The sequence below is a fragment of the Euleptes europaea genome, chromosome 6, assembly GCF_029931775.1.
Source record: "Euleptes europaea isolate rEulEur1 chromosome 6, rEulEur1.hap1, whole genome shotgun sequence".
Classification (NCBI taxonomy): Eukaryota; Metazoa; Chordata; class Lepidosauria; order Squamata; family Sphaerodactylidae; genus Euleptes; species Euleptes europaea.
This window is the reverse complement of record NC_079317.1, coordinates 62442411-62514499: the sequence shown is the minus strand read 5'-3', so window position 1 is coordinate 62514499 and position 72089 is coordinate 62442411. Positions and strand designations below refer to the sequence as shown.

Here is a 72089-nt window from a genome sequence, read left to right as displayed (position 1 = left end):
TCTACATTGGGCTGCCCTTGAAGACTGTCCAGAAGCTACAGTTGGTATAGAATCCTGCAGCCAGAATGTTGACTGGAGTGGATAATAGGGACCCTATCACTCCACTTGTTCCATCTGCATTTGGTTCAGGTTGGGGACAGCATATCTTAAGAACTGCCTTCTCTCCTATGAATCTACCTGTATATTCCAGTCACCTCTGGAGGCCATGCTTTGGGGGTCCTTGCCATCTGAGGCTAGATGGGTGGCAACCTGAGAAAAAAGGCCTTTTCAATCGTGACACCAAAACGTTGGAACTCTTTCACCGGAAATATTCGTCTGTTTCTTTCTGTTGTTGTCTTCACCCAATGGGGGGGGGGAAGACACTTTTTGTTTGATTGGTGTACCCCTGGTGGCTATTATTGGCCCTCCTCTCTTATTGTGCTGCTATGTATGTTTGTGTGTTTATGTATTTCTATTGAATTGTTTAGTTTTGTTTTAAATTCTGTTTTAGTGTTTTGATGTTTGCCACTTCCGGGACCCCCATTTGTGTGGAAAGGCAGCATAGAAATGTTTTAATTAAAAGATGCCATAATTTTCCTGTTTAGGACACTTGGTTGCTGCCTTGCTAAAATGCATTCTTTGACCTGTTGGCATCTCTAACAAGGCATCCTCATGACATCCTGTCCTCTTGTGCTACGGTCTGGATTAATGTTTAATATCCTGGAATTTCTGGATATGGATGATTCTCTGGTCCTTTCTAAGCCTGAAGTTCTGCATGTTCTCGTTCACTAAACCTCTTCTTACTACTTTTGTAGTAAGTACACCCTCTCAATACTTGTGTGTTGCCATTACCTGCCCGACCCTTGTACATGTCAGGCTGTTAAATGTCTTGTTCAGTTAATCTTTCAACCCTGTGTTTCACATGTGAGTATATTAAACCTCCTGCTCGTCATATGCCTAACATTTTGTACTAAGGGAGCCTGTAATTGAGCGGTTTCTTACAGGTGTGGTGTTCCTGCAGCTGGATGCAGAATCTCTCCTTTGTTACTGTTGTAGTATCTGATGCCTGTTGGCTAAGTCCTCTGAAACACACAAAGCTGAAGTGAAATGGAAACTTTGGGAGCTAGTGGCTGCCAGTACAGTTTTGTAGACTTATCCTGGGTGTTGGCCAAGGCTGGAGGAAAGTAACTGGAGGAATTGGATCCTATGTTGCCTGTCTGCCAGTGCAACAACAGATATGCTGGCAGAATGACACTTGCATTGTGGAAGCAGGGGATTGATTTTTCCCTTCCCGCTGCATTTGGCTGCCATTTTGTTTCTGAGGGTTCTTTGACTGCCAAGATAGAGTTTTGAAGTGCTCAGTAGGCCTCAGTAATAGTAGGCAGATGAAGAAGCTCTACTTAACAGGCTTCATACCACTGGCTGTAGTTAGGATCCAACCCAAAGTACTTCCTGATGCTTTGCCTGTTGCATGTCAACCCTACAAAATAAAAATTTATTAGGAAAGATCTCAGGTTTCCAAATGAAGAGCAAAGTTTCAAGGGCGTTTTCTAGAGATCTTGATACTAGTGAAGGCTTACCATCCTGATCTGATGGCCTTGAGGACTCTGCCAGAAATTATGTGTCAAGTGTGAGATAGCTTGATTGCTGATGGATTCCAAAGACTCTGATATCATGGCATGGTGGGTGTGTGTGTGTTTGTAAAGTGCCTTCAAGTCACAGCAGACTTATGGCGACCCCTTATGGGGTTTTCATGGCAAGAGACTAACAGAGGTGGTTTGCCAGTGCCTTCCTCTGCACAGCAACCCTGGTATTCCTTGGTGGTCTCCCATCCAAATACTAACCAGGGCTGACCCTGCTTAGCTTCTGAGATCTGACGAGATCAGGCTAGCCTGGGCCATCCAGATCAGGGCATGTGGTGTATCATTTCCCAGATCCCCAGGAAAGCAGTTGGGGCAGCCATTGGCCCAAACTCGAAGTCATTCATATTCTTAGCACCCAAGTATCACATCACTGCATTCATTAGAGGCAGTCAGGAACTAGCAGGAGAACCAAACAGAGCTCCTGGATGCTGGGAGGGGAAAGGAGCAGACAGGTTCCTGTCCCTGATCAAAGTGAACTGACCACAGGCAGCAGGAGCATGGGGGGTTTAGCAATGGTGGGAGACCCAGAGGTCCTGGTGCCTGGGTTGAGGGAGGCTTGGAAGGCACAGAGGTGTGATGCAATAGCATCTATCCTTGTGTTACTTAAGGAGAGAAAGGGCATGAACAGCCAAAGATGAGATGAGCATGTATTCCATGTCAGAGGTGGGGCCCAGTATCTTGGAACCCAGGGCTGATATTGTACCTTTTGAGGCCATCTAACAACAAAAGAAATGGCTGGCTGTTGTATGTCATGCTCCCTGTGCCACTGTAAATATTTCCACTGAAATGAGTCTTAATACACATTCATAATAAAATTCATCTGTAGGCGCCTGCATTAAAGACATATTACTTAATAGCTTTTTTCCCCTTTGCCGTCAAGTCACCGCTGACTTATGGCGACCCCTGAGGGGTTTTCAAGGCAAGAGACGGTCCGCGTCACTACCCTGGTATTCCTTGGAGGTCTCCTGTCCAAATACTTGACAGGCTCGACCCTGCTTAGCTTCTGAGATCTGATGAGATCAGGCTAGCCTGGGCTATTCAAGTCAGGACACTAAAACAAGTAACAAATTGCAAGTGTCCATCTAAATGCACTTATAAAATTTACAAAAGTTGACCTGGTAAACTCTGTTTCAGAAGAATATAGGAAGTCTAATAGGGCACTTGGGCTTGAACGCTGCAGTATTAAAAAAAAAAACCCAACTACAGCTGCATTTTAATTTTTTTTTTTAAAAATGGAAGTGGCAAAAGAGTGAGAAATATCACTGCAGTGCTTGTATTAATATTAAACACAGCCTCCAGCTGAACCAGTATTCAAAAGCCAGAGCTGTCTTAAGATATACTTCATTGGTGTTTTCTTTTGATAATCCCTCTCCCTGTGTCTAAGAAGGGGGGACACCCACATTATTTCTAGGGTGCTGTACAGTATTGGATGAAAAACTAGTTTCTTTGGCTACTTCTGTTTCTTCAGTGAATAACAGCCGTACACATGTTATCAGGTTTCTCTGGTATGTACTTGTGTGGGGGAGGGAAAGAACAAGCTCTTTAATCTCAATAGTTCCCTAAAGTGCCCCGGGGGGGGGGGGATCATGCAAATCAAAATACAGGTTATATATTTACATTTAAATCTGCATTACATTTTCTAGCAAATGTATCTACTAGAAATGTGTTACATATCTCAAGTTCATTTCCCACAATATGAAGCTACATATATGAAATGTGTGCCACCTGAATTACCTTTTGTGCTTGGGAAATAATCCCAGTTATTTGGAGCCTGTGTAAGGCTATGTTCCTGTAAACAGTTATCTGAAAATGAGTTCCAGTGAATGCAGAAGAACTCCGAGCCCAGTCCTCCAGAGGCTTAATTAGAAGTAAGTCTAAGTACCTGGTGTTCTGTTTTCTCTGATCCTGGGTTTGAGCCCTACAGCCAGGGTTCTGCTTGGAGTGTGGAAAGTGCTGCTGCTTGTGGCCTTTGTCTTTCCTGTGCATAGTCCAGTGACTTGCTACCTTCACTACAGTCTTGATCATTGTTTCTTGCACCCTTCCTTCCATCCATCTAGGTCTCCTTTTTGACTGTCTTCCTGGATTTTTTTAAAATGTGTGTTTTGCTTTTTGTTCCATCAAATACAAAGCAGGTCAATTTGCCACTCAGTTAATATTGAAATATTACATTAATACAGGGATATTCCTCAGTAGGCACAGCTGGGCTGTGTGGACCAATAGTCTGACTAAAGATAAGGCACTTTCATATACATGTTAAAACTTAATGCGGATGCAGTGACATGGCTAGGCTTTGAAAGACTGTGTGCCATGAAAGCGTTGTTGGCTAGGGTCACTCACAGCTCCAAGCATGCTTCAGAATTAAGCTCCACATTGGCTTCATGTGGCCTTTACCTAAAGCTATAGGCTCACCTGTACTCCCTTGTACCCAATTTGGGATAAAACTGCAAGGTGAAGGGTAGACAGTTGGGGAAGGCAATGGCAAACGTCCCTGTAAACGTAGTCTGCCTAGTAAACGTTGGGATGTGACATGGGTCAGTAATGACCCAGTGCTTGCACAGGGGTATACCTTTCCCTTTAAAGGTTATTCCTAGTCAATTCACAACATTACTGTGTGTGTGTGTGTGTGTGTAAAGTGCCTTCAAGTCGCAGCTGACTTATGGTGACCTATTTTTGGGGTTTTCATGGCAAGAGACTAACAGGTGGTTTGCCAGTGCCTTCCTCTGCAAAGCAACTCTAGTATTCCTTGGTGGTCTCCCATCCAAATACTAACCAGGGCTGACCCTGCTTAGCTTCTGAGATCTGACGAGATCAGGCTAGCCTGGGCCACTACTGAAGAATATATGAAGAACACTGTAGATATAAAACCAAATAATTTCATTTATACCCCACCTTTCTCCCCACTGGGGACCCAAAGTGGCTTATGTCGTTCTCCTGTCCTCAATTGCAGCCCTGTGTGTCAGATTAGGCTGAGAATACGTGACTGACTCAAGGTTACCCAGCAAGCTTCCTTGGCAGAGCAGGGATTCAAACCTGGGTCTCCCACATTGTAACCACTGCATCACACTGGCTCACACAATTAGGTGACTGATTTGTTGTATTCCTTTTTATGTACATATGTATATCGATCTAATCTATTCAGCAAGTTAGTGATACTTCCTCCTCTAAAGTTTCCCTTCTCTTAGCAGACTCCTCTCCGGAGATAACCATTCAGGTAGCCAAATTTTGCCTCCAGTCTAGTGGGATTCGTAAACAGCTAATTGAAAACCTTTCCCCATAGAAGATCTTTCCTCCTCTTCTTCAAATCATCCCTCCCAGAATCATCAACTTTTATTATTTTATTTTATTATTTTAACCTAACTTTGATTTTTATCCAGAGCTGATGTTGTATCAAAATAAAACTTGATTGATTGATACTTGTTCCTTCCTAAAACAGGCCAACTGCTTGAGCTTTTACTTGAGCAAAGAACAGTAGGGCAATCCTTACAATGGACTGAAAACTGGTGGTGGGAGGGCTGTGGTTTTGTTCATTATCTTCTTGGTGCCATTTCCTTAATTGGGTGAGAGTGAAGTCTCTCTTCCTCCTATGTGCTAGGATTTTTGTTCCTGTGAAAAAAGAAATTGGTATCATGAGACTGGTATCATGCGATGTGGTGAGTGCACAAACATATAGCGGTTATCTCTGAGGACATGTGAGCTGAAGCTTAATAGGATGTTACTGTAATTATGATCAACTTTGTTTTGCAATTCTGCACTGTAGGCAATATTCAATAGTTGTAGTAGAGGTTTTCTTGCCTCTCCCATTCCTGTATGTCAAGAATAGAATAGTCCAACTTCCACTGCATAGAATTTTTTTTCCTGGGAATGAAACAAGTTCTTTCTCGGTCCTTTTAGGGTCAGGACTCAAGCTGACTTTGGCTGCTCCTCTGACTATTGTGTGTTGATCTCTCTGAAGATTAGCCAAAACCATACCTAATAACATCCATAAACATTTCCTGTGTTTGCAGTTCTCTTGAGTTGCTGATTTAAATGGTAGAATGTTGGTTGAAGGGGATACCTCCATTCTCCTAGTTCAGTTGTGCTTTGTGCAGATACTAAAGAAGCTTGCTCAGTGCCGGAGAGATTCTTGAAAAGATGCTTCTTTCAGATTCTCCTTAAAACATACATCTTCAACGAAATTGGCTAGCTTTAGCTATTAAATCTTGTGAGAAGAAGAGTTGTTTTTATGTGCTGACTTTCTCTACGTTTTAAGGAGAATCAAACTGGCTTACAATCTGTTTCCCTTCCTCTCCCCAAAACAGGCACCTTGGAGGTAGGTGGAGCTGAGAGAGTTCTGAGGGAACTGTGACTAGCCCAAAGTCCCTCAGCTGGCTTCAAGTGTAGGCGTGGGGAAACCTACCAGATTAGTGTCCACTGCTCATGTGGAGGAGTAGGGGAATCAAACCCAGTTCTCCAGATTGGCATCCACTGCTCCTAACCACTACACCACACTGGCTCTCTATACCAAAGCTTCTTAAATTGTGGGTCGCGACCCCTTATGGGGTTGCATAACTGAATGTGGGGGTTGCGAAAAATTTGGCAACAGTGAATGGTAAAATTATATGTATACCAAAGAATTGTTTTAAAATTTCTTTGTGATTTATTATCAGTAAATGTTTGATTTGTATACCCATTTTATATACCCGGGATCGCTTAAAAATATCTTGGTTAAAAAGGGGTCGTGAGTAGAAAAGGTTTTATGAAGCCCTGGTCTATACTAAAACCAAGTATATAATTGTATTGAGTACTGTGCCTGTACATATCGTTCCCTGAAATTTCTTTCACTTTTAATTTCCTGTAAACCTTATGGTGATGAGTTCTCGTGTGTATGCTATACCAGTGTTTCATGGGATGCATATTTCCAGTACCTTTGTAGGTACATATTGGGGTGGTTGTGTTCATTGGATTAAATCTTAAGTGGTTTGGACTGTTACTCTGCAGTAGAATGTCTTATAAAATATACCCCTTCAACCAGAGTGGTATGGCACTTGAGACACAAATGCTCAATGGGTATATATCTGTCTACCTTTTTTGTAAAACAGGTTGGCACTTTTGAGACTGCTTTATCACCCTACTTGAAGACACAACTCCCCCTACTTCTGTTGATTTACCAAAGTCCAACAATTCCATTATGAAAAAGAACTTGGAAAGTTGCAAAATATAAATAGTTCAGATATGTGTCCATTCTGGGGGTTTTCTACCTTTTAACAAAATATAAAAAGGTTTTTGTGGCTTCAACACTTCTATGAGATGCACATGTTCAAAGCTTCTATTATGAACAATTTGTTTTAAGCAACTGCTTTTATTTGGCGGCCAGCCTTGTAATAACTAATTCCTAGGCATGCTGTGATCAGATTTAAAATGATTAAGAGATTACAAATGGGTGTGATCATGTCAGCAGGCAAAAGGCTCACACATAGGTGACAAGAAAAGCCTGTCTGCTAGAAGAATATATGACTCTCAAAGTTGATTTCTGCCCATAGTTGCCACTAGGGTGGCTGGCTGCAAGCAGAAACTAGCATTTAAAGCTTTAATGATATGCTTCAGGATCAGAGCATGCAGAAAGAAGGGATTCATATGGCAATAATTAAAAGAAGCATGTGTGAAAGACGGTCGGCTGTGCAAAACCTTCCTCTTTCCCTGCATGGAACTGTGCTTAAAGTAATTATTTAATAACTCCCAGATCTTTGGCTGGCTTGTAAATATTTTCCAAATGAGGGTTGAAGAAGCAAGGAGTAAGAGTGTAGCTGCTTTGCCTTTAGAGTCTGCACTAATGCTGGAGGTTGTAACCTTCTATATTGTTAAGGCTTGTTAGCTTGGAGAGGCCTGGCTCAACAGAACTGAGAGACCACTCACTGTCAAAGAGAGGTTGCTGGACAAGGTTGCCACCTGTCGGATTTAGGCTTTCCCAATCATCTGCTCTAAACTCTAGCATGACTTTGATTCTGTGACTTCTCACTGTATGGAAAATGGGAAGCCAGCAGGTGGGGCTGGAGGTGAAAGGTGAAGGCTGCAGGGGAAGAAGATTGTCCATTGCAGGAATTGCCACCTTCCTGCTTGTTGGCAGTCAGGTGTAGCAAACGGGAGCTGTGCTAAGTTGACGTCTTAGCTGAGTGATGATAGGAAAAAGCAAAGGTAGAAGAGAAGAACTTTCCTAAGCTGGAAGTGCAGTTTTTTCCTCTTGCTGCCTCCTCTCAGTTCCAGCCCATTTTTCCCTGCCTATCATCTACAAAAATGGGCTCCCCAGGTAGCAAGGTAGTGACTGAGCCTTCAATTTTTAGTATCTTTTGCTTGAATTGTGCCCAGAAACAATCTTGAAGCTACTGTTGATAGGCCAAGACTGGAGTGAAAGGGTCCCTATGACCCACTCCAGTCAACATCCTGGCTGCAGCATTCTGGACCAGTTGAAGTTTCCCTGACACTTTTCAAGGGCAGCCTACACAGAACACATGGCAGTAATCTAATCTAGGTGTATCCGAAGCATATGCCACAGTGGCAAGATCTTTTCTGCCCAGGAAAGGCTGCAGCTAGCTAACCAGTAAACGCTGGTAAAGGGCCCTCCTGGCCACAGCTGCCACCTGCTTATCCAGAAGTAGGAGTGAGTCCAAGAGTGCCCCCAGGTTATAGACCTGTTCCTTCCAATGGGAGTGCAACCCCATGCAGAATGAGTTACACCTTAAATCCTGGATCAGGCCTTCCATCTACCAGTAGCGCTTCCATCTTGTTGGGATTAAGCTTCAGTTTATTAACCTGCATCCAATCCAAACTGCCTCCAGGCAACAGTTCAAGGTTTCTGTAGCCCCCCTGAAGTGCAAGATAGATCTGTCATCTGCCTATTGGTGACAACCCAGCCCAACTCTCTGTATGACCTCACCCAGCATTTTCATGTAGATCTTAAAGAACATAGGAGAAATCATGGAACCTTGTGGGACCCCAAAGGCCAAGGGGGCTAAGCAGCAATCCCACAGTACCACCTTCTGAAGCCTACCCTCCAGGTAAGACCAGAACCACCACAGAATGGTGCCTCCCAATCCCAGCCCAGATAGGTGGTCCTGAAGGATATGATACCTGGTAGGACTTCTGAGAGAACGTGCTTAGAACTGCACTGTGTATATATGTAGCAAAAACAAAGGATTGGTACGAACCATAATTCAGTGTTCATGTAAAGATAACCTTCCTGCTGTGCAGTGTAGCTATGAGGTGGGTAGATTCTGAGTTGTTTTCTCTCTCTTTCTAGGACAAATGTAGGGTTGGAGAGGCCCAATGATCTGTTGCCAGGACCCCATAAAGGCATACATTATTCTTTTTTCTTTTTTTAATGACAAATTTACTCTGTATTGGCCTGTCCATGGCTGTTGGCCATGTTAGATAAACAAAGCTGCTGTCCCTGAAGGCAATATGCCTCTGAAAACAATGTTTGGGGCATAAATAATGAGATAGGGCTGGCTTCAGAGCTTCCCAGAAACAACTGGATTGCCTCCCATGAAGATAGACTCCTGGACAAATTAAACACTTGGTTTGATCTAGCACTGTCAGTCTTGAATCCAGGCCAAATTAAATGCTTGGTTTGATCTAGCACAGTTGATCTTGTGCTCTTAATCTGCCATTGGTGCTGGAAGCATGGGTGTGAGTAGTTTTGGGAATCTTTCACCCTCTTGACAGTAGAGAAAGGCAGGGCGTTTAACTTGCCCAATGTTTGAACTATCATGGTTTCTCTTTCTCTGTCCACATACCTTAAAGCTTCCAAAGATGTGCACAAATACTTGTTGAGTGACAGCAAAATGAGGAACCGAGATGAGAGACTACCCTAATCGCCTTTCTTCCCAGCCATTGCTGCTCATTGCAGGTGAGCCTCGGATGAATGGGCCCTGCTGGGGGTGAATTATGACCGAGATGGGCATTGAGATGAAGTCACTAGCCTAATCAATCTGTTCTCTTCACCAGCCACTCCCATCTGCGCACTGTACTAACCAGCAGAATAAATGGGAGTTTGACAGCCCTGTTGATGAGATGAATTGCTAGTTAAAAAATGGAAGCCGTAAGTGAAACAACCGAAAGGCTATTAGGTAGGAATTATATGAGAGGCCTGAAGACAGTTTTGGAATTCATTGCAATTCTCCTAAGAGAAAGATGAAGTGTTTGTGGACAGGCAGGCTACAGAAGATGCTCTGCAAGCTGCTGTGGATAAATGAATAAAACATGTTGTGCAGCCAGGATTTAGAATCGTAATGAGGTGGCTTCACCTTTCAAGTCGGCCTGAATTGGCGGCGGCTGCTGAAAGAGGGTCTTCTGTGTGCGTCGAGATGGGAGGTAGTTTCTTGAGTTGCAAATTATTGCCTTTAGAGTTTATTCATGAATGATGGTGCATAAAATAACTTGATGGCATTTGCCTCCCCTCAAGTGGTGTGCAGAAGCTTAGTTCACAAGGCACCATTTTGTTATGCTTATTCATGCTGTGCGCATTGGCTTTTTCTGGGGCATTCTAAGGAGAGTCTGTTGGTTACCAAAATCAGTGCTGAGCAAGCTGGCTGTTACAGCTCCTCAACGAACAGCATTTGACCTAACCAGGGCTGTTAATTGGGTAGTCTCTGCTCTTGCATTTCGGACTTTGGGTGCGGGTTTTTTTTAGTTCTTTTGCCTATATCTTGTGATTTGCCAGTGCGTATTGAGGATAAATGGCTGGGGGCAGGGAGTAAGTGGTAGACATGTTTTAAAGACAAAGAGCTGTAGGCAGCCTATAGTTTGCTGTGCTGCCTTGGTGGGGTAGTTATTTGCACTCCTCCTTACCTCAGGAAAGCAAGGGGCTTCTAGTCTCTAGTCCTCAGTCACTTCCTGGATGCAGGCACCTTACCTTACTCGTTCGCCAAACTTTCCAAGAATCATTCCCCCCTCCACACACCTGTCAAAATATAGTGTGGTACTGGCTCCCCTCTTAATTGTGTTCTACCCCATAACTGATTGTGTTTTGGGGAGGGGGGGAGATGAGCACCAGTTTGGGGCAAGTGCATGTAAATGCAGTCGTGCACAAATGTAAAAGTGTTGTAATAGGGCTCACTCCCTGAACTGTGGTATGCCTGACCCTGACTGTGTGTCAGTGAGGGCACCCAGTCGGACCCGGGATGAGTAAGCTCCGTGCTCATTTCCCCCCCCCTTCCGATCCTATGGGAAAAGGGACTGAGACTGGGAACTGTAACACCTCCACTTCAAAGCCTTCCCGTTGTTAATCTGAGATCGACCTTCCTAGTGTCATTCCTAACACCTTGTGGGAGCTTCAAAGAAACTTGATGTTTTTGCATTTCAAAGTCTACTTGTAATTAATTCTTTGTATGTTCTATATATGCTGTATCTGTCTTTTCCTTGCCATTCTGTCGTTGGATCTTTCAAGGATACTGATCTCGTATACTTCTCTGAAATAAACTTTAAACTCTCTGTAACGTCTGGAATGAAGTTTATGCTACTGGAATGCTACGAGGTACTGAAACCCTGACACTGTGGAGGGCGAAAGAAGCACAATTGCTTACTGCATTGATTTTTTGCAAGGGAAATGTACCCATGCAGGTCATCCTGTGATGGGCCTTGCCTCTGTGCCAGTCATGTTGTAGCAGTACTCACTACCCTTTCTCAATGTCAAAAGTGCTTGCAGGCTCAAAAAGGCTGGAGACCCTGCTATTGTGCCTCTGTACTGACCTTCAATCTTCCTGGGGAAAAGCAAATGTTCCACCTTGTTTATATAATGGAATTCTTTCCAAGCAGGGAGTTTTCAAAATCTCAAAACCCAGTCCCACATACTCTTACCCATTAAAATCAGTGATAGTTTTTGAGTACTTAGTTCAAAAGCTTCAGCAGCTGTCCTGTTCATCCCTACTGCATATGTGTGGATATACAGGGGTTTGGTTGCAGTGATGTTTCTCAGGACCGTAGATGTAGCCTCTTCCTTCATACATAAACAACTTGCTCTCTGCTTAGACCACTGAGATGCTCTATGCTCATTACTAAATATATGGATAACTTAGCAGTACATGCACATAAGCAGCTGAAAGGAAATGCACTCTGGACTGCTAGACTCCATACCTTTCATCCAATCACCCGTGGAAATGGACTCCTGCACTTCAAAAACCACCTCCCTGCTTGTTATGAGGCATAACTCTATACCCTGCTAATTTAGTAATAGACTTGGGTGTGAATGAATGAACTCATGGACCCAGCCTGTAAAACCTGTGGCTGTTCTTGTACAGTAAAAATCCTCCGAAGATGCCTTGTTAATGCTGTTATACTGTGCCTTGCCTGTACTCATACTAGGTAGAACTGCTCTTATCTCAAGTGTTAGGTCTCTTTTATATGTGCATGGCTGCCTCTCCCCATTCTTTGCGGTTAACATCCCCAAAGAACAATGGGTGCTGTTAACATTAGTGGTTTATCATACAAAAGTCTGCTTCTCATTTCTGGTTGAAAAGATGACTTGGCTGTGCTTGACACCTAAATTGGAAAACTTGGGCACCGGTCACACTAGCAAATGGGCTAGATCAATAGTTTCCCATACCAACATGTTGTCTGTGGTAGCTCCTAAAGGTAAAGGTAGTCTCCTGTGCATGCACCGGGTCATTCCTGACCCATGGGTTGACGTCACATACCGACGTTTTCTAGGCAGACTTTGTTTACGGAGTGGTTTGCAAGTGCCTTCCCCAGTTATCTTCCCTTTACCCCCAGCAAGCTGGGTACTCATTTCACCAACCTTGGAAGGATGGAAGGCTGAGTCAACCTTGAGCCGGCTTCCTGAAACCGACTTCCGTCGGGATCGAACTCAGGTCGTGAGCAAAGCTTTTGACTGCAGTACTGCAGCTTAACACTCTACCGTGGTAGCTCCTACCTGGTAAAATAACCTGATGAGGTGAGGAAGGCTTCCATGTATTATCATGCAGCAGGATGTGTAAAATGGAAGCATTTTTAAAGAGAAAATAATAAACTGAAAGTATTCACTGAAATGGGATTGTTAAGGAAGGCTCTTTTTATAAAAATGAATAGGACTGTGGTCTTAATGTCCAGGAAAAAATAGGCAGTTTTCCCCTTTTACTATTCTTATTTCATTCATCTCTAATTTTGTAGTGCAGTTTTATTACTATTAATATATTATGCTGGATTTTATTGTATTGTTTTCTAATTCTGCAATCACCCTTGTTCTCTAACAAGAAAGGCAGACTATAAATGAAGTAAACAATAAATACCCGCATCTAGAATTGAAAAAATATTCCCCTACCTGCTTAACCAATTGTTGGCCAGGAAAAGGGACTGGTGAAGTCTTTCTTGGTGTTGATGAAGCTGTAAGAATGTAGGAAGGAGGAGAAGCTTTGTCAAACTGAAGAAAGATGTGGGCAACTACAAATGGAAACACAAACACAGGAAAGACTACATCCATTTTTAGATAGTAAGTTCGTAAGTGAGACAAATGCAGGTTTTAAATCCACCTTACTGCATATTGAGTGATTCTAAAAACTTTCCAAAGTGTGTTTAAAACTGCATTTCTGTATCTCAGATGTACACCCTAATAATAGGATGTGTAAAATCTGACTTTTAAAGCTTTTCAGATGGGGTTTGTGAGAACTGGCTACTTTTTCTGCTTTGTTCGCTCAAATTGTTTAAGTGGGGTTTTTCCTTTCCCTGCTGTGCAGAAGTAGTCTGGTTCAGTGCAGCAAATGAGAGAGCAAAGAGCCCTCAATTATACATCTGGAAGTACAATTTAATCCTTGGCAAATAGCCTCTGTTCCTTTGCAGACGACAAAGATTACGGCTTTCATTAAAAAAGGAAGGGATTATATTTGTCCATAGTAAAGTTGCAGCTCCCTGACCTGGATGGCCCAGGCTAGCCCAATGTCATCAGATCTCAGAAGCTAAGCAGGGTCAGCCCTAGTTAGTATTTGGCTGGGATATGCCTAAGGAATACCAGGGTCGCTATGCAAAGGAAGGCAATGGCAAACCACCTCTGAACGTCTCTTGCTTTGAAAACCCTACAGGGTCTCTGTAAGTTGGCTGTGACTTGGCAGCACTTGATCCACACACAAAGTTGCAGCAACTCTATCTGCAGTGTACCAGCTGTCTTCAACCTACCTGTGTGCTGTGTAAAATGGCAATGGCACGCAAGATCTTCTTTGTAAGAATTTTTCCTTGGTTCTTACAAATTGTTGCATAAAATCCTTCTAGAATGGCTTTCTTCTTCCTAAAGTTAAAAAATAAATAAATGGATAGCCCTGGAAAGCAAGCTCTTATCACAGTAACATTTAACTTTGCCAGTACCGTCAACTTTACTTTTGGGGGATGTATTGTGGCATCAGATCTACGCAAGTAGTGAGTCTAGAAATTTTAAGCTGGAAAGGAACAATGTGCTTAACTTTGGAGAAACTAGTTTAAAAATAAACAGTTGTGTTCTGTAGGGTTATTCACTACCCCAGGCAGTATTCCAGTATATCTTTGGATAGGAAAATATCACACAAACTAATCTGTGTGTTTAGGGGCAGAAGTCAGCATGTTTCAAACATCTTATCAATCACTACTGTGTTTTGTATTTGTGGGTTTATTCTTCTACCCCAAGCACTGGCCTATTTGTGTTGAGGTAAATGTTTTTCAGTGAAGCTGATGGTTTGTGCTTGCTTACACACAGCTGTAACACTTCACTGCTTTTGTGGGTCAGTGGGGACATGTATCTTTCCAAAGTAATCTTTATGTATTAGGTGCTCTTCTGTTTACAGAAAGAAAATTGTTAAGCAGTAAGTAGCTGTATTGTGGGGTTATTGTTTACAGATGTGCATGTGATAATGTCCTAAAAGAACAAAGTTGCTGAGACACTCCTCTGAGGCATTATACCAAAGTTGCAACTGGAATGTCCTCTACCCAAAGAGATTTTGCTTTTAATATGCAGTGTGTGGTGCGCTACAGTTTCTTCCAGTCCCTGCTTCCTGGTTTTGTTCCTGTCATTAGACACTTAGCATAAGCCTTGAATGGACAATTTGTATGGGAATCTGAGAAGCAAGGCATAATTGGAGTTCATGAGAACAGCTAATTGTGTAAGGCCATGGCATTCACAGAGTAAAGACAAAGGTACAACAGCAAGGAAATGGCAAGACCTGTATGAGTACACACAGCCTTTTGAAAGCAAGCTTCTGATGGTTTCATAAAAGCAAAATAGCATTGAAATTTTTGGTTAATATAGCAGAGTTTGCCCAGTCATAGAAGCGTGATATGGAGAGCAGTAAATACATCTTCCCCAAGAAGCATAGTGCAAAAAGTAAAACTTACATTACACTCAGGTTACAGTTGAAAGAGAGAAGCCTAACCTAAAGAGTACTTCCCCTGTCACAAGTGGCCAGCTGATCTGGCATCATGTGTATGGAAGTATGGGGCATTGTTTCCACAGGAGAGACCTGTAGTGACGGGTGATTCCATGAAAAACCATGTGGAGAAAAACCAAGGACATGGAGAGAGAGGAGGGATTAGATGTCAATTCCCAGGTTAGGACACACAGAGCAAAATCTCATTCAAGGAGATACTTCTTATACACAATTAAAGTGATATCCCCCCCCCCCCAATGTCCAGGCATTCTGAGTTGCTGACTACAACAGGTAGTGCAAGATGCAGCATGAACACATGAAGCTGCCTTATACTGAATCAGACCATCAAGGTCCATCAAAGTCAGTACTGTCTACTGAGACCGGCAGCGGCTTTCTTGGGTCTCAGGCAGAGGTCTCTCACATCATCTACTTGCCTGGTCCCTTTAACTGGAGATGCCGGAGATTGAACCTGGGGCCTTCTGCATGCCAAGCAGAGGCTCTAACACTGAGCCACAGCCCCTCCCCAGCTGGCAGATGAGTTGGCTGCTTGCTCCTCTATGAAGCAAGACATCAAATGGCTTTAGCTTTTTTAAATCTCTCAAACCACTACTACTTCACTAGGAAAGGAGAGCTATCATAAACTGAGGACTATCCTGCATGAATAATGTTGGGATGTGGAAGAAACTGGCAAAACTGAAGCCTGGATATGAAACAGATTTTTCTAACGTCAAATGGGTGCTATATAACACTTGAGTGGAGGGTTAGAGTTTGCATATTGGTATGACTCTTTACAGTTGCATTTTACTGGACACTTTGTACATTCAACAGCTGTGAATATATGGACAGTCATTCATATTGTGATCATACCCAAGACCAAGCATCAAAATGCCAGCATGATGCTCAAATACATTAATACTAGTGGACTTGGCTGTTTACAAGAGACGTACACTTAACCTCTGTGCCTGCCACTTTCCTTGCCTCCTTCTAAGTTTTTTCCTTTTTCTACCTTGCTGTCTTGTATAGTCTTAATGCTCAGTTCTAATATGCATTAAACAGATTCTGTAAAAGTCTTCTTTTATGGTGAGTTAAATGGTAGGAACCATTTACCTTTGGGTGAAACACTGAAGTCTGTTTACTGGAGAAAACATTGTCAAGGGCTAAGCTAAAAAGACCCCACAAACATTGAACTTGACCTGTTGTCATTTTGAACATACTGGAGCAACACTTTGATTGGCATCAGGGACTGTTGGGTTTGGGTGAAATCCAAATGGAGGGGAGAGAGTATGGACTATGGATATATTTTATTTTGGTTCTAGGCATGTTCAGATTTAGATTTGGTTAATTGTCACTCTCGTGCGCTTCTTTCCATCTTGCTAGGAATTCTAGGTCATTTCCTGGCCAGGCATCTGAACCAAGTGACATAACTACATATTGCTCAAGAGTTCCACAACTGGATCTCCTGATTTGTGTGTTCTCTTTTTAAATGAAATTTTCTTGGGAGGGGGTGGCTAATTGGACCAGAGTGGTGAGGATGGGTGAGGAGAGGTTCATTAACCAGAATCTCTTAAACAGAAGCTGCTGAAAGTCTGAACATTATAAATAAGATATTTTGTTGAAAACCTGAATGCAAGCAGTTGAAGCAGAAGCGTTTTACAAAACAATTCTGTAGGCTCTTACAAAACACTGTTCTTTCTGGAAAAAAAATGCTAAATAAAATCTCTGTGCATTAATGTCTTTTTTTCTTTCTCTTTGGTGTGCCAAAGCAGTTTATACTACATATTGGCTAGTCGTTTCCAAAATTCACCAGCTACCAGTGCGGAGTTCAGAAAGTGACAAATAAGAAACAAATACCTTGATTAGTGCAGTGACTAAGAAAAGGCTCTCTACATGGTTCCCCCTCCCCCTTATTGTTAGGGGCAGCCCCCTCACAACCCTAATGGAGAATATACTTCTAGGTATGGAAGGTTTTTTAAAAAAACCTAGCAACAGCACATATGAAATAAAAGCTGTGAAACTTGGAAATGGGCTTCCCATTAGTTTATTAAAAATTGCTAGAGTGTACATATGTGAGCGGCTCCTCCTCATGCCTTTATCTTGCTGATTCAAGAGCTACTGTTACTTACCCTACCTGGAGCACCAATCTGATTGATATATTTTCAAGTATTTTCCTGCAATGTCAATAAGAGAGGCAGTGGCTCAATGGCAGAGCATCTATTTTGTATGCAAAGTATCTTAGGCTCAGTCTCTGGCAGCTCCAGTTAAAAGGATCAAGGTGATGTGAAACACCTCTGCCTGAGGCTGATAGCTTGCCAGTCAAAACAGACAATTTTGATAGACAAGTAGGTGACCCAGAAGAAGGCAGATTCATGTGTCAAGTTCTGGATACTAATTTCTGACAGATGATTGTTTTATCCTATTGAGAAGAACAACAAAATGAGAGCTCTGTTTCCCGGAATTCTCTTCCTTTGTTCACACATATAGGGTTGAGTCTGTGTAGTTCAAGAACATGTTACTTAAAAAGGCTGACCTCTACCTGAGATCAGCTCATTCAAGACAGGGTTTGTTTGTAGCTATCATGTCCTTCATTTTGGGGACTTGGAACATGGAAAATAGGACAATTTAGCAACTGGAAAAGGCCACCCAGCCTGCCTTCATTTCTGGTTCTTCTAGACTATCAGCTGTTGAAATAAAATACTTAATATGAAAATCTGGAAATCCCTTCCTTCTGAAACCAGTCCAGTCTTCTCTGCCTCTTCAGCTGCTGAATTCCAGTGGAACTTATCCCATATGTTTCCCCCCCCCCATTTGCCTTGCTAGAGTTCCTTCTGCAGACACTCTTATGGTCAACATGATGAAATAACTTTCTCATGGCTGTTTGATCACAGTGCAGAGAATGGCAGGGAGTGTGGAATAATGCTGATTGTAAGTGGCAGGGCTCAATATGAGGCTTGGCAGGTCTGTAAATGACTAATGCTATCATGTTGCTTCAGTTAACTCTATTGGGATCACTCACCTACCTGTAACGTGAACAGTTCTATATCTAATCCAAGGTACAGTGAACATGACATTCTTTCTTGTGAAAATGGATTCTCTGATAAGATGGGACAAGTACTATTTTATACCAAGACACCAGGGTGGATTTTATTTAAATCACTAGTCAGTAAGTCTAGATTTTCATGATTTAAATCACTCATCAGTAAGACTATATTTAAATTATGGTTTTCTACATAAATTCTGCTCAAAAGGTTTCCCCTTCATTTTTACTGCTTGCCTCCCCCCCTCACACTTAACCTCTGGACTATAATGTATCTTAAATAGAAAACTATCTTTAGATTTTTCCTCAAAAAGCATTTTATCAAAAAAATCCAATTTAAATCAGAAAATTCTGGTTTAAATCTAAAAAAAATCTTTTTTTTAAATCGTTGATTTTTATTCACCCTGCAAGTTACTGTACGATTGCTTGAGCCATTGGTATGTTAACCTACTCATCCATATAGCCTGGTGGTGGCTAATCTGATTTAGATGCCAGAGACTGGGAGGAGCATGTGCTGTACCACAGTGCTACAGCATAGGTGTAGCATGAACCAAATTTACACCATGCACTACCTGTCATGGCTGGTGCCACACACCCTATTGTGCTACTTTTTTCTGGGTGTGAGGCCAGAGCTACGAAGCAGATTAATCAAGTAGAGATTGATGGGTTTTCCCAAATCATACTGGAAACCAAGGTGCCTGTGGGTATTATTTTAGTATTTCTATCTCTATGCTCAGTCCTACTTACTGCATCCAAACCCTGCCCAAACCTCAGCTCTACTGGTGGTAGCCAAGTGAGTAGGCATGAACAGTGGTCCTAAGGAACTAAGCATCTTGCTTCTGTGTTTGAGCCATTGTGGTGGTCTGTCACTTTAAGCAGTTGGCATATGCATGTGTGCTATAGGTCTTGCCTCAAGCACTTTTGAGGGGGGAAATGCACCACCCATGCATAACTTATACAAAACTGGCCCCAGTATTTGAGTTTCTATAGAAAATGGCTTATTTTAACAAGAGGTCAGTAAACTTGGAAAATGGGGCTGCAAAAGAGGATAGGTGAACATGGGCTAGGACAAATTACTCTGAGATCCAAAATCTGTAGCTATGGAAAAATTCGGCCGATGTCACTTGATTCTTTTTCAAAAAGCCTTTTCTTTAGTAAGTCCTGTGCAGATCACATTTCCCTCTCATACCTAATTATATAGATTAGGTGAACTCTGGTTTTGGGTCAGCCCAGTTCCCACATGTGTAAATGTTTAGGCACAGTCTGCCTATGACTTTGTCATTCAGTGGACTTAACACATCTGTCTCCTGCAGCAGTAATGCTTGTCTAGAGGTTTGGCCTGCTAGTGTCATGGCTTGGCTGTTTCAGTTGCAGGACACCAGAGTTTTATATAGAACTTAACCACATCTGGTAACTAACAAGGATGGCATTTAATAGCAGTTCTAAACTTTACAATGGGATTTATGTCTTTCTGAGACACTCCGGAGCCTTCAGAATGCTGAACTGACTGATGGAATTCAGTTGAGGACGTTGAATGTAACTTTTAAAAAAAGTAATTGATTGTCAAGGGATCAAATTAGCAGGAAAATCCTTCCTTAATGCACCGAACAGGAATCTATATGAATAGAATAAAATGTTTCCCCATCTATATGGGCTGTTGCCTGCTGTGGTGGTGGATATTCCAAAGGATTAGCATGTATATAAGGAGGAAAAACTGCATTTCTCTGGGTCTTTATGGCCTGCATAGCTCTTCCTTCACTGTCTGATTGGCTAGTGTGGCTGCCTCTAGGAACGGTAGGCTACAGTGTCTACAGTCAGCTTCGCTTTCTCCTGTGTTCAGTTTTGACTAGAGGAATAGACATTTTAACAAAAGGTATTCTTAAGGACTCTTCTAAACCATTGTATTCTAAACTATTGTATCAGTGGGTGGCTGCTAATTTCCTGGACTCTGTTCTGGGGCTAACATGATTTGAACCCTCAGCTAAATATAATAGAGCTTTTGTTTTCCTAGGTGTAAACTTCAGAAGCATGGAGCACATGTAGCAAAGTTATGAAGTGCGTAAGCTGAAGGGGAAAGAATAGGCTTCCTCTTAAGAGCTCGGTTGACGGTGATCGTTTACTTTTCCAGAATTGTACTGCATTGCTATTTCATGCTCACAGACAGGCCTGTTTCTCTTCCCTGTGAAACTTCCAGACATTGAACAAAACTTAACCACGCCTTGATTAAAGAATGGTGGAGACACTGGGGGTCAGACAGAACTGTGTTTGGATTGGCCATGACTTTGCCCATCCCTGTGTTAGGTATTGTATGCTAGGACAGTCTATTTCAGAAATGGTCCCAGAAGGGAGTGTGTTTAAACTTTCGCTGTGCATCAAGTAACCAGGGGTGTTTGTGAACATATGTGGGGCAAGGGCCATAACAATTTCTGTGGGTGTATCCACATTCCAATCCTAGGTGGGTGCATTTCTTCCACAGTGTTTGAACATTTAACTTTTTCTTCACAATGAGCAGGGTCCACTAAGTAAGAAGGAATCTCTGTCTCTGCACATCTGAGATTTCTTCTCCATTGGTGACTGATTTGAGGTGTGCTTAATGGCAGATGTCACAATTATCAGCAGTGTTCTCCTAGCAGGAAATTTAGAGGCTGGGTACTGCACAATTTAAGATGCTGAATTCTATGTCTGTAATATTTTAACTAGAATGTTGGGTCTGGGTATCTAAGGAGAATTGTGGAGAAATGAATATTTACTTAAAACACATTTAAAAAAAAATCTTCATTCTGCTTTGGAATTCAGTAAGTGACATTGGAAAAGCTGCCATATTTCAGCCTATCCTTCCTCATTGGAATGGAAAGTGGCACCAGAAGCACATTGGAGGACAAGTATAGTGAAAAAAACAGTATGATGGTACTGTACTTCCTTTGAAAACCTATACCTGCAATTTGGGGGTGTTCTGGGATGGCCATGTGGCAGCTGTGACCACGAACATCTGTCTTGATGCTAGTTGTGTGCTTTCCTTGGCAGAATGGCTGTGGCCATAATCTAGAATACTGTAATACAGTCTACTCAGGGTTGTATTTGAATAGTGTCTGAAAACATCTGGCAGTCTCAGTATGTTACACAGTAGAGTGTATGTTGCTATTCTCTTGTGGCTGGCAGTGTACTACTATCTAAACTTTTTTTCCAGTGAAGAGTTAAAATGAATACCTGTACTTGCTGCTGCCTACATCGGAGTTGAAGCCTTTTGGATACGTGCTTATTCTCGACATGGTCCTTACCGTGTTGCCTAAAAAAAGTAGTTTTGTCTTTATCATCTCTATTGGAACCGCTTCTGTAATTGTTTCAGTAATCTAGCTTTGGTGTTGTAACCTGAGTTCTATGTGCTTTCTTGAAAATAGTTCCCTTTGGAACTATTTAAAATACTTGTTGGTAAAATGTGCAAGCTGTGGCACTTGCTTAAATAAATGGAAAGAGAAAGATATGTATCATAATCCACGAAAGCAACAGCTAAAAGAGCCTGAATTGCAAATGCATAACCCAATCAGAGACTCCTAATATCACTAGATGTGATAGTAGCAGCTCATTTTCTCATGTGACACTGTTTTGGATTGCCCCTCTTTAAAAATTGGGCCTATTCCACTTCTGTTTGGAAGCTGGCATGCCTCAGTTGGTGATTTGAGAAGCTGATGGGGATCCATGATCAGAACTTTATTTAATCAGAGTGACTTGGTCGATCAGTGGATGTTCTTATTAGAGAGCTGCCAATATTACTTGAGATTGTCAGAACACTATGATTCAGCTGTAATGTATGTATCTTTGGTGTCAAGTAAAAAGAGGCGGTACACACTTGGAATTAGTATTGCTGCACAGTGAAGCCAGTTGTATAGTGACTTGAACACATCTGACTTCACTGTGATTCCAGCTACCATCTAGAGGATATTGAACAGTTCATTGTCTACAGGCAAGCACTAGGTTATGACTGCCTTTATTCTAATTCCTCAGACAGGAACTCTCGTACCTGGAGAAACTGTATATTTCTAGTAATCATAATACCTGCTCAAGTAAAGAAATCGATTGGGTACTAACTAGCCTGGCTTTGTCAGAAAGAACTTCCTATAAGACAGGCTCAAAGGAGATAACCAGTGTGGTTCTGGTGTCGCCTATAGCTTGCAACTCAAACCTAGTTTATGCAGCCCCTAAGATAGAACAGTTTTTCACTTACGACTATGAACCACCTAACAGATACAAACTTGGCAGCTGGACCTGCAACAAACTTAGATGCCAACTTTGTCCTCATACTCACCTGAGCAACACTGTCACAGGACCTAGTAATATCAGCAGTACTATCTTGGGCTACTATCAGCAGTACTATCCTTTCCTCCAATATATGCTATCATATAATAGGGGAAAGGGTCTGTGGCTCAATGGTAGAACATGTGCTTGGAATGCAAAAGGTCCCAGGTTCAATCCTTGGCATCTCCTGTAGGTGATGGGAAAGACTGAAATCTGGAGATCTGGAGAGCCTGAGATCTGGAGAGCAGCTACCAGTCTGATTAGATAGTACTGACTTTGATGGACCGAGGGTTTGATTCAGTATAAGGCTGCTTCATGGGGTATGTGTCCACTATGCCCTTATAATATCAACTGGACCAATAAGTCAGTCCCTGAGCAAAACATTAAATGGACACATGTGACACTAAAAATGGCAGTGTTCAGAAACCACTGGGTGAAAAATTTAATCTTCTAGGGCATTCTGTTGCTGATCTAAAAGTCACTGTTCAGTTAAAAGGGGAACTTCAAAGGGAGGCCCCAACATAAAATTGCTGAATTAGGATTGAATTTCTTGATGAAACCCATCTCTCACCCAGGTTTTATCAAGGACTTTAGATTTCTCCCTCCCTATGGGTGCTAATATCTTCTTACATATCCTACTCCTTTAATATGTTAATTCAGATAGATCTCTGGAAGTTTCTATGTTTTATCCTGCACTTTCCTAGATTTTATTGAGCAAAGTAGGGACCACCTTATCAACAGGTGGGAGTGGAATGATTGGATCTGCTGAAAACTGACCTCTCAGCATCATCCCTGCCTGTTTGCAGCTTTCAGTATAAATGTATCTGTGTAACAGATATATATTTCATGCATTTGATGAAGTGAGCTCACTCTCAAACACCTTAAACTTGAATACAATTTATTAGTCCTTAAAATACCACCGGATATTTTCCTTAAATATCTGGGGGTAGGGTTATCAGGTAAGCAACTACAATAAAAGTTGCTCTGTGTTCAGAAACTGGAAACCAAGTATTGTATTTCCCTCTTCTCTGCTCTCAGGTACTAGGCTGAATGAGCAGGAAAATGATACGAAAATCAGGGTATAAGTATTTTTTATATTTACGTTGTTTTCCTCTTGCTGAACAGATCATTTCAGCTAGAAAATGCTCCATAATTCCTAGAAGTTGTCCAGAAAGCGCTTTGCAGCTGACTTCACAGCTAGGTTTCACTGTACTCTGTGTTGAGAGGTGATGCAATTACTGTGGCAGGACACATTTAATTACAAAACTGGTGTGCTTGGATAATTTTTTAATCCAGTGACCTTGGGTAATTAAAGCTGACCATATGCACCCAGTTTTGTAGTGCGCTCCTGATTAACCTGATCTGTGGCCAGCGCCTTCGGGGATCACTGTTCCTTAGGGAATGCGCTGTTAGTAAACAAAAGGGCCATTAATTCTGCCACTGCTCATTAATTTATGGCAGGTATGTGGTGTGCTTGTGTAACAGAGCAGCATACCTGACTTTCCTCTATGGGTTTGGCATTCTCTCTTCCGTAGCTTAAAAATAGCCTTGGGTTGGAGGTAAAATTGATCTAGCCAAGGACCTTAATATGCAGCATTAGTGGATGCTGCTTATTGAACTAACTCATCCACTTGCTGAATTACAGTTGATATTCAAACTAAAGACAATGCATTTACCTGGGCTGAATAAAGACCTTTCATTCATGGCTCATTACCAGTGCTGATTTCTCCACACCCATCTCTCCCCTGGACATCACAGACTCTTCTGCATACCACACCTAATCCCATCACGCCTGCTATTCACATGTACATACTGTTAACATTTACATACTAATGCTTGTCTGAATTCACTCTCCTCTACTTAGACAGATGGATTCACATTCTAGCTGTATCTGAAGAAGTGAGCTGTGGCTCACGAAAGCTCATACCCTGCCAGAAAATATTTTTGTTAGTCTTTAAGGTGCTACTGGACGCTTGCTCTTTTCTACTACTGCAGACAGACTAACACGGCTACCCACTGTGAATCATCCACTTGCTGTTTATCTCTGGCAAGGTTTCACTCTCTTTGGTTGAACTGCTTCGGAGTGAGCAAAGAGATTGTGACTTACCACCACAGTGGGTGAGCTCCTTATGGACTCGTTGATTAAATTTATCTAAGTGTTTCCATGGCTAGGAATCATTCACCTTCTTGTTTAAATGCCATAGATCTTGCTGCACCAGAACAAAATGGCCATTTCTCTCCCATAGTAGTAGCTGAGTAAGGGAATTCTCAAGGGGCCTGGAGTTGTGTTAGTGGCATCTACCATCCTTGGCATCCAAACATTTGAGTGGAAACAAATGGTACATTTTATTGAACAATATTACCACAAATGTTACATGCACTGGCTTGGGAGGAGCCAGAGGTGGTTAGCATGACAGATTCAGATGCATCTAGAATAACAGAATCATAGAATTGGAAGGGGCCATACAGGCCTTGTAGTCCAACCCCCTGCTCAATGCAGGATCAGCCTAGGCCCTAGAGCATCCCTGACAAGTGAGCAAGATCTAGAAAGATGAAATAAGTTACAAATATTGTGGTTGGGCCGGATTGCTACGGTCAAGATGAATGTCTTACCCAAACTAAACTTCTTATTTCAGATGCCCCCAATCTTGAGAAGATGTTCCCTGATATTTCCATCAACTCCTTTAGGTTCTGTAGTCTTAATATCTCTTTTTTTCCATAAAAGAAAATGGAAGCCTTGATCCAGGCCTGCTTTTTCAAGTCTGATATTCCGATCTTCAGGATGTAATATCCAGTCTGCCAATGCTACTAAAGAGGCTGCTTGATAGTAGAGTTTGAGATTTGGAACTGCCAACCCGCCTCTTTTTTTTCATCCTGTAATACTTTCAATCTTACCCTGGGTTTCTTTCCCTTCCAAACAAATTTGTTTAACTTTTGTTGCCATCCTTTAATAATTAAAGGTTTTAGATAGATTGGGGGCGTCTGAAATAAGAACACCACTGTGGTGTTCAAAAAATGTATTGAGTTTCTCAGAGATGTTTGACAAAAAATGCTGTGGAGGCTTTTGAAAATCTAGTAGTATTCTTCCAGCAAGAAGAGGAGCTTCCGACATGCTTAGACCCTTTTATCTTATGATTCCCCACAATATCTCTTTACAGTTCTTTGCCAAGATATTTTTTGGAGAGAAGAGGGAGCTGCGAAATCCTTTGTCTGCCTCTTTATTTCTTCGAAGGGAAGGCTGGTTGGGCTTACATTTTAGGGCTGAACTTCATGAGTGCGCCTCCTCCAGATTCTGATAAGGTGTCCTCTGTCCTCTTCTCTCAGAAGCCACTTGGTTGAGTGAATTTCTAAGGACTGTATCCAGTGCATTCAATACTCCTCTAGAGTGGAGGAGATGTTAAAGGGGACGCTGAAGTAGGAATGCTTAATTGGCTCCAATCCTGCTGGGTTGCAAAATAGCTGGTATGCAGTGTGTGCATGTTGTATTTTCCTTGATGATAAGGGGATTCTGGGATCTTGGACTCACCTGTGATTATCTGAGGTTCCCATTAAAACAAAAGAGGAAGAATAGTACTTGTAAAATTGCCACCCTGTGGCTGCATTTCATAGTGAATTGAGTCAGAGTATTTCTAACATTGTTAGGAAAAACTGGTTGTCGTGCTTCCCTATATTCTTTTGAATCAAAGGAAATACTTTTTTTCTGAAATGTTGTATATTAGGAAATATCTGTACTAGCAAAAGGGGCTGAGTGCCCACTCCAAAACTGAATGCTGTTAATTAGAGCTTCAAACTCAACTGATCAGTAGATGAATCAAAGCTTTGATCACAGATTAAAGCTTGCCTTTGTGTTAATTGCTAGGGCTAAGATTTCCAAGCAGTCTGTACAGATACACAGTAGCTTCTGGCTCCCTGTGCCAGATTGGAGGAGGGGGAGATGGTTGATTTATCCAGTTACCCATCAAACCTAGCTGATGCTTTCCTGTAGTGTTCCTTACATCAGTAAGAACAATAGGGTAAAAATGAATGTGACAGTAATGGGCTAAATCAACATTCATTTTCTTAACTTGTTGCCCCCCCTCCCAATTTCTGGTTGAGTTAATTTCATGTCACATGAGCAGTGGCTGAATTCATGGCCTTTTTGTTTACTAACTATTTTCTGAAATGAAAATACTGAGAATCAAATTTTTGCTGTGCAAAAGTATGTTTGCTCCTTCCATATCTCCCCCCTCCAGTCACTTGATATTGAGTAAGGAACAATAGGAAAATGTTCCAATTATAAATTGTCAAAAGCCTCAATCAGATGGAAACTTGGCTACAGTATAGGGGAGAAGTTCTTACTTTGTAACTTTTCCGTGCTTAACTGTTACAGGATTGCATACCTGGTATGGGCAAGAAAAATTCACCCAAGACTTGGAACTGCCTGCTCTCCAGCGATTCTTTTGCTTTCTTTGTTTTTGGATTTTACTACTAATTTGGAAGATTGTTTTCTCAGTTCAGGCTATTTTTTTGGGTACATTAATATTAGAAATGCTCCTTTTAAAATGAACATCTTGCATCAGGTTCACTCCATCTTCCCCCTTTAATTGTGAAAATGCTGATTTAAATTTGAGATTACATACCCTCCCTGAGAGGCTAACACAGTTGAGTCTCAGTGAGGAAGGCAGACTATAAACAAATAAAATAATAATAATTGCCCCATTGGAAATCTGTAGGAAACCATGGTTTCCCCCCAATTAAAGGTTTGGCATGGAGAACAAATACTCGAAGCACCAAAGATTCTTGGTATTTACCACTTAAAACTGGCTGAGATTCTGGTCTGAAATATCTAACAGTAACTCTAACGCTGACTAAACTTTTCCAGGGGGTGGGGGAAACATGATTATCAACCAGTTTTGGTCTAATTTGGATGTCAACTCTGAGGATTAGTCACATGCTTCTGGTAACTTTTCCATCAGATGTAAAGCATAACGTCTGGATATTGGAATGTTTTCTACAGTGTCAGCCCATTCCTGAGAGCTGCAGCAGCTGGGGATGGCATGGGGATGGTAGCACTGCAGCACCTCCAAAGAGGTTTGGCTGCTGCAACAAGGGGGCTGTTGCACCAAGGACAAAAAGCTGGTGCAGCATCGCTGTTGTTTAAGGGGGAGTTCCCAGGCTGAAAGGGGTTAGGAAGCTGCCTACTGGCAGCTCCACCCCCTAGAATGCCCCAGGAACACCTCCCGGGATGCCGGCGCAAGGGCTTCTGCCAGCATGTCACTGGCGGGAGGCCAAACTGCCATCCCACGGCCACACTGCCACAGCCATCCAGAGAGGCGGCACAAGTGGCACTACGCTGGCGTCCATGACAGCTTGCTCGGCGCAAGCGGCACGGACGCTGCCGTAGGGGTCACGTCACCTCCTAAGGTGATTCGGCCCCCAGCCTCAAGAATGCACTGTGAATCTCACTTGTATTGCCTTCTGATCAAGCTTAAAGAATATATGATTCATTTAACATGATATACAACTTTTATCATATCAGTAGATGTACTATTGTAAAAAAAATAGTGCTACTCAAGTATTTAAAACTGATCTTGTTTCAATGAACAGGGGTACAATTCAGGGACAGAACAATTAAGTTTCAAAAGAAGAGCTGCCAGTGGGTATAGTTGAATACTTTTAGCAGCCACCATGTGGCCTAAAAAGAATAAACAATTTAAATACCTTTTATAATGAAAGAGCAGAGTCGAAATATACTCATAGGTATTCTTGTCCCAAGTGCAGGTGGGGATTTATTTTCTTGTTAACAAGCCCACTGAATAAACATTGACTTTCTGCACACTTACAAAATCTTGTTACTTCATAACTTAAAATGTTTCCAGGATGAAAATGAGACATTTATCCCTGCTATGGAACCAAGTAGCAATTTTTCCTTCCTCAGAAAATTAAAGCAGTATCTAACAAATAGATGTATTTTTGAAAACTGCTGTTGATTGGTGAGAGTGCTATCCCATTAGAATGATGCTCCAATTCCATACTGACCTCGGTATTAACCTACATATCTAATAGGATTAAAAGCGGGTTTTGTACAGGAACAGAAGAGCTTGCTTTATTGTATTGCTTTTGCTGACTGCATCTCTGCTGGACATGATTTTTAAAGGATAACTGTTCCTAATATATTGTGTTCATTTCCTGTTTCTTTGCCACAGAAGGCCATTAAGGATGTTGTCAAGTGGTGGTCACTCAACATAGTTAATGAGAATTAATGAGAATTGGCAATTTCCTTTCTTTGCACAAAGAGAGAGTTCACCACAAAGGACTATGAGACATGATAGTTTCTCTTGCTCCGTTTTAAAACTGTCATTTCCTACTCCTTTTTTTATTCTTGAAGTGGCTCCTTCAACACAGGATACCTTGATATGTTACCGAACATCAACTGTACCACCTCTTTAAAAATGACTGTCTCATTCTGCAAGCTCATGCCTCAGCTGAGATGCAGCAGATTATTTTGGTGGCACAATTATACAGGCTGTACCATGGCAGAGCCCTGGCCTGTTCAGACGTGTGTCCAAATGTAGCATTACTGAGCCTTTTCAGACCTCAATGTTTCATGTTTCAATCATCACAGTATGCCTAGCTTTGGGTTTTACTGTCAAGTGGTCTTAAATGCACCTTTAAAAACAAACGTGTAACCTGTATGGTTGGAGTCTGCTCCAGGTATATGAACAGACAATACTGGCATCTCTGGTAACGAGTTACACAGCCAGTAACTGCCTTTGTTCCATGCAGTTAACCATAGAAAGGGTATGCACTGCTAGGAACCAGCTGTAAGATTGCGCACACAGGATGAATCAAACCCTGTTTGATCTCTGGTATATTTAGTTTGGCTGGCAGGGCTCTGAAAGAATTCTGCACAGTACCTTCAAAAACATTTAGCCCTGATGGCTGTTATCAGAATTGACAGTACTGTTTGCTAGAAAAAATGGTGTACTTCCTTTGTATGATAGACTGAAGAAGTGTGGTGTGGTGGGGTAGTCTACTTTTTAATGAGAAAAAATTATCATCTTTCTCATAAGAAAAGCAGCCTTGCATAAGTAATCTATTGAAGTTTTTGCATTTCTGGGGTGGGGGAGATGGCAAAAAACTCTTCAGATTTCCTGACAACTGATGACACAGTGTACTGTAGAAGATGCATATTCTTGTAGCTGTTTTTCCTTGTTTTCATGTGGCTAACAGTTTCTGTGTTTTGCTCAGGTTTTATAAAAAGAGAAGATGGGATCTGGCTGCCTGAAAGTTACGAAGTACTTCCTTTTCCTCTTCAACCTGCTTTTCTTTGTAAGTATTTGGAGTATGGAGTCTGTGTGCAGTGTGGATTCTATGTGGCTTGTCTAAGTTAAGCACGAGTCGAATCCTAGTAGCCTAATAAATTAGAGAATTATAGTATTGGTTAAGAAGATGTAACAAATTCTGGAGGGGAAAAACCCAGAGGAAGCTGTTTGCATACTTTGAAAGATCTCTTAGCTTCAATGCAGCAGCCTTCTGATAGAGGAAGATGAATGAAGACCAAATTATTTCTGAACCAATAAAGGAATAATTTATCAGTGGATATTGTAATTATATCTGGAGATTGATCAGGACACTCAAGGTTATGCCTTAGAGAGCAGCTTGGAAACTGGAGGGGGCCAGTTTTGGAAATGTATTTTCCTATTGGGCTTTGGCATGGGCATGTGGTCTTTTATGTGTGTGTAAAGTGCCGTCAAGTTGCAGCCGACTTATGGCGACCCCTTTTTGGGGTTTTCATGGCAAGAGACAGGTGGTTTGCCAGTGCCTTCCTCTGCACAGAAACCCTGGTATTCCTTGGTGGTCTCCCATCCAAATAATAACCAGGGCTGACCCTGCTTTGCTTCTGAGATCTGACGAGATCAGGCTAGCCTGGGCCATCCAGGTCAGGGTGGCATGTGGTCTACGGCTGCCTAAATATATTGTGTTCTGGAAAGTGGTTTCAGATTGTTATGTTGTGTTTTACCTTAAAATGATGCTACTTATTGCTGGTAAACAAAAACAATATTACCTAGGCTGTCTTCAGTGCAATCCTAAACAGAAATAAGCTTTCTAAGTCAGTGGATTTAGAAGGGTGTAATTCTGTTAAGGATTGCACTGTTAGTCTTCTCCAGCAACACTTAACATAAAAGCCTACCCAGCACAAAAATGTGTGAACGGCTACAGAAGACTCTTTGTCAGGCTGAGGAATGCCTATAAGCAAGACTCGTGATTTATGACACTCCTGGAGCATCTCAGAGCTTCATTAGTCAGTCTGAGTTTTGTGTGTGCGGTGTTCCTTATCCCTAATAGCCGGGCATAGTATATCATGTGCTAAAAAAAAATAGGCTGAGAGTGTACAATATCGAATAGTGCGTTTTTAAATACGTTACGTTGCTATCTGCAAAAGGCAAATCACTGTCAAGTAGTGTAACAGGTCCACTTTTTAGAAAAAACAGAGCAAAGTACAGGCTGGAGAGTTACAGTCTTCACAAAACCACTGTATATCAGAGCTGGTTTTTTTGTCATTGTCCTGTTGCAGGGTCAGTAGAGGGCTCTCTTGGTAATCATCTCAATAAGCATATTGCCTGTTTAAAAGGTAAATGTTCCCTGTGCAAGCACCGGGTCATTCCTGACCCATGGGGTGACGTCACATCCCGACGTTTACTAGGCAGACTTTGTTTACGGGGTGGTTTGCCAGTGCCTTCCCCAGTCATCTTCCCTTTACCCCCAGCAAGCTGGGTACTCATTTGACTGACCTCGGAAGGATGGAAGGCTGAGTCAACCTTGAGCCAGCTACCTGAAACCGACTTCCGTCGGGATCGAACTCAGGTCGTGAGCAGAGCTTGGGACTGCAGTACTGCAGCTTACCACTCTGCACCATGGGGCTCCTATTGCATTCTTACCTGAATGTTTATCTGTGGTGCCAAATTCCAGGGTAAGGTTTCTAAAGCGGAGGGACTAGCATCTTCCAGGGTGACAGTGAGTATAGGGGGGATCTTTTATTTAAAAGGGGGTTATACATCTGTTGCATAGAACTATTAGGAACCACCTTACCCACTCCTCATCTCTGTACGTTGCACCCTCTTCCACATTAAGAGGCTTCATATGCCCACTTCTCTAGGAGTGATGGTATGAAGCTTCAAGTGAGAAAGGATCTGATTTCAGGCTCTATACTGTTGCTGGGGTTAGCAGTGGTGTATTCTGCCCCTCTGCTACTCTCTTACATGTCTCATACTGTAAGTTAAAGGCAAGCCCTTTTCTTATAAAAACAACCAATCTGACAGTGCCATCCTAAGCAGTTCTTAAATAATAATGGCAGGTGTTGGGCACACTGGTTCCAAAATGGTTTAGCATGCCTGGCTGCCAAGTTGTAGCAAGCAAATTTGCAGAGGTCATATGTAAAGTTCTTCTGAAAGCCTGCCTCAAACGATGCACTGTGTGCATTTTTTCTGACACCCATGTACTAGAGAATGCATTATCTGTAACAAGATTTTGAAGATTTAACTTGCACATCCCTCCTCAAAGGATGTGCTTGAATTTAAATAGTCAGTAAAATCAAGGGCTATATCCTCTTGCATTTGGGGGGAGGATGGGGAGAGACTCCAAATTGGTAGTCCTTTAAAAAAAACCTTCCTTTAACGTATCAGTCACTGTTGGAGCCAGTTTTGAAGGGATTGTACTTATGGCAGTGTGTAGAAGTGAATGACTTGCCATATTTGTGAAAGACTGACTGGTAAGTCATGTGTTATACTTGGAACAGACTCTCAGAAGTATTGAGGAACTGCCACTCAGGAGGGCTTCCCTTTTGTGCATGTGTTTTAGTGAGCTTCCTATTCAGCTGCATGTGCCTACAGTGTCTAATGTCTGCCTCTTGTGTAGAAACAAAACTCAAGTGACTTTAGGAAACCATAAGAACAGCATCTTCCTCCCGTCATACCACAACTGAATAATCTGCCAAGGTTTCTACAATGGTGAAGAAGACACAAATGTCCATGTTGACTAGAATCCTTCTCCATCTAAAATTGAAGCATCAGTCATTATCTAAAATTCTAGAGACTCTCACTTCTCAACTGACTCTTTTAGTTATAAATACGTACCGAAGGCACATGATTGTTTGGAAGGGAGAAGCTGTTGTATTGTGTGCCATCTGTTCTGATTAGGGTGAGGGTTGTGCCTCATCTCTTGTTCTAACCTGTAGTATCCTTGTTACTGTAGTCTTTTTTGGCTCAAGGAAGTCTTTCATTGGCAGTGGTCTTGCCAAATGAGTGGAGGACTTTACTTATACCTACACCACTCTGGGGTTTAATAGAAAAACCCTCTTTCATATGCATTTTTGGTGCTTCCATTCATCTTGGTTCCTCTAGGGTAAAGAGTGAATGGACTGTACTGGGCAAAATATCCTGCTACAGTACACTTGCAAGTAGATAGTTTCTCTTTTTGAAGAGACCTCACTTCACAAAGTTCAAGAGAAACCTTTTTCTAAAGGGAAGTTTCAGGGGAAAGAGAAGTTGAGCATTGCCTTGGGATCATTGCCTGTATGATAAGTGGTAAAAGGTTGCAATTAACTTGAACATGCTTTTGCCCCTTACATGTTCAACTTGTGCACAATAGGAGAGACATGCAAAGGAGAAACTTAGAAGTGAAAAGTGTTTGTATTTTTGGTTGTGGTCCATATTTCTAATGTATTCAGCAGTGCCTCCACTGCAAATTGTAGCTCTCTTCCAGCTTTGACATTCTTTTTCAAATGCTGCACATCACGAAATAAGAGACTGTTTTACAAAGTTGTGAATTAATGGTTTCCTTTTCCTTTGTTACCTTTCCATCATGTAACATGTAATACTGTAAGAGTGTCTGCAGAAAAAAGCTGTCCTAGATGATGCATCTGGGACACATCTGGAGCTGGTTTTCAATTTGCTTTAGCCACTGTGTCCCCCCCCTTCTGTTTGCTTTCCTTCCATCTCTGAACAATCAGCATTCCAATTAATGCTGCCAGGGACCAAAGGTCATGGATGGCTTTAGCATATAATGGAAAAATCTTAAAGAGCCACTGCAACAAGGGTACTAGGCAGGACTAAGGCATCAAAATCCCTGTTGGAGATGAAGTTCCCATCTGTCCCCTACTTTAGCCTAAAGAGAGGGCTGGGCAGCTTAATTTTAAGCTACACTTAATGGTATGGGGCCCTGACTCTGCAGTACAGCAGCTGCTTTGCATGGAGTCCCAGGTTCAATCTGTGGCATCTCCAGTTTAAAAGATAAGGTAGTAGATGATGCGAAAGACCTCTACACGAGACCCTAGAGAGCTACTGCCAATCAGAGTAGACGTAAGACCAGTGTCTTTCAAGGACCTGAAAAGTGCCTAGTGCAAGAGGAATGTGCTCCACAGCACATGACTTCTACCACAACCGATGAAAAGGAGCACAGGTGGAGAAAAAGGTGTAGAATCCAACCCATAATCTGACCATGGCTCCCAGTTCATAGCTTAATTCTGGTCTACACAGTCTTCTAGTTCAAATTTACCCCACTTAATCTCAGTCATACCAAATTCACCTGTGCTGTGCTAGAACAGAACTTCAGATATTACATGAACTATCAGGAAGGTAAGTATTACTTCTTCCACTCGCTGAGGTGGTGCATGGTGATGCTCTTCACTCATCAACCCAGCAGTCCCTGCTCTTTGCCAACTGTGGACCTCGCTCCTGCTTTCCCCCTCGGTCGTAGTCTCCTCTGCTGTCCCTGCTGCTGTTGCACAGATGCTGCAAGAGCTTCAAGCTAATTGCTTTAACTAGGCCAAAACTGGCAGACAAAAAGCAACTCTCACTGACTTATCTGAAGCCTGGAGAAATCATTTGGCCCCCAATCAGGTATCTTCCATTCACTGAACAGGTCCTTTCTCTAGCTTATGGCCACAACTGCAGTGCTAATGTTCTGCCCATTTCAAGTCAACACTGATTCTACTAGTGCTAATATAGGTGGTGAAGGGGAAAAATGCAGAATGACTCAGATACTGGACTCCAGCGTTCACCGTGGCGGTATCCGATCCCTAGTTGACTAGAAGGCTAGGGTCCCGAGGAATGTTCATGGGGAGCAGCCACAGATGTAATGATTTTATTCTCCTCTACCAAACTTATCCTTGAAGGCTCATGTTAGACCCCTAAAAGAAAGACGGTGCTGGGAAGGGTAGAAGTACACACTTTGTATGGCATACATGCTTCTGTTTTGTGCTTTACTGTGTCTTGTCACATATGTACTGGTTTAAATACAGCACACCTGCCTGCTGCATAAAGTGTGAAATGGTCCAGGGGCTGGGCTGCATGTCAGGTGAATTGGTCTGGCTCTGTCTTCTGTCAAAGAGTTGCCATGGAGACCCTGAGCTTGCATTCTCAACAAAGGGCAAGAGGGTGCAAAGGAAACTCAATCTGAGTGTGCTGAGGGAAGAAACAAGGTACCTTCCAATGGCCTGTGGGAAATGCTTTGCCCTGTAGTAACCATGCTCATCCTTCTCATTTCCACAATGCTTTAAGAAATCGGTGGGGATTTTTCCGTCTTTGTCTGCTTCCAGTCCTTGCACGTACCCCTTCCCCTCCCCGCTTTTTAGCCAGGCAAGCCAAGTATGTTGTTTTGGAGTCCGGTTGGGATGCCTCGGAGCTGACAGGAGGTGGATCCAAGCTGTTTGGCTGAATAAGCTTAGATCCAAACAGAAAAGTATTTTCCCACATTTTGCACAGAGAAGGGGAAAGTCTCTTGAGGGAGATGATTTGCTGAAGAGGGAAGCAAACAGTGGAGGAGAAGCGGTGGGGGGGAAGACTGCTGGAATTCTGTTTTGAAGACGTTTTTCTGATAAAGGCTTTGCTGGATTTCCCCTGGTTAGGCCACAGGTGACAGGAAGCAACTGGTCTCTAGGCACTCTTCTCCTTCCCCTCCCCCCAAGTGTCTTCTGCACTGACACTACCTCTAGGACCAAAGAAAAATCTTCTTTCTTTCTGCAGCTTAATGGCATCTAACCCAGTGGGAACTGAGCCTGTCAACATCCAGGCTAGAGTGACAGGCTCAGCAAGTCATTCTGCTTAGCACACAACATAGCAATTTTGTAATAAGTTGTTCATGGGAAGGTATCTTACCCCATATAAAATTGCTCCTGTGAAATGTCTCCCTGTACTCATGAAAACGTGCCTTTTTGGTATTATGATGGAATAAAGTGAGACTGCAGAAGAAAAGTTAATTTTTGTACCCTGATTTTATTATGGTATTATGATGGAATAAAGTGAGACTGCAGAAGAAAAGTTAATTTTTGTACCCTGATTTTCTCTACCTCAAACCGGCTTATAATCACCTTCCCTTCCTCTCCCACAACAGACACTTTGTGAGGTAGGTGAGGCTGCGAATGTTTGGAGAGAACTGTGACTGGCCCAAGGTCACCCAGCAGGCTTCATGTGGAGGAGTGGGGGAAAAAACAGTTCTCCAGATTAGAGTCCATTGCTCATGTGAAGGAGTGGGGAATCAAATGTGGTTCTCCATATTAGAGTCTGCCGCTCTTAACCACTACACACCACGCTGGCTCTCTAGACTACAGACCTGTTCCTTCAAGGGGAGTGCAATTCTGCACAATCGACACCTTCTGCACAATCGACACCGGTCAGATGCCTTCTGCTCATCAGTAGCACTTCATCCTGTCGGGATTAAGCTTCCATTTTAGGATAACTGGCAGAGAAGGAATTTGAAAACGGGTCTCCGTTATATTGCATGCTGGTCCATGTAAACTGTTCACATGAGAAGCAGGTGTGAAATGGTGGCTGTAGGCTTCCTGCTGAGATGTTAGTATCTTTTGATCTTTTTTCTTACCTAGGATGCTAGGAGCCCTGTGGCGCAGAGTGGTAAACTGCAGTACTGCATTCCAAGCTCTACTCACAAACTGAGTTCGATCCCAACGGAAGTTGGTTTCAGGTAGCCGGCTCAAGCTTGAAATCAGCCTTCCATCCTTCCGAGGTCGGTCAAATGAGTACCCAGCTTGCTGGGGGGTAAAGGGAAGATGACTGGGGAAGGCACTGGCAAACCACCTCGTAAAACAAAGTCTGCCTAGTAAACGTCGGGATGTGACGTCACCCCATGGGTCAGGAATGACCCGGTGCTTGCACAGGGGACCTTTACCTTCTTTAAAGGCTGCTTTAGTTGGTAAGCCAGCCTTAGAATATCCATTGAAATATAATCCTAGAACTTCTAATTCCAGTGCCTAGAGCAAAAAAAGTCAGCTGAACTAAAGTGTGGCTGTCTTTTCTGCTGCTCTCTAGTGTCAACTTTGCAGAGGCCACACCTTGTCTATAGTCCCTGTGAAGCAGATGAGCTATATTGACTGCTTTTTGGACTACTTAGTTGCTTTTCAAGTTTGTCTGGATTGCTGTGCCTCTGAAGAGTTTTGTAGGTCAGCCTTGGGCCAGTGAAACTCTGTGTTTCTGCTGACAGCATAAATTATGATGTCTTAAGGATCAGACCAATTGCTGCACATAATCTTGTAGGCTGAATGTTCCAGTTTTTTCTCAAAAGACAAGAACTTAAAGCTTCTGTTTGTCCCTCTTTCTGATGAGCAAGTTGGCATGGTGTGAACTCCTACATGTTTGTTTCGAAGCCTCCTGCAATGTACTTGATATTTAATTTCTAAAACAATAATATAGCTCAGTGATGAGTATAAAACACTGTGCACATACCCTAAGGCATACTTTGCATTTTCTGTCTTCTAGCACTGAGAATAGATATGCATCTTCTTTCTCATGCAAGACTAGTCACTGCAACTGTTCAGTACTTCAGTAGAAATGGAAATGTTCATTTTTGGGGGGGGGGGAAACCCTTTGAAATCCATACACACACACACATATATATACACACACCCTTGTTTGGATAGTGTTGAATCTCTGTCGAACAATGGTAATACAAAAATGTTTAGAAGCCACCACTTAACAGAGGACATGGCTTTAACTTAAGAGGGAAACTCAAGAGGGAAAAAATGCTACTCAAGTTGCATATGCGTCAAATGCCATGCTGTAGCTAAGAAGGGTAGTGTAATTGTTTATGGTCACAAAAGGAGTATCGATCCTGACAGTTTTTCGTGGAACATTGTGGTAGACTGCATCATGGTGCCAGATAGATCACTGTTTTGGTTCTGTAGTGGGGTTTTTTTGGGGGGGGGGGGGACGGCTCATATGCAAGCACAAACTTCTTTACTTCTAGTGATGGGTCTAACGCCAATGTCAAATATGAGCCAGTATCTCATTCCTTCTCAATTTACTGTATTTCTACTGAATTTGCCCTGTAGCGTCAATTCAAATTTTTAGTCTCAAATTAAACTTGGGTATCCTTCTTCCACCCCTCCCTTTTAATTAACTGCCTCAGATGTATGGATGCCTTGAAGCAATTCACAAATTTAAATTGAAGGGAAAGCATGGACTGACAAAAACCGTTTTTTGATCCAGTGCTGAATCTGCCAATAGAGAAACTAGAGCTTTTCACCCCATCTCAGTCTATCTAGTGTAAATTACCTACTTGTTCCTTTTCTGTCTAGGCAGGGGCTGTAGCTCAGTGATAAGCATCTTCTTAGCATATAGAAGGTTCCTTGCTCAATCCCCGGCGTCTCCAGGGATTATAGATTAAAAGGATGTGAAAGATCTCTTGCTGAGCCCCTGGAGAGCTGCTGCCAGTCAGAGTAGATGATACTAACCTTGATGGACCAATGATCTGATTTAGTATAAGGCAACCTCATGTTCTCTCTCTTTAATGCAGTTACACTCAAATGTAGAATATTCTCTGTTACAGCAGTGTTGACTGCAGAGGGGTTAGCTGTCTTGCTTGGCAACAAACAGCCCTCCAGCTGGCAATATCTGAGGAACACAATTCAGCTGCAGTGTGTGAACCATTGGCTTTTTGTGTAGTGGGTCATAGCCACAGGTTTTGCTTCCATGTAAATGTTACATGAGTTGTAGCTTCACTTGAATGTATTTGCAGGCAAACATGCAGCATGCTGATCACATCAGGCTGCACAGTAGAACTGGCTTCCTGTTGCATCATTTAACAGTATGATCATACATGATGGATCCAATAAAGCCCATTTCCAGCTGTGTCCTACTTCATTCCTAGGGTCTACTCCTACATTGGGAGATGGCTGCAGGTATGCTAACAATGTGGGTCTGTTAGGACCAGCATGCATTTTCATATGTGGTAAACATCATATATCCATGTGGACTTCGGTATAAATGCATGTCTGAAGAGGTTGTCCAGCTTTTCTTTGCTTTCAAATGAGAGGTCTGAAGTGAGTGAGTCTGGGGTCCAGTTCTCATTTTTCTCTGACAAGTTTCTATTTCTATGCGGAGGGGGGGGAATTATCTGATGAAGCATGCAGTCATGTGAGCTTCTACCCCCACCCTGATATAGTACAGTCTAGGCACAAGGTTTCTAGCTTGGTGAGAACAATGCCCCGCCCCCAGTCTTTGGAATAATCCTTTTTAGGATTGCCTTAACTTCCTACTTTAATTGCCCAACTCTTAGCCACTTGTTTGCAATATCAAAAACTAGTAGGTTTATCCTGTACATGCTTGCTTGGAAATAAGTCCAGCTGACCTAGCCACAGTGATCCATGCGACAGTCACCTCCAGGCTAGACTACTGTAACTCACTGTACATAAGGCTGCCCTTGAGACTGCTCCAGAAGCTCCAGCTGGTCCAGAATGCAGCAGTGAAGGTCTTTATGGGGACCCCACTGACAGCACACATACAACCAGTGCTCCATTAACTGCACTGGCTCCAGGTGGGGCACCAGATCAGGGTCAGGGTGTTGGCATTAACCTTTAAAGCCCTAAATGGTCTGGGACCATCGTATCTGTGGGACTGTCTTTCCCGGTATGCCCCCCAAAAGCATTACGGTCAGTGAACAACAACTTGCTGGTAGTCCCTGCCCAAGATGTTTCTGGCTGTCCTCAACCAGAGCCATGGCATTTTCGGCCCTGGCCTGAGCCTGGTGAAACTCTCTATCCAGTGAGACCAGGGCCCTGTGGGCTCTAATGCAATTCCACAGGGCCTGTAAGACTGAGATGTTCCGCCAGGCCTATGGTTGAGAGCAGCGACGGTTTCCATCGCAGCTGGGCTCCCTTTCCCTTCCCCCATTTTATCTGGGCTCGATCTGATTTGGGGATCCTGACCATCTCTCCTCTTGGCTGGCGGCTGATTTGTTGTGTCAGTGAATTGGGCACCAGCTGGATTTTAGAGCTTATGGAATTACGGTTTTAATCGTAATTTATATTTCGTATGGTAATGACTGTATTGTAAATACTGTTTTTATGATGTAAGCTGCTCTGAGCTTGTCTTTGGCTGGGACAGAGTGGGATACAAATTTTAAAATAAATAAATAAAATTTAACTGGGGCACACCTGGAAGGTAAGCAAATGTGGAACTGCAGCTTTATGCTCCCTTCCCTTCCACATTATGTGGCTCATGATAACTGAGTGCCCTAAACAAATGAAGATACTTCAGCTGCTGTGTTAAGTATTTTTGGTCTCTTCTTCTAGGCAACTCCTACATAGGTTGCTGGTATAGGTGCTCCATAACATGTCCTTGCAAGACCTTTACAACTGGAGCCTTGAAAGAACTGTGATTTTTTTTTTATTAAAAAAGTCTATATCCTCAAGAACTGCTAACAGGCTTGCAAAGGAACTGAGCCATTGTTCATAGTGTATGTTTGCTCTTGTCTGGTGTGCTCACCTCTTTGTTTTACTTGCCAGCAACATTGCTAGGGAAACTTTGGTCACTGTGAAAAGAAAGTAGCTCATGTATCAAGAGGTTTGGAGGGAAAAATAAGAGGCAGCTGGGGTCTACAAGCCACTATAATTAAACTGAGCCTTTATGTACAGAGGCAGTACACCTCTTTATACCAAATTCTGGTAATGGTGCCACCCTCATACCCTGCTTGTGAGCTTCCAAACGTGTTTCGGACCCCTCTTAGCAACCAATTTCTTCAGTAGAGATTTTTTTTTTTGTATTTGACCTATCTTGAAAATTAAACAGAATTCCATATTTTTAAATCTGTAATGTATCTACCTGTTTGTCTTTAGGTTTGTCCTCCCATAACCAAGTAAGGTGCTTACTGTGTGCCTTTGCCTGGCTCTGGGCATGTGGAGAAATGTCTTGGGCAAACGGGTGAAAATGGGATACGCCTCTGATCTATTGTATTTTCACTACTGTCTTTCTTTCTCTGTATCACCACATTGTCTTTTGTTTTCCAGATCTTGGGTGCTGTGATTCTGGGCTTCGGAATATGGATTATGGTCGACAAAAACAGCTTCATTTACGTTTTGCGTAAGCCAGTGTTTTGGTGCTTTTGACTTTTTTCCTGAATGGCATCTTGTATACGCCCAGTAAGAGAGAGCACTATTCCGCTAAATAAATTGCAAAGGGAAACCTGTGTAAACGAGGAACCCATTTGTAGATCCCAGCCCTAAACAGAGCTGGCTTCCTCCTAGATTCAGAAGAACTTTCTGTAGCTAATCAGCTTTTTTCTTCGGTGACTATGCCAGGTCAGACTGGGAGCATTCGCCTTGAGAAAATCACTACCGTGGGCTTTGGCTCTCTTCTGTAAAAGTTTGTGAAATGTAAAATTACCAAGTGAATGTATCTTTTAAAAAAAACCAGCATGTGGGGTTTCTCCCCATTTAACTGTTAGTATCTACATGATGGCTGCAATGTAATTGCAAGCGAGGAAAGGCAAGAAAGGACTGTTTTGAGAAGGGTTAGCCCAGATTATTTCTCCTTTTCATGCTGCAGCCATCTTTTCAAGACTACAGAAATGACTGAGGGCTTGATTTGTGACCTAGATTCCCCCTTGTGGTCTGGAACCGAAACTCATAACAAAGTGGGCTGAGCGGCTGAAAGGAGTTCTCCAACTGGAGTTCTCACTACGGAGGCACTGATCCTGTGGGCTGTTGTGCTGCCAAGGGCTTGGAACCTTCCTGCGTGTCAATTCCATTTAGCCCTGATTTTTGGCCTGGAATTTAGCTGTGTGTGCAGGAGAAGTTCTTGCTTCCTTCCCTCCTTGATATTTGCAGATGAAGCTCTTTCCTCTCCTGTTTCCTCTTCCCTTTTGCTCTGGTAACGTTAACAGAGTCTGGGAAGGCACTTTACTCAGCAGGGCATTCCAGTGTGTTGCCAGAAAGGCCTGGCCCCCATCTTTTCTTGTGCTGCTTTGGCATCTTTCCCGGAGTAGGAAAAAAAAGATGGAGCAAGGGAGAATCGAAACAGTGGAGGCCTCCTGCCAACAAGGTCTGCGGAATTTTCCTTGAATAGCAGAGACGTGCTGCAAACTGTGGGCTGCGTCCAGGCTCAGCCTTTCTACTATGATCTTTGAAAGGCTTTGGCTGTACAGTTGGAAAGGAGAGCAATGCAGGGTGTGTTGCATGTAAAGTCAGTTTAGCCACTGCTGATATTAAATTTCCAGTGGGCTCTTGAGCTCTAGGATGGCTTGCATAAAATTCTGTTGAAGATACACCCGTTGTTGGCTTCATGGCTGCCTCCTAAATGTTCAGCCTGGCTGGGAAAGCTTTTAGAACAAAGCTCCTTGGAGGGAATGTTCAATGCTTATAATTTCTTGCAACAGTCTTCCCAGAGATAAAGCTAAAGTTGAAAAGGCTTCCTGTGATATTCAATAGGTCAGTCTTTTTCAGCTTTGAAAACTATCACTCTTAAAACATCTTATGATCACCTAGCAGTTGAATGAGAAGCTGCCATGCATTTAAAAAGGTAAAGGTCCCCTGTGCAAGCACCGGGTCATTCCTGACCCATGGGGTGATGTCACATCTTGACATTTACTAGGCAGCCTTTGTTTACGGGGTGGTTTGCCAGTGCCTTCCCCAGTCATCTTCCCTTTACCCCCCAGCAAGCTGGGTACTCATTTCACCAACCTTGGAAGGATGGAAAGCTGAGTCAACCTTGAACTGGCTACCTGAAACCAACTTCTGTTGGGATAGAACTCAGTTTGTGAGCAGAGCTTGGACTGCAGTACTGCAGCTTACCATTCTGCGCCACGGGGCTCCATGTATTTACTTCTGTGTGAATGTATAAGGGGTGGGCGTGCTGCAGTCCCATAGCAAATGCACAAGATAGCTCCTTTTCTTTTTAGAAAAAAAGGACCTTTCTGGCTTTTATGGATGTAACAAGATGCTGGAAATGTTGGGTGACACTCCAGAATATCTCGTAACCTCTTTTCACTTTGCAATCAAGGCTTCAGTATCCTCCAGAAGCTAGAAAAGTTAAGAGACACCATTGTCAGCCTGCAGATTTGTCAACAGTAGAGAAGAGAATAGTTGAGGGAAATTTTTTTCCATCCTCACCCAGGCTTCAGTCGTGGTCACTGCAGACCCTCTGCTTAGTCAAGAAGTAGATGCTAGGGAGAAAAGGTTAGTGGAACATGTGAGTCATGTTATAGTGGTCAACAATACAGAACATATTCAAATAGGCTAACCCCTCCCATGCACATACAAAACACTCGTGCCAAGGGGACAGTGTTTCTCTCGTAACTTTAAAGATCTGTAGCTTTGGGGGGGTATGGGTTGTGAGCCTGAACATGTACATTTTCCAGAGGCAGTCGTCTTCTCCTAAGGTCCTATTATGTGTCAAGTGCAGTCCCCATTACAGCTTAAAAGATTCATCCCGGGGGGTCATATTCAGAGAAGCCAGATAAGAATGTGTCCTTCGCATCTCTTCATTCCCCTCCCTGCCATGCTCCCGCTCAGGAAACCTGTCCCTGTATTCCTCAGTTGCTACACTTGGCTCTTCTTCTCTTCCACTCAGCCCACTATCTGTTTGCTTCTTATTTTGGTCCATGGAGCTGCCAACCTAGAGGAAGCAGCCACATCCTAGCAGCTCAAGGCGCGACTGTTACTTGACAACAATGACCCTGTTGCCTGGCGGGTCCTAGTAGTTCCATATTGGCTGAATCCAAGTGAACTGCTCATTTAAATTCTCCTTTTCACCTTTCTTCGTTGAGGTTACTTTTGAAAGGTTTGGGTCTATGGTTCATTTTGTGTTGGTTTTTTTAATATCACAACTTTCTAACATCTATGATTCCCCTGCTCTGGTATGTAGGAACCTTGCCCTGTCTCTGGACACATCTTTGTGACCATTAATGTTCATACTCATAGGAGAAGTGACAATGCAAATATGCTGATATTTCATAATTAATACATATGGTAATGTAGTTTCTCTTGTTGTTTAGTTAGAGTGCAGAGTGGTTAAAAGGTGAACGTGTAAACTAGCTTGTTTTAAAAATTATATTTCTTTTCTGGCTCCCACAGAAACTTCGTCATCATCATTAAAGACTGGGGCATACATTCTCATTGGAGTTGGGGCTGTCACCATGTTAATGGGGTTCCTGGGCTGCCTTGGAGCAGTCAATGAGATTCGATGTCTCTTGGGACTGGTGAGTGATGTAGACAAAGTCACTTAAAACCCAAATGTTATCTAAGGTTCTTCCTAGCAGCAGTTGGTCTAGAAACCATCATATGTAGAGGCGCTTAATCTCCAGTAGTGATGGAGATACACTTAGCAGCGCCAGCAAAGCAACAGTAATTTGACAAAGTCTTCAGCTTTTTATTTTTACTCATCCTCAGTATGAGGTCCCAGTGTCACAAGGGACCTTTTTGTACAATTCTTTTGAGATTGCTGGCAACCACAGCAGCTCCTCCAGTGCCAGCTGTCATGGATCTCCTTTTTGGCTTGCCTGGTGTCCCCTTTTTCCTCTATGCCAAGTGAAAAATATGCCCATATGCCCCTGTGCAGTTATGAAGGCCTCTGAGCTGTGCCTCAGTTAACACCAGGAAGGCTGGGATAGGACTGTTTGCTCCGATTCCAAGCAGTCTAGTGCACCCTGTGTAAATCTGTGACAATTTCTTGTTGGAACCGCTATAGGGAAACCTGATTAGCAGATTCTTTGAGCTTCTTGCACTCTGTGAGCAAGTAAAAATGGAAAATCTCCTTGAAATGAAGAACTCTTACATTGTGAAAGATGTTTTGGGTTTTTGAAGGGAAAGCCAACTGATTCTGAAGCTATTGTTTCAGGCTGTCTTCCATATATTCCTGTTTCGTGAACTTTATGGTTGGCATGGTATAGTGGTTAGAGTCTTAAACTAAGGCCTAGGACAATCAGGGTCGAATCCCCAGTCTGCCATGGAAGCTCACCTGATGACCGAGATTCATTACAATCTCTGCCTAACCTACCTTACAAAGTGGTGGGGATAGGGTGGAAGAGGAAGGATACCCTTGGGACTGATCAGGACTGCCCTTGGGACTCCAGCTGATGCAAAATGCTGTGGCGAGGCTCCTTTTTGGGGCCTCGCTGCAAGAGCACATAACTCCAGTGCTGAGACAACTGCACTGGCTCCAGCTGGAGCATCAGATCAGGTTCAAGGTGCTGGTTTTGACCTTTAAAGCCCTACATGGTCTGGGACCATCATACCTGCGAGACCGCCTCTCCTGGCATACCCCCCAGAGAGCTCTACGATGAATAAATATCAATTTACTGGTGGTCCCCAGCCCGCGGAGTGTGCAGCTGTCCTTGACAAGGGCCAGGGCTTTTTCGGCCCTGGCCTGGTGGAACAGTCTCCCAAGTAACATCAGGACCCTGCGGGACCTAAAGGAGTTCCACAGGGCCTGCAAAATGGAACTGTTCTGTCAGGCTTACACCTGAGGGCAACCACAAGTCTTTTCACCATCATCATTTGCTGGCCTCCCCATCCTTCCCCCAGTTTTGTCTGGGGGCCCACTGTAGACTGAACCTGCATAGCAGCTGCGATTTAGAAGATGGTTTTATTATAAATATGATGCATGTAATTTTAATGTATGCTTTAATGTTGTTTTAATTGATGTTTTACTATTGTGTTGTGACCCACTCTCAGCCCGGCTTGCCAGGTATGAGGGTGGAATATAAATCCGATGGATGAATGGATGATGTGATTATGCTGCTTTGGGTCCGGATTAGGGAGAAAAGTGGGATATTCATCATAATAAGGTCCCGGGGCATGGAAAATACCACTGAATTCTTGTATTTCTGTTTCTTTCCCCCAGTACTTCACCTGTCTGTTGCTGATCCTGATAGGCCAGATAGCTGCTGGACTGCTCATCTACTTTCAAAAAGATGGCGTAAGGGACCCACATCTCTCTGCTGTGTCCTCCCCCCACTTTTAAAAAACAAATTGGCACTGGTAAAAGTATTGCACTGTGACCACCTATCCTGATGCCCTCTAGTTCTGGTGCTAATCTTGGATTCCCATTCCACTCTAAGCAAGTTCATGAAATAAGCTTTACATAGACATTTTTTTTAATGGTGATGCTTTTCTTCCCCCCTGTGGCTACCCATCACGTCCAAATAAAGGCACCAGTTAATGATGTGCTAGGTAGATCAGTGAATGAAGTACAACCAAGGGAAGTCTGGTGTGATTATAAGAGTATACAATCATGGGATAAAATTACAGGGAAATGAATCCTTGGGTGGAAACTAACTATGTAAATTGTTTTCAAACTCATTATTTCTTATCTGTGAGTTTCATTCCAATATGCATACAAATTCTTAATGTGTTCCTTGATTGGGACACTTTGTTCTACTCCTTTTTGGTTCCCCAGATATATCATACCAACCATACACAGCTATGGAAGGAGGCAAATAACTGCTACCAGTCTTCACTAACCCTTCTGTCTCCTTTTGAAGTAGTTACAATTTCTGGTCTCAGAAAACACTTCAGGTCTTTAGGCTGGGGTGTCTTGCATAGTCTAGTATGCCAACCATGAATATACAACATACTGACAAGTTTCTTCATGTTGTAAAGCTCACCCATACCAAACTTCTACTCTGGGACACTGAGGAGTCTGCGTAGTAGGTGAAATGCAAGAATTCCACCCCTGCATGGAACATCTCTCCAAGGTGGGGACGAGGTTGGAACATGCCCCCTCTCTGGACTCTGTGTTCTTGACCCACCATGGGAAGTTTCTCTATTGTCCCCAGAGGCTTGCATTTGCAAGAAACTTCTGGTATGTGTGTGTCAGAATGCTGTTTCTTAGCCTAGAGAGCATCTGTGAGGAGGCATTGTTAACTGCCCCCACTAAAGATATGTAGACCATAATAAAGGAAGGTGATGTTGCTTAGCTTCAGTCAAGATGTGTTGTGACCTATACAATGGTTTTAATTATGCACCCCTGATCTAAACAATAAAAATAGTGACCTGACTTCACTATACGTTTTCAGTCAGTGTTGGTGAAAACTGCTTAACTAGTTAATACTCTCATCTAGTTGTAGAACACCAGAAGTTTCAGAACTGTATACATTTTTTTTTCTTTTGGCAGACCAAATACAGAGATTAGCATTTGAGAGAAGATGTTGCTTTTCAAGAGGTTAGGGCTTTCTGGATGGGGTAAAAGATTTGGTGGCGTGGGGGGGATGGACATACTAAAAAGATGTAGAGAGGCTTATTCAGTATATACTTGAATAGCCAACTTTGATTATCCCCTTAAGAAGTTGGGAAATTAACAGATTATTTTTTTAAATATCCCTTCTCCAAGGGCAAATGTTTCAATGTGAAAGGCTGTTTTGGAAGAGAAATATGTGGGAGGTGCCTGTGGAGAGATTATTGCCATCAAGGGCAGAGCTGCTACTAGCTGCTTTTGCCTCCCTTCCTACACAGGTGAATTAGTTGGTTGACAGCAGGTAGGCTTGTTCAGTAACCTGCTTTAAATATTTGTGGTACTTGATAGGTTTCTGTTGTTGATTTTGTAAGCCTCAGTGAGTGGAGAAAAATTGGTTAAATGTGCCATAATAATAATAAAAGAATTGGAAAATAGTAAGATATTACTTCCTGCTGATGTTATGCCACACTAACTTAGTGAGGAGCTCTCCATTGTGGAGTTGGTTGGAACTGGCATTGGTCTGAAATCCCGTGCACATTTGAGTTCAATTATAGACAGTCTTGTTCATGGGTCTCTAACAGGCAGCTCAGGGGCCACTGGTAGCTCTCCCACTTGTACAACCCCTAGAAGGCCTAAGAAATGAAATTCTAGGTTTGTTTTGTTTTTAATCTTTTGCTTCATAAGATTTTTCTCTGTGTTTCTTAGTCAATAGTTTCATTTCTCGTGCTTTTCCTAATCCATGTTCTTTTTCTGGATACTTGGTAGCATGTGTGGAGTAGCTCAGAAGTAGCTTTCATAAAAGGTTGACGACCCCCTAGACTAGTTAAAAATACACACAATACAGCTTCACTGGCAACTTGTGAGAAGCATTCTAACCACTTCCCCTGAATATAATACTAGATATATAAGAACTGTGGGATTGTGAAATTTTTACTGAATTCACGTTAGGAGTGTGTATTTTAAATCCTGTTTCTCCATCCTTTTCACTAGTTGTTAGCTTGCTTTCCTTTTTTGCTATTTATTGTTGTTTTCCATTGTATTAATGGGAGACTGAACTGGTCTTTTCCTGCTTGTAAATTTTCAAATGGAATGAAATTAAAGGCATCCTACCTGCCAGATTTTAGAGCAACAGGACAAAGGCATCTGTGTAGAAGCAATTTTTAAAAGGTGTAAATTATATAGGCTTTCCGTCAATTTACATGTGAAATCCATCTAGGCTTCTCCCTGCAGGGTTTGGCCTATTTTGTTGTTTAAATATTTCTGCATATTGGAGAGCTTTCAAGTCAGTTGCACTGCTTTCCATCTTCACCCCTTCCTGTATCCTTTCTTTGCAGGCTGCCAGCAATTCTAGCTAATCTGTCCACTTTGAAATGCCTCTACCACACTGCATATGTAAAGCAATGAAAGGCAATGGAAAAGTGAATGAAAAATTAAGCATATGAGGTTTTTCAATTAGTCTGTTCTTTTTATAAGTAAGAACAGACTATCTGTGTGAGACACTCCACCTCCAAGCTTGATTTTCTGGGGTGTAGTAGCTTTTAGTGCTCTGATGTGTGTGTGTGTGTGTGTGTGTGTTTTAATCCCACTCCCCTTCTTTAGTTAATTAAGAGCAAGAAACAGAGCTTCCACATTATTTTTCCTCCCTCTGATAAAGGCCTGTGTTGAGTGTTGCTAGGGCAACTCTCCAGAAACAGAGGTTAGACATGAGGCCTCATCTCTCCCCCCCCCCCTTTGCACATAGTGGGAAAGCATCCTTGGAAATATTACTGGGTTCTTCTTGGCAGGAAGAAGCTGGCACACCAAACTCTTCTCCCACATGTCTCCTGAAGAAAGTGGCCGAGTTCCAGTTGGAATTGGCCAGCTGGAAGCCAGTGGGGTGGAAGGCCCCCCTTTATAATCCTTCATTGGCCTGACTCATAATATTCTATAGTTAAGTTCCTAGTAAGAAGCGTTTTCTCCTTTGATTTCACTTGAAAGTTAGAACTGATATATTTGCCTCATTAGGACTGAAAATTGCAGGCTGGTCTTCTTAGGCCTTCCTCGGGCTCCTCTAAACTCTCCTCTTTCTCTCTTGCACTTGTTTTCTAATGTCACAGTCTCCAACTAAGTTGAATTACTTGATAGACAATGAATGGAGTTTATCTAATGGTTAAGTAGTTAAAATGGGGAAACTCTTTTTGACCTCTGTATCAGTTTACGTAGAGCCCAAACTGTCCTCAAGGGGAAGTTGAGAAACATTCCATGGTTCCTGGCTGACTTCACAGTTAGGATGGCTGGACAACAACCCAGACGTCTGCACCACCCATAGCTTCTGAGTTGAACCTTGCATTTTGCTGCTGTGACACTCTTGGGCTTGTGTAGCAGGAGCCCTATTCTATTTGTGAACGTCTTTCAAGTTCTCAAGCTATTAGCGATGTCCTATGGATGCTCTGTTCTACAGTAAAATCTTGTTCTTTGTGGCTTGCTCTTTTTCCTCACTCCCATCTGTATGAGCGTCATGTTACTGTCAGACATGTCAGCCAAATACTGGATGGAGTAGGGTGTGTGTTTAAAGCCCTACCCCTTCTTCCCATTGCTGCTGCTGTGAGTGAAACCACATAGGAACAGCCCTTACACACAAGGGCTGTAAGCACTATGGGCTGCTGAATACTTTTTCCCAGCAGCCCCTTCAGTGGTAGATATTCTGGTGGGACAATACAAAGAAGCTTTGGGAAGAGTTGCAACGGGGCAGTCTATGCCTCAGCTGAGCTTGTGACTTGTTTCCCATCGCTTGTGAGAGAAGGGTAAGGATTTCATTTCCTGGTGCGAGCTGGAAAAGTGCTGCTGCTGCGAGAGTTGCAATGTTTTGAGGCATTGCTATGTTGGGGAGGGGGGAGGTTTCAGGGTTTTGGCTTCATTGGGGTTATAAGCCTTGAGCCTTATGGAGAGGTTTTTGACTTCTGCATATATGTTGAGAGATGGTAATGTGTTTGGCAGGTCTATGGGATGGAAGGTGTACAGACTTTTTTTGTTTCCCCTGGCATATACCAGTCACGGTTACTGGCCCTCATTCTAGTGTTAGTGGTTTTAATTGAATTTTATAATTTTAATTATATTTTAATTGTTTAAATGTTTTACACTTACACTGCCTTGTGGACCCTGATTGGGTTAAAAAGCCACATAAAAAGGTCATCATTAGACAATGATGGGATATGGGTGATGGGAAATGGATGGGGCCACATAAGGGGGAATTTGATCCCCCAGTTTGTTCTCTTCCTGGTCCCTCATTCAGTCAGAGTATTTTAGCTATTGTTCTGCTAACTTTTTCTAGTCTGAAACTGCTGCTGTTTGATGATGTCATCCAGGGCTTAATTTCTGATGAGCAAACAGCCTTGACATGTATTGGAGGCCTAGGTGGGTAGGCACCTCTCCTAGCTGTGAGTTTGTAGGTCAGTACTAGTCAGAGCTAGGTGAGTTTCCATGGTCTGGTCTACCATGATTGCAGGTATGCCATCTAACAGGGGCAGGTATGTCCGGTGTTGCACTCAGGTGTAGATAGGGATTTGGCTAGTGTGCCATCCACCTGCAGACCAACTGGCTCCCTGCCTGAGGCAATGAAGATGATGTTGAAAACCCTACTTAAGCGTGTTAGTGGAGAATTAAGATTTCATCCAAGGCCCTCTTGGATACAATTCAGAAATTGGGTACAATTCAGAAATTCATAGAAAGCCAACAAGTGTGGTAGAGCCTCCATTTCAAAATGACCCATCCCTAAGGGATGATGTTGTAGACACTGAAAGTGATATTGGTGAGATTGCATGAGATCTTGAGAGTGAGAGGGATAAAGGAGGACTGTGTGAGGAGAATGAAGGACCAATGGAGGCAAGGATCTTTGGATGGGGAAGCATGGTACAAATGTTTATATGCCAGTGCTAGAAGCCTTGGAGCCACGATGGGACAGCTGGAGTGGTGGGTGCTAAGTAAGGATTTAGACAGGTGGACATTTCAAAAATATGATAGAATGGGGGAAATCAATGAGAGACGGATGGGCAAAGGTCCTGCTCCTTTCCTCTCTAGTCCTGTTTGGTGTCTGAGCAGAGCAGCTAGGAGCCAGTCAGGATCCCTGGAAGGGCTGGAGGAGCCAGGTGGGAGCGAGAGAGAAAAAGCTTTTACACTATCAGTTCAACAGATAGTGTCAGAGAAAGAGAGACTGGAAAGACCCTGTCTCAGAGTTTGCCTTGTATGCAAGCAAACAAATCAGTTCATGGTTAGCGAAAGGGTTTGCATCTCCAGAGAATTCGTTGGGAGAGATCCTAGATAAAGCGCACTCCTTCCAAAATAACAAGTGCATATTTTCAGTGTCCTTTTTTCAGCAGCCATTTTAACTACATTCATAATGTGGTGTGCTGTTTTCTTATTATGGCCTTGTATCTCTGTTACATACAGTAGCTTTGGGGTATAATATCTGTCTCTGTTTTGTTTGCTGGCTTTTATACTTTCTCTTTTAAATCTATTTATAGTAACAGTTAACAATTTATAAGCCACCTGAACATTCCTGAAAGGCAGTTTCTAAAATAACCACCATCAAGCGGTTCATGCCTGTATTCTTTCTTGGTTTTGCTGTGCCATTCCTCCCTTTGGGGGATAGGTTGGGGTATGTATGTGGTTTTGTTACCTCGGGTCTGATTTCTTTGCTCCACTTCCTGCAAATCCACATTTTTCATGCTGCACTTCTTCAAAACAACCCATTAGACGACCTCCATCTGAGGAAAGCATGAGAACCCAAGGCACTGCACATATTTGTTACCGTGACCTTTTGTCCCACTTTCACTGACCGCAAAACTAAAGCACTGATCCGACACCATACAAAGTTGTGGAGATGTAAACCTCATCCCATGACACTGGGATAGCTATGCCAGCTGTACTAACTGCTGATGCTGAAGAACTGAAGTTTGGTTTTGACGGCATTCTTTGATTATTGCAAGCCCTTCTATAAATGATTGAGGCAGGTCAAAGATCTGCTTGTGCATGGCAAAGTGTGTGCAACATCTCCCTCCCCTGTTCCAGGCTGGAGCGAAAAGGCTCCTACTAAACGGTAGTTTCTTTTCCATCATATGTCTTAGGTGAGGGCTTCAGACTTGTTCATTTTAAAGGACTGTCAAAACAAGTTCACATGCTCATAAGTCCAGGGGTATTTGGGTAAATACTTTTGGGGATTTGCATTTCCTTTCTGCGTTGGACCATCACAAGGGGAATCTAAGGCTGGCATAATAGCAACTGCTAGAGTATGTAAGTGACGTGGTCACTAGGATGTTGGTATTTCAAATTATTGGGGATGATTGCCTCAATGTAAATGGATCAGTGAGGCCATGGTCATTCTTTTTTTGGAAGGCCTTCCTGGTTTAACTTCATGTGTGGGAAGACTGCAATATGGCATGCTGCATGTACTCAGAGGCACTAATACAGTGTAGTAGAAGTGTAGTAAATGGTTTGGCTCAGGCATAAAAAATAAATTATGGGGCCTAAGTAGAACTCCCTGCCCCAGGATGCAGTGATGGCTGCCCTTGGACGGCTTTAAGAGGGGAGTGCACATGTTCATGGAGAAGAGGGCTATTCATGGCTACTAGTAAAAATGGATACTAGTTATGATGCATACCCATTCTCTCCAGGATCAGAGGAGCATGCATATTAGGTGCTGTGGAGCACAGGCAGGATAATGCTGCTGCAGTTGTCTTGTTTGTGGGCTTCGTAGAAGCACCTGGTTGGCCACTGTGTGAACAGACTGCTGGCCTTGATGGACCTTGGTCTGATCCAGCATGGCCTTTCTTGTGCTCTTATGTTCTTATGACCCCAGCACAGATGAATCCTTGCTTGATGGTTAGACAAGCAATACAGAGCATTGAACAATTTGGAGTGGGGGCTTCAATTACCACTAGCAGTCTTGGAAGTGGCAGCTTCATTGTTAGGTGCCCGTCTAGTGCACAAAAGCAGCTTTCTCTTAGCCCACTATACAGAACACAGAGGAGAGAGAAAGGCCCTCAGGCTCACTGCCTCTTAGGACAAAAGTAGCCATAGCCAGTTGCATTAGCCACAAGAACCAGGTCAAGTTGCTTTGCTTCCCATCAGTCCCCTCCCACTTGTGAGGGTGGGGGGCAAGAATGAACAGTTAAGTAATGCTATGGGGGTTAGGCGTCATCTGGGGTGGGAAGGGGGAGGGATGGCCAAGGTTGTATGATTATTTTTCCCCATGCAAGGATTGCATGATTATTTCCCCCCAGTAGAAATGTATAAGCAGACAATGTAGCCTACTTCCAGGCAGCTTTGCTCAAGGCGGTCTGTGTGTAGCTTCTGCACTGCAGCATTTCTGGGTTTATGTGTCTGAGCTTCTCTGCCAGGCTTTACTGGAGCTGAGCAGGGTCGCCATATGCTAGAATTTGGCTGCATGACAGGCTGATGACAATTGCTTGTTTGCTGTGGAACTTGACCTAGTTGAAAGCCCATTGCCAATGCTTCAGGGGCCTGCTGAATCCCCGCCTGGCTTTCTAGTTGCTGGGTTCTTGCACTTGGCTGCTTGGGGCTTCTTCTTCTTCTTCTTTTTTTTTTTTTTTGAGGAACTGGAAGCAAAGCAGGATGAGGAGGACACAAACTGGCTGTGTGACTGAAAGCGGTTATTAGGCCACCCCCACTGAATGAGCTGGAACATTTTCATGTCATGAGGAAGATCTGCATACTGGCAGAAGCACAATGGTACAACCTAGGGTAACCCCTCCCCCCCCACACACACACATTGACCCCGTTGCATTGGCTAAGTAAGTCTGTGTCTTATACTACCTGGTCTGTGGACTAGTCTTGGAGTGGAAATACAGTTTTAGGATTGGCCTTCTGTCCTCCTCCACGTCGGGTCCCAACTGGAATGCCCCCTGATAGCCTTATGACCCCCATGACAGAGGAAATCCAAGTGGATTCAATGCAGTTTTGTAATACAATGGACGAGCTTCTCTGAGAGATCTGTACTTAACCTTCCTGTGTTTCTTTGCCAGCTCAAAGCAGAAGTATCTGGAATCGTTCATAAACTTATCCAGGATTATAATCCTAACGATGAAAGAAACAGGACCATTCAGAATGCATGGGACTATGTCCAGTCACAGGTGAGTTGCCATGCAAGAAAAGAGGGATTCATGCTGTGAGGGAGTGCTGTTGGGGGAGGCTGTGGCACACCTCCAAAGATTTTGACAAATGTACAGAGCTCCCCACTTGTAAGCACCAGTTCTTACAAATGGCACCTCCTTGAAAGCCCCTCCAGACTGTGAGTTCAGTAGTATGCCCGTATGGGTGTGTCTAGGTAGTATGTATTGTCCCAGAGTCATCAAGTAGCAAGAGATCACGTGAAACAGCTTTGCATTTATGTGTATGTGTTGCTGAAGGTTGTAAACTTCTTGGCATGTGATTTCATTACTCCCTGGAATATTGCTAGAACCAGTTAGTGATCGCAGCTCATTTTGTAAACTGCTTAAAGCCAAGTTTTTGAAATGCTGGTTCTGACCAATAAAATCTCTTGCCTTAGTCAGATTTGATGTTTTTAGGAATCTTGTAAAAGCTTAGCCTGTTTGATTTTGTAGAACGTTTAAGGTATCTTCTAAAATCTGACCTTTGTTAAGTTTTTCCCCCTTTGAGAAAGGTTTAGTTTAGAGCAGGCCCACTCAACTTGTGAACTGTCAAGCTGAGCTAGACATGCTTTGTGCCAGGTATTGAATTTCCCTTTTTGGTAGGCAGCAGAAATAGGCTTTTTAAAAGGGCCTGCTTTGGTCTTCCTAGAAGGCAGGTCAGGAGGCTAACGGAGTTATTGCATAGGATTGCACTGTGAAATTCTGAGCATTTGGTTACACAAAGGTCTCATTGGGGGGTGTCTTTCTTCTCACTCAAGGGCCACAATTCTGAAGCGAGTAGAAGTATTTGAACCCACACTGTGCCGTAGACCATGAGGATTAATGGTCAAGCAACATGAAGAAGATGACAAAATTGTAGTGATGGCAATACTGTTTTAAATCATAAAATGCTGGGTTCAGCAAGTGACATTTGTTATTTTTAAGACACACAGCGTGCTTTAATACTAAGGTGGACCCATCATAGGCCTGTGAAATGAAACCCCCTGGCTTGGATCCAGAGCAATGTTTCTGTGGGGCCCCAGACACAGCATTTCAGGGGGCATCTGAGGACGTAGCTGGAACTAGGAAGTGAGAAAGTCACTCTCTGTGGGTGAAAAACTTTGAACTCACAGAAATACTGCTCTGGATCCAAGCCTGAGTTTGGGGATAATGAGTTTGCAAACTACAGGTGGAGCTGTGGAAGGTACCTAAGACAATTAAGATGGTAAATGTACTTCTGCAAGTTAGTATTTAATTGGTAAACAAGTTTCATGGGAAAGGTGAAATCAGATCAAACCACTGACTTAGGCAAGGACATGCTATTTGATCAGCTTTTGGGTCAACAGAAAACTTCATCTTGATCCACGCCAAAGCTCTGATGGAGAGCTAAAGTTGGTTCTCCTGAAAGGTCGATAGAACTCAGTCAGTGGGCCTCTCCCTTTCTTCATAGATGAAAGAACAGGGAGAACAGTATTCTCTCCCATCAGATCCCTTTCAGCCCGTTGTTGAGTGGAGAGAATAGCTGAAGAGCTCCATCATTTGGTGGCTCATGGTAACTGTTAGAATATAAAGTGGTTTTAGGGAAGTAGCTGATTATTATCAGTATTATTAGTATCAGCTGGTTATTACTACTACCCAGATGTTTAAGCTACTAGTATTTTTAAAATCCAGGCTACATATGCTTGCTGTCACAGTGAAAATTATGTAGATGGCTCCATATGAAAATGTGGAAGAAACATTATAACAGCAACTGATTGGTGTGGAACCACACTTATGAAAAAAGAGTGAAATTCTTGAAATTCCATTTGTGTATGACAAATGGAATTCCAGGATCGGATTTTTTTTTCTGTGTGGGCTTTGTTTGGAGCCTGTACTCTTGTTCCAACACAGGGTGCAGTAGGTCCTAAAGTGGTTTCATGGCACTGGTGGAGTTACTGACAAGAACCGCTTTCACAGTCATAAGAACATAAGAAAAGCCCTGCTAGATCAGACCAAGGCCCATCAAGTCCAGCAGTCTGTTCACACAGTGGCCAACCAGGTGCCTCCAAATAAGATGACTGCAGCAGCACCATCCTGCCTGTGTTCCACAACACCTAAGATAATAGGCATGCTCCTCTGATCCTGGAGAGAATAGGCATGCACCATGACTAGTATCCATTTTAACTAGTAGCTATGAATACCCCTTTCTTCCATGAACATGTCCACTCCCCTCTTAAAGCCTTCCAGTCAGCTGCTCCTCACAGTTTCCATTAACATACATAATATTTCGGCTTGCGGGCTTTGATAACACATATTGTGAGTTTTTTAAGCACATGAAAAAACGTGCACTGGCATTTCAAATGCCAACAAACTTATTGTTCAGTTTCCATGTGCTAGAACTAACTTTTGACAAATCCATGAACAGTTTGTTTGGGGCACAGTATTTTTAAAATATACACAGATAAAAAAGTGTTATGCAGCAAGCTAATGTACACGTTGCATTTATTATACAGAGCACAAATATAGGAGAATTGGTTGCACCTGAAGTATTTTTTAAATACTAATTTACAAAGAAAACATATCTTTTGTAGTGAGAGCCCCCTACTGGTCTGGCGTTTGGCAGCACTGGATTTTATTACATGTGCTTACAGCAGCCTTGCAGGCATGATTTGGTAGTGACCACACTGCTGCCACAAAGCTCTTGAGATGGAAGAACAGTAATGTAATGAGAACCTAAAATATTTTAAGAATACAGCTTATTAGAAGCCCTGATGCTTACAGTACAATTGCTCAGTCTCCTTGGGTGAAACAAGGTTCTAACAACTATGCTTTCTATGTAAGCACCCATGGTGAGACTTCATAGACAAAAAAAACCCTTTTGGGATAAGTTGTGAAGGCTTCCTCTTTTTTACATGGTATTATCTTGTGGCTTAGTTCTCAATAGGGTTGCCAACCTCCAGGTAGTAGCTGGAGATCTCCTGCTATTATGACTGATCTCCATCCAGTAGAGATGTTCTCCTGGAGAAAATGGCCACTTTGGCAATTGGACTCTATGGCATTGAAGTCCCTCCCCTCTCCAAACCCCGTCCTCCTCAGGCTCTGCCCCAAAAACTTCCCGCTGGTGGTGAAGAGGGACCTGGCAATCCTAGTTCTCAATGAGATGGCAAAACTGCCAGGGTTCTTCCGTGTTCCTCCATGCAAAATAAAATGTCCCTGAATATGGGAAACTATGTCAGGGAGTAAGTTAAGACAGAAAAGAATTCAATGTGGATTTTTAAAACAACTGAGGTAGATTGAACCATTTGAGCCTCTGCCTGCAGTCTGAACTGAAACAGCCCAGGCACAAATTTACCACTAGGCCTGTGTTGCTTCTGCCACTGCCTTTGCAGTTTTCCTCTTCCTGGGAACCCCTATATCCTTTCCCGCTTCCATCTCTCCTTCCCACCAATCAACCAATCTCCCCCCATCTTCAGCTACATTTATTTACTTCATTTATACCCTGCCTTTCTCCGCAATCAGGATGCAAAGCAGTATACATCATTTTTCTTCTCTATTTTATCCTAATAACAACCCTGTGAGGTTGGTTAGGCTGTGAATGTGTAGCTGGCACAAGATGACCCAGTGAGTTTCCATGGCAGAGTAGGGATTTGAAGCTGGGTCTCCCAGATCCTATACTTAAACTCTTAACCACTACAACACTGGTTATTGTGGGGTGGCTACTTTTGAACAGTCTTGAGCAGCTTGCTGTGCATGAGTCAAGGAACTTGTGAGGTATGAAGTTGCCCGATGGCTACTTCCAGGCCTAGCCCAGACAAGTCATCTTCCATGGCCAAAACAGCCATGGAAAGGTTCCTACCCTTTCACGGTAGATGCTGCTTCTATTATTTTAGTTTTTGGGTGGCTTTTTTTATTTCAAATTTGTCTGCAAACCTGGGGCTTTTTTCAGGTTTTTAGAAATAATTGTCTTTTCTGTTCATGGCTCCAGTCTCCAGATTTAAGTATCCACAGATTTGGCTACATGGAGAATTTGATTATTATTTCTCTTTACATTTAGCTTTCTTGCTGTGGCTGGACTGGGCCGGAAAACTGGATGCAGAACACAATCCTCCTGGACAGAAATCAGACTTCCTACCCTTGCTCTTGCAAAAATGGCACAACGGAATCTCTGCAATATGAGGGCTTCTGCGATTTGGACACTGTTTCTAACCCCAATGCAACATTTGCTAATTGGCCAGTTAACAAGAAGGTGTGTATGTTTCTCAGTTCATTATTTTGTGTGTATTCTGAGCCCAAGAAGAACTTTTCCAGACTTCTCGTTTGTTTACAGTGACATTATCTGCTCTTTTGCATGCTTTTATTTTATTTGGATATTCCCCAGAGTTCACAATGTAGAAACTTAACTACTATGCAGGTAAACAGATCTGCATGATATCACTCACTTTCATTGTAGATCTAACTGGAGAGTAGCTAAATAGAACCTCCATACTTAGAAGAGCTATGCCTCTGTGGGCCAGGTTCTGGAGACAGGTGACCTGGAATATCCCCTATTTCTGAGCCTCCCAGAGGTATCAAACAGTTCCCAGTTTAATACTGAATGCTGGAGTGCGTGGATCTTTTAGTGTATCCAAATAAGCTCAGTGTTGTGTTAGCATAATTTTTTCTTGGCATAGAACTTCAAGAGGGTTAGAAAGGAGTAGAATCCCTGATTTGTACAGTTCAGTGATTGGTTACAATCCACCTGAAATAACCAAATCTTGTTAATAGTGGATGGTTTGAGTTCTGGTTCTTTCTCTGGAGATTCTTACATCCATAATCTTAATTACTTGCTAATTCTTCTTCAGGGGTGCATGGAAGGTGTGGAAAGCTGGGTACAAGAGAACCTTGGCATCATTCTTGGAGTCTGCGCAGGAGTTGCTGTCATTGAGGTAAGTACCTTTCCTCCCATTCCTTAAGAGGTCCTGCTTTGTGTAGTCAAATGCAAGAGCAATGTGGTAAAGTGTGCTCATCACAATGGTCATGCTGGCCATATGGTCATCTCATATTTGTACAGGCACTATGTGGCTTGTGAGAATGAATTCACCTTGTCCCCTGATAAATGGCCTAGGTAGGTGTGCCCGAAGTCTTGTGGCTCAGCTGGAATGTAACTGCATATTTTGATGTCTTCCCATCCCCTAGCATCACTCTCTGAATTGCTTGGTGCTTGTTCAAAATGCTGAAATTTGGTACCTAATGAGTATAGGTAACACTTTCCTCTCTCTCTCTCTCTCTGCCCCTGCCCCTAAGCTGGAAACTGTAGTTGGATAAAAGTGGTCTAATAAAGTAGTTAAGAACCTAATCATGCCTGAGTGTTGCCAGGGAGAATTCCAAATGAAGATACTGGAGTAGAAAACTTCTGAAACAGTCATCATGAATCAATTTCAGAGAATGGGATTTGGACCCAGGTCCAAGTTCAGCATTTAGTGAGAGTATCTCTCCTTCCTTCCTGGGCACTCAGGTGCCAAAATGCTGTTTATGTAGTACTGTCAATGTACAAGAGATTTTATAGAGTGACAAGCAAAAGATGGGGCCTGCTCTGAATCACTTACAATCTGGGATTTTGACAGCTGCGAGAACAGAGGGGGAAATGCAAATGAAATAGGAGATAAATTTGGCAAATGCGCTTTAATGGAGTTCTGCCTTTGTTGCTGTTTTTGGTAGGGGTAAAAAAAGGCTTTACCAAAAGGATGGGATTTGAGCAGAAGCTTAATTTTTTTTTTAAAAAAATGTGATTTTTATATCCCCCTCTCTCCCTCCCTCAACGTATCTGTCATTGGTCGCCCGTCTAACTTTTCTTTTTTTCTCTTGCAGCTGCTGGGAATGGTGCTTTCCATCTGCCTTTGCAAGAACATACATACTGAAGACTACACCAAAGTGCCCAAGTACTGAGACCACTGGCCTCGGGAATTGCCCCAGAGCAAACGGACCATTTCTCTCCTTGTACCCAGACTGTCTTCATCACTTAGCATTCCGCCTGTGACATGCAACATTGCTGTGGATCTCTGAGGCTGCGCTGCAGCTGTGAATTCTTTGAGGGATCAGGGCTTGGGCAGCCCCCCTCCTATCTTTTGACTGTTCTTCCATGAAGCAGGCCACTTAAGTCTTCCTCTACTCATACGATGCCCTGCACCTTTACTGTCAGCACTGTGCTAGACAGTCCTTTATTTTTATCTTGGTTTTGACCCATTGTGATTAGACTTAGAGTAGTCCTTCCTGCAGCCACCGGCTACCAGGGCTGTATGTACATAACCCTTGCATTCTTCAACTAGGAAGAATCTTCAGGGCCTTGATGACAGGCAGTGGCATATTAGTGTGTCTCTTTTCCAACACACTTGCTGTAGAAAGGCACATCCTTTCTCTGACTGATCTGACACCTCTGCCTTTCTCTACTTCCTCAAGCCTACTGAATTTTCTCTAGAATCTCTTGTTGCACAGATTGCCGTGTCTTGCCCAGAATGGCATCTTTTCCTTTATTATTCAGTCTTGGTTGGCGACAATCACCAGCTCCAAAGTTGGTCCAGCCACAAGCTTATTATATCACCAAAGTCGTCCCCCACCCTCGAATGAGAGGGTGGGGCTCGGAGGGAAGGGACTTGATACGTCTTATCTCTGCCATCTTCTTTCTCTTACTGGATCGTGTTAGCTTGGAGGCACTTAGAGGCTGTGCACGTAGCATGGGTGAGTCTGTTCAGGCTCAGTGGAGTATGTTCTTGGGTTGCCAACTTTTATAGTAGTGATTAAGATTATATCTATTTTTCCAATATGAATTTTCTGCAGTTCTATTCTTTTTCTTTTTAATTGGCTGTGGCAGTGTGATTTGTATCTGCAATTCCTGGATAGTCTGAACAATAGGAGGTCTGGGCAGGAGGGTGAGAGAGACACCACTGTTCAGATCATGACATACATCATACATAGCTCATAGCTCTAACTCCTTACCATTGATGCCATGTGACTTGGAGTTGCTAAGATTGCCACATGAACCGTGGTGTACGTGTGCAGCAGGAGCTGGCCATGTGGGTTTCTGCACTGGGTGAGGCAACTGTGTCCCAGTCATATTCATGATTCAGTTCTAGGGGTGAGAACATGGAGGGCAGTGGAATTCCTTGAAGGGAAAGTCAGAAGTAGATGAGAGACACAGGCACATGGCGGCGATCACATTCTGAGCATCAGTGTTTATTTGGCCACATGGCACAATGTTTCAGGGAAGGTTTCCGTTTTGGAGCAACCTGGTAAATCACTGACAGAAACTGGACTCTGTTCATGTCCTTTTCTGTGTTGACTCCTTAGCCTCTCTGAATACATGGTTTACCGGGTCTGTACATTATTGGTGTTCTTTTTCTGCACTGAGGAGGAACACCAAGTACATCTGAAAATTCACCATCCCAAGAGCTCTGTAGCCTAGAAAACCTAACGGGACAAGTATCTAAATAAAGGACTTGACAAAACAAAACGTAACATTGAAGTTTTTTTTTTAATGGGCTTCAAGTGGCTGGTTACTCCACCCTTGTGAACATATTTTGTGTATCCTAGAAGATCTGGAGGCAATGGATTTTTCTTCTCTTAAAGGATGATTGGTGATGATGTGCACAGTAGGGAGACTAGATGGTTATAATTTTGCTTCGGATATTGGGCTAGAGTTCTGTGCAGTAAAAGACAATGATGAATAATCCAAGGAGAATGTTCTTTCATCCATGATTGTAATACTTCTACATAAAGGTTCTGGCTACCAATGAGGCTTGTAAAGGGTAAACAGCGAATCTGAGTGCTGTAATTCCTGGCATGATTTCTTGCGTGAGTTTCAGTCTGGTTTTTCAGTTTTTGAATTGGTTGTAAACCTCAGTTTTTATCTTCACCTCTTGTGCTTCAACTGATAAGGCGCTTCCTTGATAAGCTGTTCATTCTATGATTCTTGTTCTCATATTTTGATTTGGCTCTCTGCAGAAGAAAAGTAGAGCCCCTTGAGTTCCCCACCTTTTTTTGTTTTGTTTTTAGGAACCTCTTCCAGGTGGAAGAAATGCATGTACAGATTTAAACAAATAATGGGTGGGTATTACAGTAATAAAAATATTTGCTAAAAAAAATTGCCAATGTGTGTACTTTTGGTATGTCCTTGTGGTATTAACATACATTTTGAGTAGCCTTGGAGTATTTGAGTATGCTGAAAAGAACAGAGAGAGTTCTGTTAAGTAGTATTTAGGCAGATGGTTGCTGCTGGAAATAGCAAAGTTGACAAACAGTAATGGATTGACACAAAGTATACATACTATTGCCAAGCACAGCTCCTGCAATTTGGTTATATAGCAGTGCTATACACTAACTATTCAAGTGACTAGGACAACACTAGCACTATTTTTATGAGGCTACAGTTAATAAGCAAGAAGAGTTCTATTAATACACAAGACTTGGATAACAGGGTGAATGACAGCAAGAGATTTTTGCTTGATCATAGGGTGACTAGATACAAGATGGTGGTGGTAGTAATTCTGAATTTTTAAAAATCAAGGGCAAGAGGAAATTTTGGTAGATGCATCTTTTCTTGTCCCTACAAGACAAACTTTACCTGCTAGAAATTCCATCTCCGCTGCTCTTAAAGGTCAACAGCATTTTCCCATCACTCCACTGTACTAAATTACACTCCAGTGGGTCGTGGTATGCTTGTAGAATACTGTCTTTTCCACTAGAGGGTACTAGTGCCATAGGAAAATCCTAGTTAAAACTACAGGGCAGCAAACCAGTTTGGCTGTTGAGTTCTTGAAGTGGAACTAGGAGAGCCTCTGCATATTGTGTGTGCAGTATGTAAAGTTACTGGATTTCATGGCATACACAGTCAACTTGTGCACATGTTCCATGTTTCTATATAAATGTACAGAGTAGCTTTTTGTGCAAATCCAACTGCCAAGCCATATTAAGTGCTACAATGTGCTTCTTGGCAAATAGAATTTTCAGCCAAAGCCCGAAGGCCTTTCTTTACCCATGCCTGTGCTTCCAGAGGTTGTAAACCTAGTTCCGCCCTCAAAGGAACATTAGCCACACAACTTGCCATTTCCATGATTGTCTTCAAAAATAATGACAAAAGGGAATCTTGTGTCTCTCTGCAGGCCTTGATCCCTCCAAGAGTTCTGTAGAGAAGCTGAGCACCTACTTTTGCATTAAAAAATGAAATAACAGCTGGATCAAACTGGCTACCTTTGCTGTAAAAGAGACAACAACACACACACACACACACACACACACACACACCGTATTATGGCCTTTTTGAGACTAAGACCCTGTTATGAGCATTCTTAAGATGGGCCCTCAAGGCCAAATTAACTTGGAAGTGAATTCCTAAAAACAAAACTGGGTTACTTGCTCTACGGGTTTCCCATTGATTTGCCAGTTATACTTCGTTGGGTGATTAGATTTAGAAAACACCATCACCTTAGATTTCCCTTGGTTATTAACTGCTACAGTAATGAAGTGTGTCTGCTGTAAATAGTGCCTTTGCTCTCCCCGTTGCTAGTTCTGTTTTAGTACCCTAACAGTTATTATTGGTTTAGATCTCATGAGCTACTGAATGGTCTGAATTGATATCAATCTGGAAAGGAAAGTATACTTGGAGGTTCTATAACAGCATGTATAAAATCTGGCCTGTGCTAATGACATCTCATGGTATATATAAGCAAAGGTGAAAGTTCCCCAAAGTAAACTCAGCTTTCTGAAGCTGCCTTATACTGAATCAGACCCTTGGTCCATCAAAGTCAGTATTGTCTACTCTGACCAACAACGGCTCTACAGGGTCTCGGGCAGAGGCCTTTCACATCACCTACTTGCCTAGTCCCTTTAACTGGAGATGCCGTGGATTGAGCCTGGGACCTTCTGCATGCCAAGCAGATGCTCCACCACTGAGCCACAACCCCTCCCCAAAGATGATGAAGTTTGAACCTCCATATTTCAAATTGCCTTTTGAAGTGCTAGCATATGCTGCATGTTAATGTGCATAATGGTATCCCAACACTTTTTTTGTGTTAAAAGTTTGAGGATAGAGAGTAAAATATAATTGGGGTTGATTTGGAAAATGCTGGGGGTATTTTAAAGAACCCCCTCCCATGCAGCTTCCCTTTCATTTCTCTCTCCTTACAAAGCAGCTTTGCTCATTTTTTAAAGTATTGGCACACCCTTGCATGTTCAAACATGCACTATAGTGTTTACCCCTTAGTTGTATGTATTTACAGAGTATTAAAAACTTAAGGTTGATGCCATATTACAGTTAGATTTCATTAACTTTACAAGCTACCACAAAGCCTTTGGCTATTATTTTTTAAAAATCTATCTTTTTTCAGCCATGGGAACATTTCAAGGTTTGGAACCATACTGCATGGATGTATGGTCCTTGTGCAGCTTTTCACATGAAGGATTGCTGCCCACAATGAACCTACAATTCCATTATCTGCAGACAGATATTGTATTAGCACTTCCACAGGTAGCTTAGCCAACTTACCCCAGTCTCGTTGACAAAAGGACCAGTTAGCACTTCCAAGCAGCCTTTTTGCTCTCCCTATAGAAGAAGCACACCAGAGTAAGACCCATACAACAAAAGCCTCTGATCCAAGCCCCATCTTTGTCAAGCAGACACCTTTTGTCCTTAATGTAGGGCCATACATATTAATACTGCCTACAGTTTCCTGCCTATTCATATAACTTGAAGCACACAAAAGTGTATTTGGAAGGTTTTTGCATAAAGTGTACACAAACCCAGGATAGTGGTTTCATCAGGAAATTTAGGATCAACATTGAACAGATGGTAACATTCTCAACCGCTGCCATCCATGTCTTTCTTCCCATTTCTAGACCAGTAGGATACATTCTTCATTAATGGTGTGAGACATACCAAAATTTCAAGATTTCTGATTTATTTCAGAGCAGGCCTGTGTTCCTCATCATATAGAAGAAATGCAGCCAGATGATTGAGTGGGTTAAGCTTTGCTCACGCTGTCTAGAGATGACATAATGGGATATTACGTCTCCAGAGTCAGAAGAGGGAGGAGGGCTGTGTTGTGAGCACAAGTCACTTAAATGCAGGACATTTCTCTCAGGTTTTCAAACAAAAGCCATCTATAGTCTTGGCTATCCGTTCTAACTAAATTGGCCATGACCTTGCTCTGTAAGCAGTCCCCAGTGTACCTGAACTGCTTCTAGCCTGATGAGCCTCAGCTTGGGTGGTATCACTCTCCCAGAAATACATTTCCAGGTATTCTAAATGCATTGTTTTAAAGTCTGGATGCTGGTGTTGGAAAGTTATTTTCTTCTTGTTAATAACCACCATGAAGGTGGTTATATAAAATAGCGAGTCTGCTAGATTTTCTTTTGAAAAGCCACAGCCTGTGCAAAAAGCAATCTGGATATCTCCTAAATCAGGGTGTTGAACTCAATTGTTACGAGGGCCAGATGTGACATGTCACTTGGTTGGGCCGGGGCATGCCTTGCCAGCCCAGATCAAGAGTGGGGGCGGGGGTGGCTGCTGCGGCTAGCTTGCAGGCCGGATAAGAGCTCTCAAGGGGCCGGATCCAGCCCTTGAGCCTTAAGTTTTGACACCCCTGTCCTAGATGGAATAGATATAAAGCCCCTTCTCTGGCTACTGGTAGTCCCAAATGAACCTCCCAAATTGCAAGTGTCTGTGTCCTGGCATTGTGAAGTCCCTACTTTTTGTGTTTTTGAAGTGGTTGTGTACTCTGGCCTGGCATTCCACAGGGAATCCCTCTTTGAGAATGGGTATTGGCCTTTTTGGGGGTGGTCACTGGAGAAGTGGGAAGGGAAGTAGCTGTGACTTTCCTGCGTTGTGCAGGGGGTTGGATTAGATGACTCTTGGAATCCCTTCCAACTCTACGTTTCTATGAAGTTAACTGTTCAGAACTTGTGACAGCCTAAGTATATAGTGAACTCAACTCAGCATACCAAAACACTGCATTGCTCAGGTTCCTCTACAATGAAGTACCTTTTGTAAGTACACAAAGGAGAAGTGAACCGATGAAGTTTATGGTATCCTAGGCCCCAGTCTGGCATATCACATGGGAAAGGGGTCACAGGATGGTGAAGAATAGACGAGTTCTATGGTTGGTCTTCCCATTCTGAATTCAGGCCTAGAAGAAGAAGAGTTGGTTTTTACATGCCAACTTTCTCTACCTTTTAAGGAGAATCAAACTGGCTTACAATCTCCTCTTCCTCTCTCCACAACAGACACCTTGTGAGGTAGGTGGGTGTGACAGATAAGGGGTTAACCAGCAGCAAGAGCTGACAGGCGAAGAGTGGGCAGGAGTGAGAACTGGGTTAGAGAGGGCCCATTCTCAAGTCACAAGGGGAATTAGTCTCTGAGGTGGAGCTTATCCGGTATCAGGAAGGTGTGGAGGATTACAGCCACTAAGGTGGGGTAGTCAAGAGAGAGAGCTAGGCTGGGGACAGAGTTTTGAGAGTCTGAAGCTGAATGACAGACTGAGAGTCTGAACGTCTGAATAATAGTTCTGTAAGGTAGAACTACCGGTAAGCTTGAGAACTGAAAGTAACTTGAGTAAAGGGAACATCTAAGCTATTTCTCTGAAGTAATCTTGCTTGTATCAATCTAACTCTGAGTTTTCCCTCCAAAATATTCTGCCTTTTCCTTGAAAACCTATCTCTGAGTTCTGTTTAATAAACTTCCCTGTTTTCTCTGTTTAAGTTGAAAAGCCTCTTGTCTCCTATTTCTCACTGAGGTAAATACGGGTGGGGGACTGGAAGAGAAGAAGGAAAAGAATTCTCCTCACAAATATACTCAGGCCAACGCCTTTTCCCCTCAGCATATACGGCCGGGCTGAGTGAGTGGGATATTGAAGTGGTTGGAAGGGGGGTGCATCATAGTGGGGCTGAGAGAGCTCTAAGAGAGCTGTGACTAGCCCAAGGTCACCCAGCTGGCTTCATGTGTAGTAGTGTGGTAACAAACCCGGTTCTCCAGATTAGAGTCCACTGCTCCTAATCACTACACCACCTGCTCAGAATGTGAACGCACCAAGATTAGATGAACAAATGCATTGCTCACAACCTTCCTAACACTTTCTTTGTTTTGTTTTTCTATTGTTAATGCCAATAAAGGTACAGTTTACTGAGTACCTTCCTGACATCTGCAGCAAAGGAGATGGTAAATTACAGTGCCTTTCACATGCACACAACATACATCTATGTAAAGTTGTCTTTCTTTTTATTAGAGAGACCAGCTCTCTCTCAGCTCGGCATTAAACGATAATTTTTCAAAGTACCAAGCACCACCACTTCCTTTTGTCACATCAAACTCTGGCAGAGCTTCCTAATAAAAGTTACCTGGCAGCTTATGACTTAACAGCTACAGCCAGAGCTAAAAAGAACACATCTTGTGGCCTGATGCTGTTTGGGTTGGCGTTGGTCAACAGCTGGCCCTTGGAAAAGTGAGGATGCTTTCAGCCTATAATGAGCTATTAATGATGCTCATAAACCTTGGAGGATGAGCATGTGATATAAAGAACTCAAGGGGAGGGGAACCTGGCAGGAGCTGACAAGGTTCAGGGAAACACCCCACCACACATACAACCAAATTAAGACCTTAGAAGCTCCGTGGGAAGAAGCAAGGAGCACCATGCTGTACTTTTGCCTCAGGACTGGACAGACCATCTCAGACAGTCCATAACAAGAGCCGAACCTCTTTCACAGCGGAGCAACGTCCTCCTGGTTTCCAAGGCTTAATGAAAGTTGGTACCTTTTAGTGGGAACAGGAAAAAGGCTCTCTGGGGGAAAGTTGCCTTAGTATTCAATGCCAGACATCCATTTTAGAGGAGGACAGAAAACATATTAATACCACAATAAACTTTGAAGATTTATTATTATTATTATTTTAGACAGAAGCCTGAAGCAATCCAGTTACGGTAATCTGATATACAATCTCAGTGCATAAGATCAGGGCATTTTCTGTCCATTTTCCAGCATCAGTTTTTAATACTATAAATCTCTCCACATACCAAAGGGATTCACCAGTGATCCAAAAAGGCTAAAGAACAAATCAGTTGCAATGCTAGATCAACTAGGGGAGCATTCTTCTATCTCTGCCGAGCTCGGCAGCTGATCGCTTGTCTGTTCTGTACTGACCTGGCCACACTGATCCATGCAACGGTCACCTCTAGACTGAACTACTGCAACTGGCTCTATGCTGGGCTACCTTTGAGGCTGCTCAGGAAACTTCGACTGGTCCAGAATGCGGCAACTTGGGTCCTTATGGGGACCCCTTTAAGAGTGCATATACAACTTGTGTTCCACCAGTGGCACTGGCTGCAGATTGAATACCAGATGATATTCAAGATTCTGGTACTTACCTTTAAAGCCCTGAATGGTCTGGGAACAGCATGTTTGCAGGACCATCTCTCCCATTATGTCCCCCAGAGAACATTACGCTCGGCTGAGAACAGCTTGCTGGTAGTCCCTGGCCCTAGAACCATCTGGCTGTCCTCTACCTGGGCCTTTTTGGTTCTGGCCCCAGCCTGGTAGAACTCTCTGTCCAATGAGACACGTGCCCTGCAGGATCTAACTCAGCTCCACAGGGCGTGTAAGGTGGAGATGTTCTGTCAGGCATACGGTTGAGGATAGCGAGTTATATGAACTGGCTGGCCTCTCTGCCCCTTTGCCCTTCACCCTTTCTTCCCCTTCTCTATACCATCCTTCCTATTTTTACCTCCCTTTACCCCCCTTCCTCTTTCACCCCCATCGTTGATGTCTCCCTCAGCTTGAGCCAGTGGGCCTTGGAGGTAAAAGGCCTCTCTGATAAACACCTGGCACACCTCCTTGGCAATGATATTCTATAGAAGCCAGGCCAATTAATACAGGTTTTTAAGATTTTATTGTATGTTTTAAATACTGTTTATTGTGTCCTTTTATGCTATGGTACTGTATTTATTGATGGAAGCTGCCCTAAGGCAGGCAGTGCCGGGGAGGGGTGGAGTATAAATTGAATAATAAATAATAAAATCAATCAATCAAGACAAGGACCCACCGAATCCAGTTTCCAGAAGCAGCCAGCCAGATGACTCCAGGAGGGCTGCAAGTTGGGCTGGGGGTGATATCTTTCTTTATTTTATTTTCAAGAGATGGTTTATAGAAGTGTGCTGCTGCTGAATATGGAGATTCTATTTAGCTCTCCTAGCCCCTAGCTACTGGTGTAATCCTTTCACCCATGTTATCATAGACTCAAGTTCTCAGAGTGTTCATTTCAGCAGTAATACAAAACTTGTATGGGCATGACAGAAGGGCCTGCTGCTTATTTTCTAAGAGAAAATGGTAAGCCTCGAATTCTTGATTGGAATACAGATCTCCAAGTGGCGTCGCTCTTGGAGCAAGGATCTGAACATGTAAAACTTATGGAACTACTTTATGTCAACTTACTGTTGGTCCATCTAGTCCATTTTTGTCTACTCTGACAGCAGCTTCCCAAAGCTCAGACAAGGGTCTTTCCATGTTCTGCTGTCTGCAAGCCTTCAGCTTGAGATACCAGACACTGAACTGGGGACTTTGTATGTGCAAAGCATGTACTCTAGCACCAAGTCTGTATAAAAATCCCCCAGTGTATTTTTAATCATGTGATCCTCTTTCAAAGCAAATTAAAAGCTATAAAATACAACACACATTCCAAGAGGAATATCAATAATTTCAAATAGGAAACAAAGTGGGTATACCACAGATTTATATTCCTTTAAATGCCCATCCATAGCTTTCACTGTGGATACATAGAAAGCAGCATCTGAATGCATTATCTCACAACAGTACTTTAATTCTAGAATGACACATTCTCTGGACTAAGACTGACTTTCATTGAAAAGGTTAGCAAGTCACAGCAACATTTTATTAAAAGCCCCGGAGGGCAATGGCAAACTTACTGCAATACATTTAGCTTACAATTTTGTTTCCACTCAGTTGGGGTTCAACAGGACTTCTAAGATAGACACCACTAGAAATCCTTTTCCTGTTCTCCCTGTTTTAAAAGCCCATATATGCCTACCTAATCAATGTGCACATGATAATAACTCTTAGTTTTTTGTGCCATGGTGACTAGAGGGAATCTCCATATTAAGAGGCAAGTAGCCTCTGAAGACCAGTGCTAGGAGGCAACAGCTTAGAGGCTTCTCTGACCTGCCTGTTGGCCCTTGTGTTAAATGAGATGCTGGACTAGATGGACCACTGACCTGATCCAGCAGAGTTCTTCCTGTGTTCTCTTTGGATCCTTTAGCTGGTTTTACAAAGGGACTATAGGCACATGCTCTCTTCAGCATTTCCCATGGGATCATCTATCATTACACCAACCAAGCATGTAATTTGGACAAATAAGGTCTCTGGCAAGAGGATTTTTTTTTTAACCCCACCCCAGAGGAAATGATTAACAGGCCATCTTCAAGTATTTGAAGGGCTGCCATATAGAGGATTGTGCAGAGTTGTTTTCTGTTGTCCCAAAAGGTCTGACCAGAACCAACTGGTTGAAATTAAATCGAAAGAATTTTCAGCTAAACATCAGGATGAACTTCCTGACAGAGTGGAACAGGCTTCCTCAGGAAGTGGTGGGCTCTCCTTTGCAAGTTTTTAAGCAGAGGCTAGATGGCCACCTGTCAACAGTGCTGATTCTGTGAATTTAGGCAGATCATGAGAGGGAGGGCAGGAAGGGATGAGTCAGTGCTTGGCTCTTGTGGCCCTTTCTTACATGCCCAGGGTAATGTCAATTGCCACTTTGGGGTCAGGAAGGAATTTTCCTTCCCAGGGATCCTGAAGGTTTTTGCTCTAAAAATCCTGGAGGCTTTTTGCCTTCCCCTGGGCATAGAGGTCACTGGGGTTGTGGGGGGTGGGAGCTGTGAATTTCCTAAATTGTAAAGGGGGTTGGACTAGGTGACACTTGAGATCCCTTCCAGCTCTATGTTTATAAGTAATATTATGGATAGGTCCTGAGTTTTAGCTGTAGAATGCAACTTGACTCTGTTTCTAGACCTACCCCCACCCCCAAAAAAATCTTGATGTCTTAATACAAAAAATGCTCGGTCCTCTATACATTGCTGCTATACAGGGTCAAAATCTAGTACTTAGTTCAGAGTGGGGGGAAAACAGAATTCAGGAACTGCAGAGAATAACCGAGGTTAGGATAAAGAGAGGGCTTTAAGAATGGAAGTGTGGGTGCCAAAGATCTTCCCCTCCCAACATAATTCCATCTCCAAAAGAGACCATTACCCCTGCATGGTATAAAGAATGTGGCTCAGTGAGTTAATTTGGCAGAAGCAGCTAACTGGACTATTTGTATCACTATTATGAAAGCAAAAAGTTCAAGTACATTCTTGGCCACACCTTTCCTTTAAAATCTCCCTTTAAGGTTCTATAAAGTGTGATGGCTTAAGTATAGTTGTCTATACCTGGTGGACTCTGGGGTAGCCTGCTCTTTTTCTTAACTTCTTCCTTTGCTTTCCTGTACATAGCATGAGCAGCATTAAAGGACTCTTGAGTTGCAGTTTCATTAAAAGGCATGCACACACACCCTATTCATGTAAAATCAGTGATCTGAACACCTTTTTAATCACTCTTTTTGTAGAAATGCACAGCCCTTCTACCATGCACTTTATCTAGGCAGGGGGAATCAGCACTTGACAGGGATGCTCTAGGCTGATTCTGCATTAAGCAGCGGGTTGGACTAGATGGCCTATATGGCCCCTTCCAACTCTATGATTCTAGTAATGTTGCTACTTTACAGTGGGCCAAAAACAGCTGCATCTCTCGGGTCTCCAAGACCACAAGTGCCTCACTTGGTTTCTCCTAGAGTCCTGTCACTGGAGAAACCTAATATTGTATCAAAGACATGGTGAGCCACTATGCTTAGGGTGGTTAGAGTGGTGAACTAAGATCTAGGGTGAGCTCCTCCACTCTGTAATTGTTGGTGTGGGATAGTTTTGTTACTTTATCTCCACAAAACCTACAAGGAGTCTTGCGGTATGGTAAACACTCAATCTTTTTATCTTTAAGTCACCACAATACTCTCTTTCGTTTTTGCTACTTTGCCATTAAACCCATGAGTGATCTTAGATTTGTTAGTCTGCCTGTGTCTGCCTAATGCTCTGAGGGACATGAAAGGGGGAGATGAAGAGCTATCTATGTTGTCTTGAGCTCTTGAGAGGGAGGGATAAAAACAGATAAATATGTGGATGGGCAAG

At 42.9% G+C, this 72089-nt stretch overlaps 1 protein-coding gene across 1 annotated transcript; it reads left to right on the top strand.

Moving 5' to 3' along the window:
• Positions 1 to 29531: 29531 nt before the first annotated feature.
• On the top strand, positions 29532 to 60171 carry CD82 (CD82 molecule). The gene is made up of 8 exons (XM_056851428.1): positions 29532 to 29615; positions 40582 to 40654; positions 43645 to 43769; positions 45413 to 45487; positions 53764 to 53871; positions 57902 to 58093; positions 58689 to 58772; positions 59695 to 60171. Exons 1-8 carry the CDS (start codon positions 29553 to 29555, stop codon positions 59770 to 59772), a joined length of 798 nt encoding a protein of 265 aa, XP_056707406.1. The 5' UTR covers positions 29532 to 29552; the 3' UTR covers positions 59773 to 60171.
• The last annotated feature ends 11918 nt before the right edge of the window (positions 60172 to 72089 follow it).

What these genes read in the sequence shown, in the direction of transcription:
- CD82 (XM_056851428.1), top strand. Translation starts at nt 29,553, where the DNA reads ATGGGATCTGGCTGCCTGAAAGTTACGAAGTACTTCCTTTTCCTCTTC. An exon ending in TTCGATGTCTCTTGGGACTG is followed by an intron (nt 43,770 to 45,412) that starts GTGAGTGATGTA and finishes TCTTTCCCCCAG; the next exon opens with TACTTCACCTGTCTGTTGCT. An exon ending in TCTACTTTCAAAAAGATGGC is followed by an intron (nt 45,488 to 53,763) that starts GTAAGGGACCCA and finishes TTTCTTTGCCAG; the next exon opens with CTCAAAGCAGAAGTATCTGG.